Source organism: Ranitomeya variabilis, chromosome 5 (assembly GCF_051348905.1).
Source record: "Ranitomeya variabilis isolate aRanVar5 chromosome 5, aRanVar5.hap1, whole genome shotgun sequence".
In the NCBI taxonomy this organism is placed as follows: domain Eukaryota; kingdom Metazoa; phylum Chordata; class Amphibia; order Anura; family Dendrobatidae; genus Ranitomeya; species Ranitomeya variabilis.
In genome coordinates this window covers 87,984,771-88,056,859 of record NC_135236.1, presented here as the reverse complement: position 1 = coordinate 88,056,859, position 72,089 = coordinate 87,984,771, and the positions used below count along the sequence as shown (strand labels likewise).

General features: G+C 45.8%; 3 protein-coding genes across 6 annotated transcripts in view; 2 read left to right on the top strand and 1 right to left on the bottom strand.

The window, feature by feature from the left end:
- The first annotated feature begins 14,878 nt into the window (after window positions 1-14,878).
- LOC143775042 (histone H2A.V) lies at window positions 14,879-45,261 on the top strand. The gene is made up of 5 exons (XM_077262868.1): window positions 14,879-15,035; window positions 41,398-41,475; window positions 43,033-43,146; window positions 43,457-43,586; window positions 44,901-45,261. The coding sequence occupies exons 1-5, from the start codon at window positions 15,033-15,035 to the stop codon at window positions 44,960-44,962; spliced, it is 387 nt and encodes a 128-aa protein (XP_077118983.1). The 5' UTR covers window positions 14,879-15,032; the 3' UTR covers window positions 44,963-45,261.
- On the top strand, window positions 33,836-35,454 carry LOC143773363 (uncharacterized). Its single transcript, XM_077260839.1, has 2 exons — window positions 33,836-34,111; window positions 34,205-35,454. The coding sequence occupies exons 1-2, from the start codon at window positions 33,930-33,932 to the stop codon at window positions 35,205-35,207; spliced, it is 1,185 nt and encodes a 394-aa protein (XP_077116954.1). The 5' UTR covers window positions 33,836-33,929; the 3' UTR covers window positions 35,208-35,454.
- Window positions 45,262-56,865: 11,604 nt separating the features above from the next.
- The window catches only part of LOC143775039 (DNA-directed DNA/RNA polymerase mu-like), a 47,410-nt gene continuing 32,186 nt past the window's right edge, over window positions 56,866-72,089 (bottom strand). For all 4 annotated transcript variants that reach the window (XM_077262862.1, XM_077262861.1, XM_077262864.1 and 1 more), the window contains exon 14: window positions 56,866-59,879. In XM_077262862.1, the coding sequence (XP_077118977.1) occupies window positions 59,793-59,879 (87 nt within the window). In that variant the 3' untranslated portion in view covers window positions 56,866-59,792. The remainder of the gene's footprint in view (window positions 59,880-72,089) is intronic.

Below are 72,089 nucleotides of genomic sequence, written 5' to 3'. Positions count from 1 at the left end.
TAACACATATTTATGGTGTAAATTATAAAAAAAAATCTGTTGAGCGCAATTACCCCTGGCCCCTTACCATAACACCTTTGATTAATCCTTCAAAAGTGTATTAAGAATTAGATCACATCCTCTTCTGTGCATCCAAATTGTCCCTTTAAGTCATTTGCAGTTTTGTGACTGATCATGATGATGCACCTACAACACCATAAATCTCATATTGCTCACAAATGTCACATATGATTGTCATATGAACTTCTTTAAGAGAAGCCTCATATTAAGCTTGATGACTAATGTAAAACTGTTCCAACATAATGATTTAGATACTTCAAAGTTCACACATTTTTTTCTTCTAAATAAAACGTGCATAAAATGTACATTCCCCAACATTAAAATTACAACACCAAGAAGGAAAAGTCATGGAATGATAGAAATCACAGGAAATAACAAGATGAATAGACATGTTAATGTTAGGTAAATCCTGAAAAATGCAAACAAAAGTTTCAAAACATCTTAATTTATTCAGTAAAAATATGAGTGCCACACACAGAAATTCCCGCACTTACAGCCTTTGTCCCTATCAATGATGTTACTAATGGTTGTCTGAGAAAGGTTCTGCAATGCTGAATGGACTTTGGCATGACAATCATCAAGATCCGCTGTTTCCCCCACCATGATTCACAGTTGGGACTTTATTATTGGGGTTGTACTCATCTTTCTCCTTCTTCCAAATAGGGCGGGTGGAATTGATACCATAAAGTTCTATTTTACTCTTCCCCACAACAGCACCCCACTGGAGAGAGGGATCCGCCCCGCAGGAACAGGAAACCTATTGAGAAATAAAAGGGGGCGGTCCGCCTCTCCTCCTCAGTTTAGGTTTCCTGTTCCTGCGGGAACGACAGGACTTCTACAAGGGAACATACCTGGGCTAGCATGCCGCCTGCGCGGTATCCGTGAGAACGGCAGGGGCTGCGGCTCAGAAGCAGCGTCGGGGGAGTTCCGTTAGACGGCTCCCTCCTCGTCTGAAGGAGCACGCAGACGGCCGGGTCCGGGAAGGGCCGCCTGGCATCATCTGCGGTGGCGGTACGGCTGGAGGTAGGAGAACGGCTGCATTCCTATTGCGGTCCGACGCGAATCCCGGGCCGCACATGCGCCGACCGCCGCAATACAGGCTACCCCGGAAATGAATGGTGGACTTCCGGGGCGCCTAGGCCGGATCTAGGGCGGGGGAGCCGGCGCCGATCTGCGCATGCGCACGAAAAAAAAAAATGGGCGCACTATTTAAACCGCACATGAACGGTAAAACGGCGATGCAGAGATGTCATCCCCAGGTGCCATGGACCCCTCAGCTGGAGATCCAGTACCCCCCGCCAAAGATCACGCCAGAGGATCCTCGGAGACCGCTCGTAAAAGTGACGGTTCCAGAACAGGATCTCGGCCTTCTGATTCGGTATTATTTGCTTCACTGGGTGAGTTTGTGAACTCTGCCTATTAAGCTGACGCTGTCTCCCTACTTCTCTCTTTTCTCTTTCTCTCTCTACTTATTACGCTTAGGGAAAAAAGCGACAAAAAACGAAACATAAGGAATGTGCCTTGTGTAGCCAGCCCCTTCCAGACTCATACCCCAAAAAACTTTGCAAAGACTGTTTTAAGGAAACAACACAGGGAGCAGCAGTGTCCATTACGGATCTACGGGCCATTATTAGGGAGGAATTAAAAAATATGGCCCAGGACAAACCATGTAGTACTAAATCCAAAACACCGACGCCTGTGTCAGACTCCGACAGTGACCAACCTGTACTATCAGACGCCTCCCTATCATCATGTCGATCATCATCATCCTCATCAGAGATCGAGGGACGCTCATGTTTTCCCTTAGACAGTGTGGACAACTTGGTGAAGTCAATTCGAAACACCATGGGGTGTGAGGAAACTAAGGGTGCGCAAACCGCGCAGGACATAATGTTCGCGGGTTTGGCAGACAGAAAGAGGAGATGTTTTCCAGTTATACCGGCAGTGAAAACATTAATCAAAAGAGAGTGGGAGAAGCAGGATCAGAGAAGCTTTCTACCCTCAGCGTCAAAACGAAAATATCCGTTTAGTGACGAGGAGCTTCTTACATGGACCAAAGTCCCTAAGGTCGACGCAGCTGTAGCCTCTACCTCTAAGCAATCCACTCTACCTGTGGAGGATGCGGGACTACTGGTCGATCCGTTGGATCGTAAGGCTGAATCATCCCTCAAACGTTCTTGGGAAGCGGCTACAGGAATATTCAAGCCTGCAGTAGCCAGCACTTGTGCTGCCCGGTCAATGATCATCTGGATTGATCAATTAGACCAGCAAATCGAAAATAAAAGCTCAAGAGAAAAACTACGAGCAGCCATCCCCTTAATACGAGGAGCAGCGGCCTTTATGGCAGACGCTTCCGCCGACTCACTCCGTTTAGCAGCAAGATCGGCAGGCCTTGTGAATAACCCAAGAAGAGCTCTATGGATGAAAAGTTGGAAAGGGGACGCGCAATCTAAATCTAAAATATGCACAATCCCATGTGAGGGTGAGTACCTCTTTGGTAAAACCTTAGACGAGATACTCAAAAAGGCAAAGGACAGGAAGAAAGCTTTTCCTGATTCCTCTATTCCCTTTTACAGGAGAACCTTTAAAAGGAGACCGTTTGGCAAAAGGAGGCAAACGGATAGGTCTACAACATGGACCGCTAAAGACGACAAGCAGAGAGGTACCATGTTTAGAAGACCCAACCCCCCAAAAGACAACAAAAACTGAGGATATACCAGTTGGGGGTAGACTGAAGTTTTTCACCACTCAATGGGAAAAAATAACATCTAGCTCGTGGGTTTTAAATATCATCCGAGATGGAATTAAACTAAAATGCTCTCGTGTTCCCCACGAGTCTTATATTATAACATCCCTCAGCTCGCCTATACAGCAACAGGCGCTAGAGCTTGAAATTCAAACCCTATTATCAAAACGGGTCTTAGTCCAAGTGCCGGTGGGACAGGAGGGTAGGGGATTCTACTCTCCCCTATTCCTAATTTCTAAGCCCGATGGTTCTTTCAGGACAATCATAAACCTTAAAAAACTCAATTCATTTATTGAAAACTATACATTTAAAATGGAATCCATTAGGTCCACCATAAAGCTCCTCTTCCCAAACTGTATGATGAGGGGCATTGATCTAAAAGATGCTTACTATCATCTCCCTATTCATAACAGGTACCAAAAATTCCTCAGGGTGGCGGTAATAATCAATAACGAGATTCGTCATTTCCAATATGCGGCCTTACCCTTCGGCCTCTCAACAGCGCCGAGGATCTTCACCAAGATAATGCTAGAGGTGATGGCCTACCTTCGCCAGAAGGAAACTTTGATAGTGCCCTATCTGGATGACTTTTTGGTAATAGGAAATTCAGTTACTCAATGCACGGATCGTTTAGCTCACGCAATTTCCTCTCTACAGGACCTGGGCTGGATAATCAATACCGACAAATCCAGACTCACTCCGCTTTCCCGTCAGCCGTTCTTGGGGTTCCATTTAGACTCCATATCTCAAAAGTGTCTTCTGCCACAGGTAAAGATTCTACTGATCAGACACAAAGTCCTAGCCGCAATAAATAATCCACGTATATCCCTAAGACAAGCTATGTCGTTATTAGGGTCTCTTATCTCTTGTATACCTGCAGTAAGATGGGCTCAATACCATACTCGAATGCTACAACATCAAATTTTACAAGAGGATAGACGGTTATTTGGTCACCTAAATGCAAATATAACCTTATCTCAGGAGGTTTTAACTTCCTTAGAGTGGTGGCTAGACTCAAACCATTTGATGAGTGGGGTTCCATGGGTAATAACGCCAACTCATACCATAACCACTGACGCCAGTCCTCATGGATGGGGCGCTCATATGGGGAATAATTATTGCCAAGGGTCATGGAACATGGAGGAAAGCTGCAACTCCTCTAACGTCAAAGAACTAAATGCTGTTAAATACGCCTTATACCATTTCCTCCCACAGCTTCGGGGGAAAGACGTCAGAGTCCTGTCCGACAACACCACCACGGTGGCGTATCTAAACAGGCAAGGAGGTACGCGATCAGAGACTCTGATGTCTTCTGCTACAGAAATCTTAAATCTAGCAGAAAGTCACCTAACATCCCTTACTGCGCTGCACATAAGAGGAGCAAACAATCAGCAGGCGGACTTTTTAAGTCGACACACCTTGAGACAAGGAGAGTGGTGCCTAAACCAGCAAATTTTTGTGGACATAACATCTCTTTGGGGCCGTCCTCAGATAGATCTCTTCGCCACAAAAAGAAACAGAAAAGTCCGGAGATTCGCCTCCTTATCTCCAGCGGATCATCCGGACATTCTGGACGCTCTCCAAGCCCCTTGGCAGTTCCGTCTAGCGTACGCGTTTCCTCTGATCATATTGCTACCTCAAGTCATACGCAAAATCAGAGAAGAAGGAGCGAGAATTGTACTGATAGCTCCATTCTGGCCCAAGAGACCATGGTTCTCATGGCTACAGACCATGTTGGTCTCAGATCTTTGGGTCCTCCCCTCAACACCCAACCTTCTCTCCCAGGGTCCGTTTTTCCACCCTCAGGTGGACAATCTCCACCTGACGGCCTGGAATTTGAGAGGCAGATGCTAAGATCGAGAGGATTCTCGGGGGGTTTGATTGATACACTTCTCCAGAGTAGAAAACCCTCCACCACGAGAATTTATACGAGAATATGGAAGAAATTTTTACAATCCCATACATCTACCAACACATCAGAAATTCCGATACAATCTATCCTGGAATTTCTTCAAAAAGGGAGAGAACTAGGTTTAACTGTAAACACCTTAAAGGTTCATGTTTCAGCATTAGGAGCCCTCTATGGCCATAACATTGCGGGGGATAGATGGGTATCCAGATTTATTACAGCCTGCGAAAGAATAAATCCAGTTAACATACCTAGGATTCCACCCTGGGATTTAAATTTAGTTTTACAAGCTCTAACAGACTCTCCATTCGAGCCAATAGACTCAATACCCATTAAATGTCTATCACCAAAAACTGCCCTCTTGGTAGCACTGACTTCAGCTAGGAGAATAAGTGACATCCAAGCACTCTCTATAGATCCACCTTTTTTTGTTAACTTTTCAGGATAAGTTAATTCTTAAACCAGACCCTTCCTACCTTCCCAAAGTAGGAAAAAAATTCCATAGGTCACAAGAAATAATCTTGCCCACTTTCTTCAGTAATCCCTCCACTCCTGAAGAACAGAAATATCACACTCTAGACGTTAAAAGAGTAGTGTTAAAATACATTGAAAGGACCAGCAGCTGGCGACAGTGTAGGGCTCTGTTTATTTCCTTTCAGGGTCACAAGAAGGGTCATGGAGTAACAAAAAGCACCTTATCCCGGTGGATCAGAGAGTCTATCATATTGTCTTATTCCGCGAGGAAAGAAAACCCTCCGGAAGGCATAACAGCACACTCTACCAGAGCGATGGCATCCTCCTGGGCAGAGAGGGGAGACGTCCCAATTGAAACTATATGTAAGGCGGAAACTTGGTCAAATCCTTCTACATTCTATAACCACTATAGGTTAGACCTATCGTCAACTTCTGACCTAGACTTTGGCAGGACTTTCCTCAGCACGGTGGTCCCCTCCCTAGGTGATGGTCTCTGAAAGATCTCCAGTGTGGTGCTGTCGTGGCGAAGAGTAAAAAGCCGGATTACTCACCGGTAATGCTCTTTTAGTGAGTCCACGACAGCACCCTCTTACATCCCTCCCTAGATTAATATAGTACATACTATTGAGTAAAATCCTTTTAATCATAAGCAAATAAGTTTGAAAAATGAAATAAATGATATTTGCCTAATACTGGCGGTCCTCCGGGTACTCTGAAATCAAAACTGAGGAGGAAAGGCGGACTGCCCCCTTTTATTTCTCAATAGGTTTCCTGTTCCTGCGGGGCGGATCCCTCTCTCCAGTGGGGTGCTGTCGTGGACTCACTAAAAGAGCATTACCGGTGAGTAATCCGGCTTATTGGTCTCATCTGACCACATGACCTTCTCCCATGTCTCCACTGGATCATCCAGATGGCCATTGGTGAACTTCAAACGGGCCTGGACATGTGCTGGCGTGAGCGGGGGGGACCTTGCGTGCCCTGCAGAATTTTAATCTATAACGGTGTAGTGTGTTACTAATCGTAATGCTTGAGACTGTGGTCCCAGCTCTCTTCAGATCATTGACCAGGTCCCTCTGTGCAGATCTGAGTTGATTCCTGACCTTTCTCAGAATCATTCTTACGACACAAGGCAAAATCTTCCATGAAACCCCAGACTGAGGAAGATTGACAGTCATCTTGTGTTCCATTTTCTAATAATTGTCCCAACAGTTGTTCCCTTCTCACCAAGCTGCTTGCCTATTGTCCTATAGCCCATCCCAGCCTTGTACAGGTCTATAATTTTGTCCTTGGTGTCCTTAGACAGCTTTTGGGTCTTGGCCATGGTGGAGAGTTTGGAGTGTGATTGATTGATTGAGTGTGTGGGCCGGTGTCTTTTACACAGGTAAGGAGTTTAAACTGGTGCAATTAATACAGGTAATGAGTGCAGAGTAGGAGGACTTCTTATAGAAAAACTAACAGGTCTGTGAGAGCCAGAATTCTTGCTGGTTCGTAGGTGATCAAATACTTATTTCATGCAAGAAAATGCACTTTAATTATTTAAAAATCATATAATGTAATTTTCTAGTTTTTATTTTCAGATTCTGTCTCTCACAGTTGAAGTGTATTTAGGATAAAAATTACAGATCTCTCCATTTTTGTAGGTGGGAAAACTTGCAAAATCGGCAGTGTATCAGATACTTATTTTCTCCACTGTATGTTATATATTATGTGGCAACCCTGATTAGTGGGTATTTTAGGTTTTCCCTTCTACCGATCCCTCTTCTCTTATAAAGGGTTTGCTTACTATCAGATACTAATATGAAAACAATACTTATTAACTACTGCACAAGCTCTACATTGTTATAGGGAAATTTGCTAGTATGAAGTTCACATCACCTGCTGGTTTTTATCTATCTCTACAGCCTGCATAAATTGAACATCATTACTATACTCAAAGACTGCCTATCTATTGTCTCTACGCGTTTCACCCACCCTGCGACAGGTGGGCACATCAGGAGACTGTGTTAGATATTGGTATGGCGGTCACCAGAGTCCTTGGTAATGACCCTGGCGGCCACGATATAAACCACGTGCTGCGACATTGACAGCGTTCTTTCATAAACAACTGTCCACCCCACCAATCCAAGAACTCCTAACAGGCAGCCAGATTCCTCTCGGGGACTCCACATGTACACGCATCATTGGAGCAGCAATGGTTGCAGGATAATGAATACTGAAAAATAGTTAGTTATGTCAATTACCTGATCCTTACATTCCATTCCATCTTATCGTAAGTATTTACCAATGACAAATAAGATGGTTAAGTAAAACTATTCAATAACCATCAGTCATATGATGCTGCAATTGCCAAGCCGTAGACCAGGGGTCCCCAACTTGTAGCTTGAGAACCACATGGGGCTCGCGGGCCCATGATGTGTGGCTCGAGGCTGTCTGCCAGCTTGGTGCATTAGCACTAGGTGTAGCAAACAGCTATTAAGAGTAGATCTCTATTGTGTGTAGCCCTGCACAGAAGAGCAGATCTGAATGGGGCTAATATAGGAAACTGGAGCTTGGCATACTGCATTGGTGTGATTTCAGTGGAAAAGCTTTGGCTGTCACTATACTGGTAATAGGGGGCTCTGGGTGTCACTACTGTGGGTGGGGCAGAAGTTGGATGTGGCTTGCAACCATCTCTCAGAGCTGAATGTGGCTCGCGACCTTCTTTCATAGCTGAATGTGGCTCTCAAGGTCAGAAAGGTTGTGGACCTCTGTCTTAGACCATCCAGACGGTCCACAATATCAGCATTATCACAGCATATGAGTGGCCCACGTTGCCAATTAAAATTCCATTATAAAGAAGGCTGATAGAAATAAGGTAGGCTCTTCCATGGTCCATAAAATAAATAGGTAACACAAAACAACCCACTTAGTCAATATCCTATACATCCTTCATCTAATTAAGGCCCAGCGGGGTGACAAGACTTTAGTCTGAAAATCCACTGGGCTTCCTTTCTCAATAACCTATTATCCCAGTACTCCACCTTCGGGGAGATGATCTAACTTTCTCAATCCCCTGAAACTTGAGACATCTTGGATCTCCCCCATGTACCAGGCAAACATGTCTGGCTGGAGTGGTATCTTCTTTTCTCCGAATGTCTCCCACAAGCTCCTGAATTCCCCTTCCAAATTGGCGAATTGGTCTAAAAATCTCCAATCTTTGGCTATTTTGTTTGTAGCTTTGTGGACGGAGCATATTGTTTTCAATGTCTATTATCCTTTTTCATGTAACATAATTCGGTACAGTCGCTACGATGATGATATACTATACGTTTGGTCTGGCAGCCTGATGACCATGCTGGGTTTTATCTCTTAACCCCTTCATGACCAGAGCTTTTTTCGGTTTTGCGTTTTTTTGTTTTTTTGCTCCCCTCCTTTCCAGAGCCATAACTTTTTTAGTTTTCCGTCAATATGGCCATGTGAGGGCTTATTTTCTGGGGGACGAGTCGTACTTTTGAATGAAACCATTGGTTTTACCATGTTGTATACTAGAAAATGGGAAAAAAATTCCAAGTGCGATGAAATTGCAAAAGAAGTGCAATCCCACACTAGTTTTTTGTTTGGCTTTTTTGCTAGGTTCACTAAATGCTAAAACTGACCTGCCATTATGCTTCTTCAGGTCATTATGAGTTCATAGACACCAAACATGTCTAGGTTCTTTTTTATCTAAGTGGTAAAAAAAAATCCAAACTTTGCTAAAAAAAAAAAATTGCGCCATTTTTCGATACCCGTAGCGTCTCCATTTTTCGTGATCTCGGGTTGAGTGAGGGCTTATTTCTTCTGTGCCAAGCTGATACAATCTTTTGATCTCCCGTTATTGCATTTTAATGCAATGTCGCGGTGGCCAAAAAAACGTAATTCTGGCGTTTTTACTTTTTTTCTCACTACCCCATTTAGCGATCAGGTTAATCCTTTTTTTATTGATAGATCGTGCGATTCTGAACATGGCAATACAGAATGTGTAGGTTTGATTTTACTTTTTTTTTATTTTGAATGGGTCGAAAGGAGGGTGATTTAAACTTTTATATATTTTTTATTTTTTATATTTTTAAACTCATATTTTTTTTACTTTTGCCATGCTTCTATAGTCTCCATAGGAGACTAGAAGCTGGCACAACTCGATCGGCTCTGCTACATATACAGGCAATGGTCAGATCGCTTCTATGTAGTAGAATTGATGAGTTGCTATGAGTGCCGACCACTGGGTGGCGCTCACAGCAATCTGGCAGTGACAACCATAGAGGTCTCCAGGAGAACTCGGGTTGTCATGCTGACACACCGGTGACCCACGATCACATGACGCGGGTCACCGGTGTGCGTATTTCCAACGCGACTGCTGGAAGCGCCATTTAAATGCCGCTGTCAGCGTTTGACAGCGTCATTTAACTAGTTAATAGCCATGGGTGGATCGCGATTCCACCCATGGCTATTGCGGGCACATGTCAGCTGTTCAAAACAGCTGACGTGTCCCGGGAAAGATGTGGGCTCACCACCGGAGCCCACATCAAACAGAGTGTATCCTGACATCGGCATACTATTACGCCCGATGTCGGAAAGGGGTTAAATGACAATTCATGTAATTTACAACTATCCATGCAAACTAACATGTTCAATTTTTCGGTACTAATTTGCATGATGACGGGTTTTCCAAAACTGTTCACAATTTTTTTACTTAGGAAAAGTACATGGTGGGCATTTATATGTATACACCTGGGTGGGCCATTTATAAAGTTGCATCCAAAATGGCCACCATGGTCTCCACCCATCTTGAAAAGTTTTCCCCCTCCCATATACTAATGTGCCACAAACAGGTAGTTGATATCACCAACCATTCCATTTTATTTAGGTGTATCCATATACATGGCATACCCTGTATATATGGTAATACAATGTTATAGGCTTCCAGTTGCCATCCTCTCCATACTACAAGAGTCATACAATACGATACACTTTATTGATCGAGAGGGAATTGTAATATCACAGCAGCACAACATAAACAAGAACATGAATTACTTAATAAAAAACAGAACAGTAGAATTGACAGAAGAATGTCATCTATTACTATTATTCCTGACTGGAATGACTGTAGGGAGTCAGCAAAATACCTAACCCTCGGACTCAAGTAAGCAAGCACTAATCTTTCCAAGGACTTCCTAACATGCAATGTTAAGGCCACAGGATAATAGTCATTTGGGGATGCAGGAAAAGTATTCTTGTGAACCAAAACCAGGCAGGAAGTCTTCCATAGCATTGGTATCCTCTGTGATCGTAGACTCCAGTTAACTAGGTACTGAAAGACAGCACACAGCTTGTTTGCACACACTTTAAGGATACCTGGACTGAGTCCATCTGCCTCTGCTGTTTTACCTGTTTAGTTTCCTAAGCTGTCTCCTCACATCGTTTTGTGAGACTCTGAAATCAGTCCGCTCAACCCAATATCAAAGTGGTAGATCATTCCCCAGCTCCATCACCTCTCCCTGTTGGCACTGCACATGTATTGCTGAATCTGTTGTACCATATGATGAATTATTACGGGATAGACTTATCTGATTTGATAACCATGCTTTCAATGTTGAGAGCGAGGACATAGGAAAAAGGCTCAAGAGTAGGAGAAATATGGAACGCTCTCTTGATGTAGCCTATACCAGGGTTAAAGGGAATCTTTCAGCAGTTTTTCGCTATGTAATCTGAGGACAGCTTGAGGAAGGGGTTAACAGAACTCAGCGATGTGTCACTTATAAAAGATGTGTGCTATTGTTAGTTACAGTGAAGGTTTTATTACCAGGATCTTATCACTGCTGTGACTAGCTGGTACAGGAGCGGTCATCCAAACAACCATGCCCCCTCCTGTGATAAGCAGCTCACTGTCAATAGACTATGTACATACAAAGCCTAGTGTGAGTGGGGGCAGCTTTCTCAGCTCTTATTCATGCTGTCACGGATGTGTCAGATGTAACAGACTGTCGCTCTGCATCTGGCTGCAGAAGGTCTCTGCGATTAGCATTACAGATGCCTCCTTAATCCTTCTGACTCTTGGACCCAGCGGCAACCTCCCTCCAGCTCTAGTTGACACACCTGGACCTAGGTGTTTATAAATCCCCAGTCTGCTGTAGAGAGTTGCCGGTGATATTCACATTTTTCCCTTGTGTAGGCTTGGAGCAATAGCAGTTGGCTAACTTCCTCTCTGCAGCTGTGGAGGGATTTTTTTTGGCTCTAGCCCTTATCTATGATGACCCTGACCGAGTCGCCTTGGCTGAGTCCAGGTTGCGTTGCCTTCAACAAGGGAATCAGTAAGTGGAGACGTATAGCTCCGTATTCTGCAGATGGGCAACTGATACTAAATGGAATGATCCGGCTCTCAGAAGCCAATTTCTTCAGGGCCTTACTGAAAGGTTGAAGGATGCTTTGGCAGTGTATGAAACCCCTGAGTCCTTGGAGGCTGCTATGTCGTTGACTATTCGTGTTGATAGACACCTTCAAGATTGGTGAGTAAGACCACATTCTCTGGAGCCTCTTTTTTGGGGTATTACCTCTTTGCCAGGGGAGTGGTCTAGTGGAGGACCCCATGCAGTCAGGGAGTGCCTCTGCATCGTACATTTCCCCAGAAATTCGCAAAAAGAAGGGAGTGTGTTTTTTGTGGAAAAAAGGGATATTTTATTGAGATCTGTCCTTTGATGTCTAAGCAAAAGAAGACTTGTTTAACCCTTGGTAGTCTGGGGTTGAATAAGCAAGGGGTGCATTTATCGTCAGCCTGCAGTTCCTGGTTTGTCCTGACAGCAGAGGTGGTGCAAGAGAATAAAACCGAGGAGATATCTGTGCTTGTTGACAGTGGAGCTAGAGTCAGCATGACTGACGCAGAGTTTGCTAGAACTCATGGACTGGCTTGCGGTACTTTAGTTAAGCCTATATCTATCTTCGCCATTGATTCAGCGCCACTTGCACAGAAAGCTCTGACTCAGATTGTACAAAATGTAAGACCGAGGGCGGGGTTGAATCATTGTGAGATAATTCCTTGCTATGTCCTGGACGGTCTTCCCACTCCAATTGTATTGGGTTTTCTAATCTGTGCTGAAAAATGATTTGTTTAATGATATTATATAAAAATAATAATAAAAATAGAGGGCAAGCAAGATTCCAAAAATAAGGGGGGGCATGGCATTTAAAGCTGCATGCCTTCCTGTTCCTTCTATGGCCTGGTGCATTACATAGCGTAGTTTTCTATGTTATCTGATTTCATTTGCTGTGTCTCACACCCCCATAAGTCTGATTAATATTGAAGTGCCTCACAATACACCGTTTTTTTGGGGGGGACATATTGAAGTAATTATATCCTCACGTGTTGCCTGTACTCATTATTGTGGTCTGTCCTGATGAACAAGTGTGTCACTTCAAAAAGCATCGACCAATAACCCATAGCTCCCAACCGTCTTCTATGTGGAGCCTAAAAAACACATGTAAAAAGCTGCAGTTACTTTTTTAAGTGCAGAATGAAAGCTTTTCTGTACTATAAAAAGAACATTAAAAACGCGGCTTCACATCTGCACCAAAAACACATCAAATAAGTGCGGAGAAGATTGTTATTGTGTAGTTTGGTGCGGATCCTGCAGAAAAGAAAAAACAGTGTTTCTGCAACGTGTAAGCACGGCCTTACAGACACCAGATATCATATAGTGACGCTACATAAAGGTTAGAACGTTCTGGCGGGTCCAACTGTAAATGACGGAACAAAAAATAATCCTCAGGTCCCAACTAGAGATGAGCCGGAAGCACAGATGATGTCCCGACAGCTCGGGGTGATTAAAAGCCTCGTAGGGGACGCCAGAAGGTAAGAGATTTGAGGCCTCCCTTCCAGTCACCAGGTACCACTGATCTGGACGCTGGACCAGGGAATCCATCTGTTCATCTCTAGTCCCAAGTGTCCCAGATGCAGCGGACAATCCCAGATTTGGGTCTACGCCCAGCAGTCTCCGGCATCTGCTGAATATCCCTCACTGGCAGCGTCCCTCTGACAACTCCTCCTGCCAGGGGAGAATGAAATGTGGCCCCAATATGCTGCGGCGTGCGTCCCTCAGAAGTTGTGAGGTCTGACTAAACCGCATGGCTACATTTCTTGTGTCAGGTCCATCACTGGACTACTGTCAGCACAGATTTTAACCCTCTCGTCTCCAGCCTCGCCAGTCTGTCTGGGAATTGGATGGCACTCGCCCATTCATGTCTATTCTGACAATTTTCATGGACAGGCTGAATAGGGAAGATAGAGAATTTTTTTTTTTTTCATTTCTGCACGGATGATACTCGGGTCCTGAGAGCCCTTCATTAGGGGGCCGGGGTGCACAGCGGTAGTCTTTAGGCTATGTGCACACGTTGCAGATTTGCCTGTAGAATTTTCTGTGCAGATTCTGCATCTCTTGATAGAAAACGCAGGTCAAAATCTGCGCGTTTTTAATGCGGATTTTGTGCGTTTTTCCTGTGGATTTACTGCGGATTTCATGCGTTTTTACCCCTGCGTTTTCCTATAATGGAATGGGTGCAGAAACACACAAAGAAGTGACATGGGCCTTTTTTTTAATCCGCTGCGGATTCCGTGTGGAGTTTTCCGCACCATTAGCACAGCATTTTTATTTTCCCATTGATTTACATTGTACTGTAAATAACATGCGGTTCTGCACGGAAAAACGCTACGGTTCCGCTATAAATCTGTAACGTGTGCACATAGCTTATGGTTTCAGCCCCCAGATACTTTTCTAACATGGACCCTATGGGCGATGTACGACCCCATGTGACTGAAGGTCGGAGGAAATCCTCCTGACGAGTCGCTGCAGCGTCCTCTGTACCCATATGCCAACATTTACTAACTTCTCTCATTATTTCTGTCTTTTCATGTCTGAATAAACCTGAAGTGTCATTTTATAAAATAACATGTTTACATTTTTTGTCACATATATAGAACTTTTATTTTGAGGTATTTTTTAAATTAACTTTCCAGTTATTTCTTATTTTGTGCTTTCATGTTTCTGCAGCGGTCTTCACATACGGAGAATATAACGGCACTTGTCACAGCTGTGCTTTATTTACCACACACATGTGAAAAGTGCTATTATAGTCTCTTGGAAACGCGAATAGTTCTGCTGTTTTTTACACGTGTACACGTAAGACTTTGTAGAGCGGCTTATTTATTTATTTGGACGACTTTGGTGACATTTTCCACACACGTCTGCAGGACGCTGTGCTCCCCACTACACAGCGATAGCGATCAGGCGCCATTTTAGCTTTTTCCTAAAGCAAACAAGGCAACGAGGGCGGGAAAGTGATAATCCCGCCTCCCTACCAAAGCCATTCATCCTATTGGTTAATCATCCACAAAACCTCACGAGCTACTCGCCCACAGAACGTTCTTTCACACGATTGGCGAACGTACCTATCAATCAGTCTTCAACGTCTGTTATGATTGGCTATCGTCCTCTCACTGACGCGGAGTGCTCACGCCCACTCATTAGTGAGCCGTGTGCAAAAACAAGCCGAGGGGCCATGGGAGGGAAACAGCCGTTAAGTGAAAGAGGCGGGATCTCACTAAGCACCCGGGGAAGAAGCCAGCGCCTGATTGGTGAAGACGCGGTTTCAAACCAGAAAGGCACGCTGTGATTGGCTGCTGTGTGTCCTCTCGATCGGGCCTGACGGACAGGGGTGGGGGGGTTATTGTGTGTATGTGTGAGGCTAAGAGTACGCGGTACCGGCACCAGTGAGGAGCGTAGACGCGGAGGCAACGGAATCCGGATTTTCTAACGGCGACGCTTGAAGTTCCGCAACATGGTAATTATTTTAGTTGTCCTCCGCAGGGGATGGTGGGAGTCTGCGGCGCCGCTGACACCAGAGGATGCAGGAAGCTCGTAAAATGTCCCGGTAGAGGGAAAAAGGCGGGAAGAGCGTAGTTGTGCTGTGGAAGGAACACCCAGCGACCTCCGTGTATGTGCCGCGCTCCGCTCCGGGACAGCCGCTCATTGTCCTGCCCGGAGCCGCTACACACCGAGGCGTCCTGCGCTCCGGGACCCGAGTGTCGCGACATGACGCTCAAGGCGCGGGGGTGTGAGCAGCGACTCGCGACAAAGCTGCCCTAAATGTCGCACATAACTGTCCCTGTAATGGTGCAGCGGTGCTGCCTGTCTCCCCCCGTCTGTCACCAGAGGAGACCCTGCTGACAGCCCCGCACACCACAGCGCAGGAGTCCCCGGCCGAGCTTGGAAGACTACAAATAAAGCGCTGTTCACACCCGGTGCACTGCCTGGCCTTCATTATTACACGGCAACCGCCGCGACTGCTGCTGCTGGAGGATTAGCGGAAGCCTGTAACCCCTCCCTGCCCCCCAGCTGATCGCAGGGAGCTGTGCTGCGGCCGATCAGCTGATGGTGACAGTGATGGGACCGGGCCCCTGCCGAGCACAAGGACCACAGCTCTGGGCATGGGCAGGCAGCAAAGAGCATACATACACCGGGGCAGGCAGCAAAGAGCATACATACACCATCACTGTACACAACCGTCATACATACTCTACATAGTCACTGTACACAACCATCACCTATATCCTGTACGTACACCATCTCTGTACACAACCGTCACACATGTCCTGTACATACACCATCACTGTACACAACCGTCACCTGTATCCTGTATGTACGCCATCACTGTACACAACCGTCACCTATGTTCTGTATGTACACCATCACTGTACACAAGTCCCCTATGTCCTGTACAAACACCACTGTACACAACAGTCACCTGTGTCCTGTACATACACCATCACTGTACACAACAGTCACCTGTGTCCTGTACATACACCATCACTGTACACAACAGTCACCTGTGTCCTGTACATACACCATCACTGTACACAACAGTCACCTGTGTCCTGTACATACACCATCACTGTACACAACAGTCACCTGTGTCCTGTACATACACCATCACTGTACACAACAGTCACCTATGTCCTGTACATACACCATCACTGTACACAACAGTCACCTATGTCCTGTACATACACCATCACTGTACACAACAGTCACCTATGTCCTGTACATACACCATCACTGTACACAACAGTCACCTGTGTCCTGTACATACACCATCACTGTACACAACCATAGTGCACAAGAGCGGATTTATAAAAAAAAAAAACAACAAATTTCCATCCATAGAGAATGTTTTTATACATCAGCCATTAATAAAACTTCCAATACACTGCAATTAATGCGTTTGGTATTGTACCTGTAGGAATAAGATGTGATACGGAAGATCCAGGAGGAATCCGACATTTTTGCACACATGTAGACCGGAATAGGCAAAATATGAGAGAAACTTGTGCATGCTGCATTTTTCAACTACTGCATATATTCGTATTTAAAGGGAACCTGTCACCAGGTTTGGCTGATAAGAGATATGGCCATCACCTTTCAGGGCTGATATACAGCATTATAGAATACTGTATATCTGCCCCAACCTGACCTGTAAGAGAAGAAAAATAACTTGTACGCCTCGGTCCAAGGGGTGTTGCTCTTCTTGATCCTGCACCTCCCTTCTTGTGATGCCTCCCTCCTGCTTGCTTTGCATGGATGACGTGTCTCCCCGGCACTACGCTCCTGATCAGGTGTACTCTGCCCTGCAGTGTGCAGGTGCTGGGAAAGGTCAAAGAGCCCTGGCGCATGTGCACTGCAATACTTTGCGCTGCCCTCAAGGGCAGAGAAGTACGCCTGCGCAATGCCAGGGGGACTGTGGATGACGAAGGGACAGGTCATCCACATGAAGCAAGCAGGAGGACGGGGATCGTAAGAAGATGGGAGGCGCCGGACCAAGACCAGCGACACCCATCAGACCGGACCGCCCCGCAGGTCAGTATAATAAAATAAATTTTTCTTCTTTTACAGGTCGGGTTGGGGGCAGATATACAGCATTATATAATGCTGTTTACAGCCCTGAAAGGTGATGGCCGTATCTCTTAGCAGCCAAAACTGGTGACAGGTTCCCTTTAAACACACGTGAAAAAATAATAGTACCAGTGTACAGACCATGTGCCCGTTTTTACCACGAGTGTTTTCACGGATGAATATATAAATTACAAAGCTTCTATACTTAGCAATGTTAAATGCAGACTGTATACTGATGTGTGTGTGTTGTATGTGTTTTTCACAGGCACATAGTTATTAGCCCTTGACATCCGTGCTGCTGGAAGGAAAAAAAAATAAAAATCACTCCATGTGTTTTGCACAGTATGTCAAAAACACAGCACCATAGATTATAATGGGTACGTGTTGTATCCGTCAAGCAAGCGGAAACTGCCGGACATTTGGTCCAAGTGTAGTAAACACTCATCTGAACAGTCCAATAAAGTAACATTGGTCCATGTACAGAGTCTGCTCAATTTTTTCTTTCACAGACCGCACTCAGCCCAAAAATAATTGTGTGTACATAGACTGTGACCCATCATCTACATCCTGTTAATAACCTGTAAACCTGTAAGCAGATTTATCAGAAATTGCTTTAGAGCCTCTAATCTTAATGGAAATAATAATAAAATAAGTCAAATAGTGATCTGTTAAACTGTGTGATTTAGCCTCATTCAGACATTTTCACCCATTTATGTAAAAAAAAAAAAGTTTCCAAGCCTCTGCCACCCATTATACAGTAAGTGTACAACACTTTGCCTCCTTGTGCGGTAATTTTTATTTATTTTCATGAACCCACTGAATTGCATTGGCAAGTGTGATTCGGGTTAAAAATGCAACACTAAGGGTACCGTTACACTAAACGATTTACCAACGATCACGACCAGCGATACGACCTGGCCGTGATCGTTGGTAAGTCGTTGTGTGGTCGCTGGGGAGCTGTCACACAGACAGCTCTCCAGCGACCAACGATGCCGAAGTCCCCAGGTAACCAGGGTAAACATCAGGTTACTAAGCGCAGGGCCGCGCTTAGTAACCCGATGTTTACCCTGGTTACCATCGTAAATGTAAAAAAAAACAAACAGTACATACTCACATTCCGGTGTCCGTCAGGTCCCTCGCCGTCTGCTTCCCGCACTGACTGTGAGTGCCGGCCGTAAAGTAAAAGCAGAGCACAGCGGTGACGTCACCGCTGTGCCCTGCTTTCCGGCCGGCACTCACAGTCAGTGCGGGAAGCAGATGGCGAGGGACCTGACGGACACCGGAATGTGAGTATGTACTGGTTGTTTTTTTTTTACATTTACGATGGTAACCAGGGTAAACATCGGGTTACTAAGCGTGGCCCTGCGCTTAGTAACCTGATGTTTACCCTGGTTACAAGCGAACGCATCGCTGGATCGGTGTCACACACACCGATCCAGCGATGACAGCGGGAGATCCAGCGACAAAATAAAGTTCAGAACGATCTGCTATGACGTACGATTCTCAGCGGGGTCCCTGATCGCTGCTGCGTGTCAGACACAGCGATATCGTATGGATATCGCTGGAACGTCACGGATCGTACCGTTGTAGCGATCAAAGTGCCACTGTGAGACGGTACCCTAAGAAAAAGTCACTTGTGATCAGTGCACACATTAGTGAACATAGAAAATTGCAAATATCAAACTGCTTTGCACAGGATTAAAAGCATTTCACGAATAGAGTTGCTTTAAATCAAAAATGATGTATGCAAAAAATATATATACAGTATATCAAAACACAGAAATGTAAACAGACGCACACCTATTAGTCCATCTGTGACAAATAGAGATGAGCGAATTTGCTTGGGTTCCATCTTATTCGGCAAGCTATAGCGCTTGCCGAATAAGCTGCAGAGGAAACCCGGTTCCTGGATCGCCTCAGCTGATCAGCTGCGGCACCGATCAGCTAATCGGCCAACACAATCCAGGAAGCTGGGTTCCCTCTGCAGATTATTCAGCAAGCGCTATAGCTTGCCGAATAAGAGGGAACCCAAGCAAATTCGCTCATCTCTAGTGACAAACACCCCACAAGTAATTAAAGGAAACCTGTCGGTAGGATTGTGCACAGTAACCTACAGGCAGTGTCAGGTTGGCGCTGTTTTACTACTGATTATCAGAAAAAACAATGACCACCAATCAAAAATGTTATCAAAAGCAAGGCGTGATTAATCAAAAAATATAAAAAAAAACTTTATTGAAAAAATATTCTAAAACGCCTGTGTGGCAATAGGACACAAAATCCACATGAAAAAACACACAGCTGCTATCCAATATAGCAGTTTTTGGACTCAAAAAGAGGCCATAGCAGCAATACCCACAGCGGTTATCAGTTAAGTAGCATATCACAGTGGTGTTGGTGTCAAGAGAAGGAATCAAAATTTAAAGTTAAAGGTGAAATTAAATCCAAATAAGCCCTCACCTTTTCTTCTCTATTAACCCAATGTCAGGTACATATAAATAGGAAAGACCTCACCTCGCTTTCCTTGACCAAACTCTAGGGAACCACGAAGTCATTCAGGGGGAGGCGATTATTTTCATCCATACAGTACCCCATGTTAATGCTCCAGAAAGGACCCTCATTGCCATGACCCCAATATTATTCTTCAAAGCTGAAAATAAAGATTAATGGTATGCTCGTGCTCCGGGGCGGCCTGTGGGGGTCTTCATGTGGTGCTCTGATTAGGTATTCATAATGCAGACCGCTGACAGGTCACTGATCCCTCACTGACCGGACCCCTAGTTTACATAATGAATATATGTACATATGAATGTATGTACTGATGAAAAAACCCAACCTTCTCCAGGCAGGTGCTGGCCGTGGCCCGTACGCTACAGCATAATCGCATGGGTAATGTCCCAATAATAAGGCTACTTTCACACACAGCATATTTGCTGCGTATTTTTACGCGCGCGTATTTTGCTGCTGCTTTACCTGCGTTTTTTTACGCAGGCAAAAAACGCAGCTGCTTTCACACACAGCGTTTTTTGCTGCGTTTTTTGCAGCTGCGTTTTTTTCAGCATTGTGTACTGAAAATAAAGTTTGTTTGAAAAAAAAAAAAAGGGGAAAAAAAAAAGAGTCATTGAGGTCATTTCCTGTCTTTATGACTCAGAATACAATACACACTGGAGTTAACATCATGTCGATTCTGCCAGCTGCAATGGCCTTGAGCCAAAGACGCCTCAGCAAGCGGAACAGACATCAGCTGGGGTTTACTAACCCCACTGTCACTAACCCCAGGTTACTAGGGCAGGCGTCAGTCAGACGCCCCCCCTCGTAACCCTGTACGGTAAGGGTATGTTCACACGATCCTGATTTCAATCCTTTTTTTTCAGGACAAAAACCGCAGCTCTTGGCAGAAAACGCAGGTGCGTTTTTGGTGCGTTTTTGGTGCGTTTTTGATGCGGTTTTTAGTGCGGTTTTTAGTGCGGTTTTTTTATGCAGTTTTCTCTGCAGATTGTCTGTGTTTGACACAAATAAAGCTTTAACTGCAGTGGGGGAAAAAAAAAGAAATGATGTCATTTCCTTGTCCAACCCTTTTCTTCTTCCATCCTCCATTTTGGGACTAAACACCAAAATGAGTGGACGTGTTTTGAATGACAGCGCTCCGCAGAGTGCTGAGCGTAGGCCAGATCACAGCCCGCGGATCCAGCTCTATCTAGCTATTTAAGTCTACGTTCACATTTGCGGTCTGCGTCATGCGCCCCTATATTTAACATGGGGGCGCATGGACATGCGTCGCACTTGCGTTTTGCGCTGGCCGCATGCGTCACTGCAGCGCACGCATCCGGCCGCAGAGGACGCAGCAAGTTGCATTTTTGCTGCGTCCAAAATCAATCAAAAAAAGGACGCATGCGGCGCACAACGCAAATGTGAACATAGCCTAAGTGCCACGTATTTAAGTGCCACGTATTTCAGTGCCACGTGCCACGTATTTCAGTGCCACGTGCCACGTATTTCAGTGCCACGTATTTCAGTGCCACGTATTTAAGTGCCACGTGCCACGTATTTAAGTGCCACGTATCACGTATTTCAGTGCCACGTATCAAAGTGCCACGTGCCACGTATCAAAGTGCCACGTGCCACATATTTCAGTGCCACGTATCAAAGTGCCACGTGCCACGTATCAAAGTGCCACGTATCAAAGTGCCACGTGCCACATATTTCAGTGCCACGTATCAAAGTGCCACGTGCCACGTATCAAAGTGCCACGTATCAAAGTGCCACGTGCCACGTATCAAAGTGCCACGTATCAAAGTGCCACGTATCAAAGTGCCACGTGCCACGTATCAAAGTGCCACGTGCCACATATTTCAGTGCCACGTATCAAAGTGCCACGTGCCACGTATCAAAGTGCCACGTATCAAAGTGCCACGTGCCACGTATCAAAGTGCCACGTATCAAAGTGCCACGTATCAAAGTGCCACGTGCCACGTATCAAAGTGCCACGTGCCACATATTTCAGTGCCACGTATCAAAGTGCCACGTGCCACGTATCAAAGTGCCACGTATCAAAGTGCCACGTGCCACGTATCAAAGTGCCACGTATCAAAGTGCCACGTATCAAAGTGCCACGTATTTAAGTGACACGTGCCACGTATCAAAGTGCCACGTGCCACATATTTCAGTGCCACATATTTCAGTGCCACGTGCCACGTATCAAAGTGCCACGTATCAAAGTGACTGAGCGCCGGCCCTAAAGTGAAAGTGAAAGTACAGCGGTGACGTCACCGCTGTGCTGTTAAGGCCGGAGCTCAGTCAGTGTCAGGAAGCAGACGCTGGGGGACGCGCAGGTGAGCATGTACTGTTTGTTTTTTTTACTTTTACGCTGGTAACCAGGGTAAACATCGGGTTACTAAGCGCGGCCCTGCGCTTAGTAACCCGATGTTTACCCTGGTTACCCGGGGACCTCGGCATCCTTGGTCGCTGGAGAGCGGTCTGTGTGACAGCTGTCCAGCGATCAAACAGCGACGCTGCAGCGATCGGCATCGTTGTCGCTATCGCTGCAGCGTCGCTACACACACACACACACACACACACACACTCACACTCCATGCTGCTTCACTGGGGGGCGGGGCTTCCCTCTTCCTGTCCGACGTCACGTCCGGTCCTGGGTGTCAACCCCTCCGTACAAAGACGCCGACACCCAGGACAAAGGCGCTGTGTGTGCACGTTAATATGGGGCCCTAGGGGGATACGCAGACACGCCGCTGCGTAAAGAATTGACATGTCAATTCTTTTTACGCCGGCGTGTTTGCAGACAAAAGCGCCGCGTTTTTTTGCGGTGTGTCTGAACGGCAAAGTGAATTTCTCATTCACTTTGCCGGCAGACGAAAATGACATTGCGCATTTTTGAAAAGCGCCCGCAAAATAGCGCTCAAAAATGCGCTATGTCTGAAAGTAGCCTAAATGTGGTTGATGTTACTTAGATAGAAAAAAAATCAATTTTAAAATGGCGCCGCCACACCTGCGCAGTAACAGCTATCGGTGTATATAGGTAGGTGATCCAATAGCTGCTACTGCGCAGGTGGCGCCATCTTGGAGGAAGAATTTTTTTTTCTTCTCCAGCAAGATGGCGCCACTCAAAACTGAAAATAAAGAGTGTTCTTTAATCACAAAATGGATTTTATCAACCAAGGTATCATTTTAATCAGTATTACAGCGCTGACCTGACACTGTGTAGGTTACTGTGCACAATCCTGCTGACAGGTTCCCTTTAAGTACGATAAATAAGTGCCCTCAATGAGGTCTTACCTGGACATATTTCCCATTTCTGCACCAAGATAACCCAAATATTAAGAGCAGATGTCCCGACATGTTTTGATCCCAGAACACAACTCCTCTAGAAGACCCACTTTCCAATGATTTTGGGTGGCTCAGACTGTTAAACAAAGGTTTCGCTGAAAAGGGAGGTTTCACATAATGTCGGTCAGTGGCTGCAGTATGTTAAACTGTAGCAAACCCCGCTGTACTAATTTTCATCACATCCACCAGCATGTCTTCACTGCTGCGCCCGATGTTTGATTGGTGCTGTCATTTTGGTAGCCATTGAGCTCAGCGGCTCTGCCAGTGTAGACAGGATGTGCCAAGCTCACAGATTGATGTGTGTCGACAGCCAATGCCAGACACTGGGTGTGAGCGCTGGTGGACACTCGCCGATGCTTGCAGTGTTGATTGTTGTAACAGACTGCAGCCATACATAGATTGCCTGAAAGAGAACAACCCCTTTAAAGATTCTCGCAGTCTAGAAAGATAACATTACTCGCCTCAGTCAGATGTCTGGGATTTTTCAGTGTTTGGAACCACACTTTGATCCGTGCGCCAGCTTTTACCATCGGTGTTTAATCAGTGATTTTTTCACACATGGAAAAAAATAAGAAAACCTGCAAAGCTCCTATCCATTGCATTGTTAATCATGGACAGCACACAGATGACATCCATGTGCGGCCCCTGATTTACACACTTGTATGGTGAATTTTGTTTGACAACATACACAGTGATTTTTTTTTTTTTTTGCAAACTAGTCAGTGGGCAAAAAAAACCAAAACACTTGACATGTGAACAGCACCATAAACTTATAACGAGTACATGTTCTATTGGTGGTGAACATGTACATGATTCACAGACGTCTGAATAGGCCCATATATAGTGCCAGGATTACTAGTGGTTTTGTTGAGTAGTCTTGTAATTTCACTTCTATACTAACAAAGCATATTAGTATTCACTATAATAATAATGTCTAGCACAGTTTACTCGCCACAATACTGGTGTGTGGTAGGGGATGGTTTACGCATGGTGTATACAGGGCTATCAATGTAACACACATTAGTTCGCTCACCCCCTGATACTAATCGCTTGTGTTGCTCTGTGACTACATTTTATCAATAACTGTAAAAAGCAAATTACATTTAAAAGAAAATGCAGAAGACATCTAATAAGGTCTTTTTATTTTCAATAGATAAGAGCTCCAAGAAGGAAGCGAAAAGGAAATTACACCCCCCAAGATGTTGCTCTGGGGCTCTAATCAGTACTCCTAGCTCCGGATGACAACCTACCTTCAGTCCCTAACTCAGGGCTCCTCTGTTAGTCAGAGTTCTTATTCGGGTGTTAAAAATATTTAAGCTCCCCTGCTTTTAATAAAGGAGATTGCACAGAAGGCATGTTCACATGAATGAAATGTGCAGATGCCATTCAAGTTTATCTGGCTTCCCATTAATTAAAAAAATAAAAACATGTACAGAGTCAGGTGCCCACACGCAAATCTGCCTTGTACCTGTAACAGATTTTTCCGTACATTTAAGCTATGTTCATACATTGACTTTTTTCTGCAGGCAAAACTTGCGCTCTTGGCAGTAAAGAAGTTGATAAAGTTTAGCGCATAAAAAACATGACAACTTCTTGAGGTTTGTGCACCAAACACACAGCAGAACCCGATACCTGTGTTTTTTCACTTACTATTTCTTTTTTATGGATGAAAAAACGCTGAAAGAACTGACATGCTGCAGTTTTCCAATTCAGTCAGGAAAAAACTGTGCATGAGATTCCTGAAATCTTATATCTTTTGCTGGTACCGTAAAATGCAGCTTAAAATTTGCATAAAAAAATGCAGCAAAATCGCAACGTGTGAACATAGCCTGAGGCCATGTTCCCACGATGAGCTCTGGATTTCACAGATTTTCTGCAACCCTTAAGTAAATTAGGATACTTTTTTTTTTTCTAAAAAAGAAAAAAAAAAATGCAATGTAAAAAAACAACTTGCAAGAAACTCATTAAGAAACGTAGCCTTAGGGGTCACACACATTGATCGCACTGACAATTTAAATGCCACTGACCGAGATTGATAGCTACTAGGGGCGAGCGAATAACTTCGAATAACTTCTCCTTATCCAAATAGCTATAGCGCTTACCGAATAGCTGCATCGGGAAGCCGGATACCTGGAGCGCTCCCGATAATCAGCTGTTCGGCGCCAGAGCTGCATGACAGTCACAATACACAGGCTCTCCATGCATACAGTGCTGTGACTGTCACACAGATGCGGCACATGCAGCTGATTATTGGGAGCACTCCAGGTATCCGGGTTCCTGATGCAGCTATTCGGGAAGCACCATAGGTATCCGGATAAAGAGTTATCCGGATAAAGAGTTATCCGGATAAAGAGTTATCCGGATAAAGAGTTATCCGGATAAAGAGTTATCCGGATAAAGAGTTATCCGGATAAAGAGTTATCCGGATAAAGAGTTATCCGAAGCTATTCGTTCATGCCTCATAGCTACTCTTAAGTGGTTACGCTGCAGGGATCAGAGAAAGCTCCAGTCGCAGTAGTTACAGGCTGGTATGAAGCAGAATCACCTCCTGAGTCAACTCCATACATTTTTTTTTTTTTTATAATACACAAGGATCAGAATAGGGTAAAAAAAGTAAATAAAAGCAGCATCCCCCTGCTTCTTCCAGTGTAATATGACCTCATCCCGATTTACTACTGCAGTGATAATTCTGACATGTGTACATGTGACCACTGCAGCCAGTCGCTAATTTAGCCAGGTCAGGTTTAGCTCTTGCCAGTGATCAACTGAAGCATGAATAGAAACAGTGGACCAGGCAGGGTCAAAACGAACAGGCAAGGCTGGAGTGATAAAATTGGTACTTACCAGAAAACCACTTTAAAAATCTAGGCTTACTGTGTCCACTTTAGGCTATAGCATGCAGAGTTTATGTAGGATAGGTAATAAGTAGCTAACCTCTAAGTACCACCATTGGGCCCCACAGGAGAACAGAGGTCGTGAGCCTCGGGTTGGACTGCTGCAGTGGGCTGGCATGTGTCTTACTGCTCCATTCTTCTACAGATGGATGAAGCAGCGGCGTGCCAGTGCCGTCACCACTCCAGGACTCCTGGAAAAACATTTGTACCACTAAAAACTCCACAATTGTAATTAAATCGCTCTTCAAACTGCCAGAGTTTTTACTACTAAATAAAAACTGTCCAAATCTGGGAACAGGATGCATCAGACAAAGCGGATCCTCTGTGTTGTGTCTGGTGCGGGGCCTGAGGGGCAGTGCATACCTCATGAAATACCAGAGTGAATCCCCGTCATCACGCCCTGCAATCAGCCACAGCCTGGTGGGTCTGCTCCTGAGCTAGTGAAAGTTTTCCCTGAGCCTGATTTATAACCCTACATACAAAGAAATCTTAGGAATGTAAAATGTGAAACAAAGCATACAAAAAAGGTTATATTCTATATTACACACATACAGTACACCATATTATCTGAGACCCGGGCAGTGGACACCAGCATCATGACTGCAAATATAATGCACAGAAATTCATAAAAAGCCACATATAGATTAGCTGCAGATATAATCATTCTGGTTTTCAAGCATAGCTCGTGGGTACACGGTCTGTCCTCTGGGTCACTTTCCAAAAAGCGTAAGACAAAGAGACGACGGAGTGTTTGACTTTACCTATGTATATTAGGACTTCATTTTTCAAGCTCAGTTCTCTCAGGATTTTTTAAAAACATTTTCTACCACTTTAGATCGTTTTGTTTTTTTAAAGCACTTTTTTTTAACCCCTTAATGTCCCGAGCTTTTTTCGGTTTCGTTTTTCGCTCCCCTCCTTTCCAGAGCCATAACTTTTATTTTTCCGTCAATATGGCCATGTGAGGGCTTATTTTTTGCGGGACGAGTTGTACTTTTGAACGACACCATTGGTTTTACCATGTCGTGTACTAGAAAACAGGAAAAAAATTTCAAGTGTCGTGAAATTGCAAAAAAAGTGCAATCCCACACTTGTTTTTTGTTTGGCTTTTTTGCTAGGTTCACTTTCACTAAATGCTAAAACTGACCTGCCATTATGATTCTCCAGGTCATTACGAGTTCATAGGCACCAAACATGAATTCCACTTCCACCAACGGACATTACCAGCTGAGACCACATGGGACACTCTGGATAGAGCCCCAAGGCCATTTACATTGTTCCAGTGGGCACCACATTGTACATTTCCTAACAATACTATACCATTAACCATTGGCCTGTATATTTAATGCTCCTCGTATTCATGCAGTCAGTCATGCCGAAATGTTTGTGTACTGCTTATGGATGCACATTAAAGTCATTTCCTTTTCTGCCTTTATCCAAAGTTGAGTGCCAAGTTTATGTTTATCACTGTACTGGTTGGGTACCTTCTTGTGCACCACTTTCAACGGTTGTGCCAGTTATTTCTAATAATTACGAGTTCATTGACACCAAACATGTCTAGGTTATTTTTTATCTAAGTGGTAAAAAAAAAAATTCCAAAACTTTGGTAAAAACCATTTTTTTTTACTAAGACCTGTAGCGTCTCCATTTTTCGTGATCTGGGGTTGGGTGAGGGCTTATTTTTTGCGCACCGAACTGACGTTTTTAATGATACCACTTTTGTGCAGATACGGTTATTGCATTTTAATGTAATGTTGCGGTGACTAAAAAAACCATAATTCTGGGGGTTTTCATTTTTTTCTCGCTACACCATATAGCGATCAGGTTAATCATTTTTTATTGATAGATCGAGCAATTCTGAACGTGGCGATACCAAATATGTGTAGGTTTGATTTTTTTATTTTATTTTGAATGGAGCGAAAGGGGGGCGATTTGAAGTTTTATAGTTTTTTCATATTTTTTAAAAAAAAATATTTTTTTTTACTTTTGCCGTGCTTCAATAGCCTCCATGGGAGGCTAGAAGCTGCTATAGCTCAATCGGCTCTGGTACATAGAGGTGATGCTCAGATCGCTCCTATGTAGCTGAATTACAGCACTGCCACAGGGTGGCGCTCACAGCAATCCGGTATCAACAACCATAGATGGCTTCAGGAGACCTGGTTGTCATGCCGACGCATTGCTAACCCCCGATCACATGACGGGGTCAGCGATGCGCGCATTTCTGGCCTGATGGCCGGAAGCGCTTGTTAAGTGCTGCTGTCAGAGTTTGACAGCGGCATTTAACTAGTTAATAGGTGTGGGTGGATCGCGATTCCGCCCGCGCCTATTGCGTGCACATGTCAGCTGTTCAAAACATCTGACATGTCTTGGCTCACCGCCCACATCAAAGCAGGGGTACTGCCATCGGACGTACTATTCCGTCAGAAGCTTGTGTGATCGGTGTACGGTTTATCAGAATACTACAGCAGCTTGTGTGATCGGTGTACGGTTTATCAGAATAATACATCAGAAGCTTGTGTGATTGGTGTACGGTTTATCAGAACATCAGCTTGTGTGATCGGTGTACGGTTTATCAGAATACTACATCACCTTGTATGCTCGGTGTACGGTTTATCAGATTAACACATCAGCTTCTGTGCTCGGTGTACGGTTTATCGGAATAACACATCAGCTTGTGTGATCGGTGTACGGTTTATCGGAATAACACATCAGCTTCTGTGATCGATGTACGGTTTATCAGAATAACAGCAGCTTGTGTGATCGGTGTACGGTTTATCAGAATAACAGCAGCTTGTGTGCTCGGTGTACGGTTTATCAGAATAATACATCAGCTTGTGTGCTCGGTGTACGGTTTATCAGAATAACACATCAGCTTCTGTGATCGGTGTACGGTTTATCAGAATAACATCAGCTTCTGTGATCGGTGTACGGTTTATCAGAATAACATCAGCTTGTGTGATCGGAGTACGGTTTATCAGAATTACATCAGCTTCGTTGATCGGTGTACGGTTTATCGGAATAACACATCAGCTTCTGTGCTCGGTGTACGGTTTATCGGAATAACACATCAGCTTGTGTGATCGGTGTACGGTTTATCGGAATAACACATCAGCTTCTGTGATTGGTGTACGGTTTATCGGAATAACACATCAGCTTGTGTGATCGGTGTACGGTTTATCAGAATAACAGCAGCTTGTGTGATCGGTGTACGGTTTATCAGAATAACAGCAGCTTGTGTGATCGGTGTACGGTTTATCAGAATAACACATCAGCTTGTGTGATCGGTGTACGGTTTATCAGAATAACAGCAGCTTGTGTGCTCGGTGTACGGTTTATCAGAATAATACATCAGCTTGTGTGCTCGGTGTACGGTTTATCAGGATAACATCAGCTTCTGTGATCGGTGTACGGTTTATCAGAATAACATCAGCTTGTGTGATCGGTGTACGGTTTATCAGAATAACACATCAGCTTCGTTGATCGGTGTACGGTTTATCAGAATAACACATCAGCTTCTGTGATCGGTGTACGGTTTATCAGAATAACATATCAGCTTGTGTGATCGGTGTACGGTTTATCAGAATAACATCAGCTTGTGTGATCGGTGTACGGTTTATCGGAATAACACATCAGCTTGTATGCTCGGTGTACGGTTTATCAGAATAACACATCAGCTTCTGTGATCGGTGTACGGTTTATCAGAATAACATATCAGCTTGTGTGATCGGTGTACGGTTTATCAGAATAACACATCAGCTTGTGTGATCGGTGTACGGTTTATCAGAATAACATCAGCTTGTGTGATCGGTGTACGGTTTATCAGAATAACACATCAGCTTCTGTGATCGGTGTACGGTTTATCGGAATAAAGGCCCCGTCTCACATAGCGAGATCGCTAGCGAGATCGCTGCTAAGTCACAAGTTTTGTGACGCAACAGCGACCTCAGTAGCGATCTCGCTATGTGTGACACGTACCAGCGATCAGGCCCCTGCTGCGAGATCGCTGGTCGTGTCGGAATGGCCTGGACCGTTTTTTGGTCGTTGAGGTCCCGCTGACATCGCTGAATCGGTGTGTGTGACACCGATCCAGTGATGTCTTCACTGGTAACCAGGGTAAACATCGGGTTACTAAGCGCAGGGCCGCGCTTAGTAACCCGATGTTTACCCTGGTTACCAAAAAAAAACAAACAGTACATACTCACCATCTGATGTCCGTCAGGTCCCTTGCCGTCTGCTTCCTGCTCTGACTGAGATCCGGCCGTACAGTGAGAGCACAGCACAGCAGTGACGTCACCGCTGCGCTCTGCTCTCACTGTACGGCGGCACTCAGTCAGAGCAGGAAGTAGACTGCAAGGGACCTGACGGAATTCAGATGGTGAGTATGTACTGTTTGGTTTTTTTGGTAACCAGAGTAAACATCGGGTTACTAAGCGCGGCCCTGCACTTAGTAACCCGATGTTTACCCTGGTTACCCGGGTGCTGCAGGGGGACTTCGGCATCGTTGAAGACAGTTTCAACGATGCCGAAGTCGTTCCCCTGATCGTTGGTCGCTGGAGAGAGCGGTCTGTGTGATAGCTCCCCAGCGACCACACAACGACTTACCAACGATCACGGCCAGGTCGTATCGCTGGTCGTGATCGTTGGTAAATCGCTATGTGAGACGGGGCCTTAATACATCAGCTTGTGTGATAGGTGTACGATTTATCAGAATAAGGCTGGGGTCACACATGCGAGTTTTACGTACGTAAGAGCGCAGAAACTACGTCCGTAAAACTCGCATTACATACGGCACAATTATTCTCAATGGGGCTGCTCCTATTAGCCGTATATTACGGTTCAGTATTATACGGCTTTCTACGGCCGTACAAAATCGCAGCATGCTGCGTTTGTCAGCGTACTGCGCAAATAATACGCCAATGAAAGTCTATGGGGGCGCGAAAAATACGGATTCCACACGGACCTGCAGTGTGACTTGCGAGAAATACGCAGCGCTGTTAGTGAAAAGTCGGTAATTCAATTGCCGGCTTTTCATTTCTCCTGCACAAACCCGACAGGATATGAGACATGGTTTTCATACAGTAAACCATCTCATATCCCCTTTTTTGTTGCATATTCCACACTACTAATGTTAGTAGTGTGTATGTGCAAAATTTCAGCGCTGTAGCTGCTGAAATAAAGGGTTAAATGGCGGAAAAAATTGGCGTGGGCTCCCGCGCAATTTTCTCCGCCAGAGTGGTAAAGCCAGTGACTGAGGGCCGATATTAATAGCCAGGAGAGGGTCCATGGTTATTGGCCCCCCCGTGGCTAAAAACATCTGCCCCCAGCCACCCCAGAAAAGGCACATCTGGAAGATGCGCCAATTCTGGCACTTGGCCACTCTCTTCCCACTCCCTGTAGCGGTGGGATATGGGGTAATGAAGGGTTAATGCCACCTTGCTATTGTAAGGTGACATTAAGCCAGATTAATAATGGAGAGGCGTCAATTATGACACCTATCCATTATTAATCCAATTGTAGGAAAGGGTTAAAAAACACACACACACATGATTACAAAGTAGTTTAATGAAATAAACACAGCGGTTGTTGTAATAATTTATTGTTCTCCCATTCCATTTCCAGGACCTCGCTTGGCAACATAATAAACGCACAAGATACATACCTTCTGATGTACTGTCAGGTCCAACGATGTAATCCATCTGAAGGGGTTAACTAATATTACAGGCAGGAGCCCTGCAAATGCAGCTGTGCTCCGTGCTTGTAATCCCCGGGGAATGAATGAAATGTAGGTCATTGACCTACATTTCCTTCAGTCGCGGTGATGCGCCCCTGCTGGATGTTCTCATGAACTGCAGCCTGGGAACTTTTTCCCACGCTCCAGGTCATATGAGGACATCCACCAGGGGGCGCATCACCGCGACTGAAGGAAATGTAGGTCAATGACCTACATTTCATTAATTCCCCGGGGATTACAAGCACGGAGCACAGCTGCATTTGCAGGGCTCCTGCCTGTAATATTAGTTAACCCCTTCAGATGGATTACTTCGTGGGACGAGATCTGACAGCAGAAGGTATGTATCTTGTGCGTTTATTATGTTGCCAAGCGAGGTCCTGGAAATGGAATGGGAGAACAATAAATTATTACAACAACCGCTGTGTTTATTTCATTAAACTACTTTGTAATCATGTGTGTGTGTGTTTTTTAACCCTTTCAAACAATTGGATTAATAATGGATAGGTGTCATAATTGACGCCTCTCCATTATTAATCTGGCTTAATGTCACCTTACAATAGCAAGGTGACATTAACCCTTCATTACCCCATATCCCACTGCTACAGGGAGTGGGAAGAGAGTGGCCAAGTGCCAGAATTGGCGCATCTTACAGATGTGCCTTTTCTGGGGTGGCTGGGGGCAGATGTTTTTAGCTACGGGGGGGCCAATAACCATGGACCCTCTCCTGGCTATTAATATCTGCCCTCAGTCACTGGCTTTACCACTCTGGCGGAGAAAATTGCGCGGGAGCCCACGCCAATTTTTTCCGCCATTTAACCCTTTATTTCAGCAGCTACAGCGCTGAAATTTTGCACATACACACTACTAACATTAGTAGTGTGGAATATGCAACAAAAAAGGGGATATGAGATGGTTTACTGTATGTAATCATGTCTCATATCCTGTCGGGTTTGTGCAGGAGAAATGAAAAGCCGGCAATTGAATTAGCGGCTGTTCACAGATATCGCGCTGAATGAAATCTAAATACAGAATATATATATATGTGTCTCAATGACATATATATATATATATATACTGTATATATGTTTTCCCTAACATTTGAGCACATAAATCCATTAGATGTCGGTTTTGCAAGCCTGCGCGAAAATCTCGCAGTACGGATGCCATATGGATTACATACGGAGGATGCCATGCGCAAAATACGCTGAAACACCCTGACTACGGATCAATATTTTGGGGACATTTCTCCGTATTACGGCCGTAGTACGGACGTATAATACGTGGCGTATTTTCTTACGCCATGTGTGACCCCAGCCTTACACATCATGCAGGAGGAAGTGCTCGTCCTGAAGTCACTTTACTGAAACAATAAGGCTGGGGTCACACATGCGTGTTTTACGGACGTAAGAGCGCAGAAACTACGTCCGTAAAACTCGCATTACATACGGCACAATGATTCTCAATGGGTCTAGTCCTATCAGGCGTATATTACGGATCCGTAATATACGGCATTGTACGGGCGTAGAAAATCGCAGCATGCTGCGTTTGTCAGCGTATCGCGCAAAAAATACGCCAATGAAAGTCTATGGGAGAGCGTATAATACGGAATGCTTACGGACCATGCGTGTGCCTTGCGAGAAATACGCAACTTACTGGCAGATGTCCTGAAACGTCCAAAGGCCTCAATCAGGCAGGTGAGACATGCTAATTAGCTGAAAAAGCCAGACAGTGAACCCGGAAGTCTGCTGCACGCCTCCACGGAGTGATATTCAGCATGGCCAACATTGTGAACGCGGACATGCTTATCATTTTGGTACAAGAGAGGCCTGTCATCTGGGACCAAAGAGACCCAAATTATGCCAACAGGGCACTAAAAGAGGCAGCATGGAGGAGCGTTTGTGTGGCCCTCTTCCCACATTATGACCAGCAGCCACGTGCGGCACAGCGACAGATAAGTAAGTACACCCATGTTTGAAATGTAATTTTATTGGGAATCATCAGGCGCTTACTACTTTGATTTTCTCATCAAGAATGGCAGAAATCTTCATGAAGGAAATAGAAAGCCCACTAGTAGATACATGGTGTTGTACATGATAACCGGTTTTCATTAATAATTACAATCGGTGGCCCTTTTACTACACAGCGTTTCCCATTATTTGTCCTTTCTGTGATGGAGGTTATTGGACTCTGGCCTTGTGGCCTTGCTTGCTTTTTTTTTTAATTTTATATTAAATGTGCTCCCCAAATGCCTATTTGGATGCTCCACTTAAATGTGTCTAGTCAGTTACACCTTTTGTGAGCTCTCTGCTTAATGGGCTAATGAATGTGTGTATTTTTTGTGGTTTCAGTGGGTGATGTTACAACAAGGTGGCGGAGTATCCGCGATCAGTACAGGAGGGAGAGGCAGCAGCGGGAGAGAAGTGGAGCCGGGGCACCTCCCAAAAAAAAGAAATACATCTATTTTGACCGGCTCAACTTTCTGAATCCCAGCATGGACCTCAGGCCGTAAGTAACCACCTCAATTAATTTTTTTAATATCTTTTTTAGTGTAATTTTTTTGGGGCAAAATTTTGTACCTAAAACATTGTTCTTTTTCAGAACTCAGTCTAACCTCACTGACAGGGAGACAGGGTCTGACTCGGAACTGGTCATTGACCCAGTTGGTGAAGGTGAAGAGGTGGCTGGTCCATCTGCTGCTCCCTCTGGCTCCATCCCTCCTGGATCCCTCTCATCTGGTCAGGCAGCTCCATCTGCATCCATACCACACCAAGAGGACCCACAGTTTGCCTCTTCCGCCGCAGCATCATCAGCAGCACCACCACCTAGCCAGGATGACCCTGGAAATAGCAGCAGCCCGACTGTTGCCCTGGATCCATCCCCACAGGCTGCAGTAAGACCACAGCGTGCACGCCGCAGAAGACAGCTGATCCAAAGCCGCCAAAACGTGGATGCTGGGGTCATGAGCTATTTGGCACGTGTCCGAGACGATGATGGGGAGGAGGGTTTTACCAGGAGCCTTGCCCAGTACTTAAGGTCCATAGAGCGGGAGTTAAGGCTTCGTGTGAGAGGCTGTTTTCAGATCCTTGTGGACGCATGCACCCCCCCAAATAACCCATACAATCTCATGCTGATGATTGAACAGTGGCAGATGTCACCTGAAAATGTTCTGCGGCCTCAGAGATTACAAGGCCTGGCAGCTCCACAAGGATCTGAAGCACCCCCTCCACGTCAGCCAACACCTCAGCCCCAACCCACAACAAACACACAATGGCCACCTCAGCAACATATGGCGGGATATCATCAAACATCCCAATATGGCCACTTGTCCACACCCAGTGCTGGAGGCTGGTCCCAACCTGGGTATGGACAATATGGTCATTTTGGTTTGGGTTATGATTCCCGGCCATATGGTCATCCCCAGCAGGGGTATCTCCAAAATCCACGCCCCACTCTTCCAAGTTCCCAGCATCATAGCTGGGCTAATGTCCCTCAGGCCACTACAACATCTGCACAGGGTGCTGGACAATTGGGCCTACAAGTGCCACCTGATGCAGACACTGAGCAAGCTACTTCTCCTGCACCAACCTACCAGGACTTGTAATTTTTTTGTTTTTTGTTTTTTTGTTTTTTTATGTTTCTTTAAACTTTTTTTTAAATTTTTTGTTAATATGATTTTTAGACACAACTTTCATTTGTATTGTCCCTACAGAGCATTGTTTATTGTGGATGTAGTACCAAGTTTTGGATGACAACAAAAATAGGCCTTTCTTAGGCTAAAAAAAAGGTTAGGACAAAATAATAACCTAGACATTTCAAAAAGTTATACAGTAAAACGTTTGATTATTACCAATCACCGTCTGGATGCGCTGTATTCATTCTTCAATCACACACACATGATATGCTGATAACCATATGTGAAAAAATAAATTACAACACACAGAGTTTTAAACTTGGTTAACACATACTTTATAGAGCTAATTAATTACACATGCAAAAAGGAATAGTCTTGCCAGGGAGTAGCACCTTCAGGAGTCAAAAAATAATTTGTAAAGATATCACGAACTTTAAGACCAGAAAGTGGACGACGCGGAGGAGGGACATATGGGGTAGGCCTACTAACATTGTTCATGAGGTTATCTTCAAAATTTGGCGAGGAACAATCATGTATTCTTGTGAAATTATGTAGAATTACACAGGCTTTTATCACTTCGTTGATTGAAGACTCACTCAGCTGGATGGCAGACTGAAGAACACGCCATTTGGCAACAAGAATCCCAAAGGCGCACTCAACCAGTCTCCGTGCCCTGGCAAGTCTCAAATTAAACACCCTCCGCCGGTGGTCAAGGTTGCGCCTGGGGTAAGGCCTCATGACGTGCCTCGACAGTTGGAAGGCCTCATCTCCAACCAAAACAAAAGGCACTGCTTCCGCATTTGAGCCTGGGAGTTGTTGTGGTGGTGGGAGGTTCAACTGGTTGTCACGTAGCCGCCGACCCATTATGGACGAATTGAAGACCCTAGAGTCTCCAGTTCGCCCATAGGCCCCAATGTCTACAATTATAAACCTGTAGTTACTGTCAGCAACTGCTAACAGAACTACAGAGAAAAACTGCTTGTAATTGTAGAATTGGGAACCAGAGTTCGGCGGCTTACGCACCCTGATATGTTTCCCATCCACAGCTCCAATGCAATTAGGGAAGTCACAATTATTTCTGAAACCTGTGGCGATTTGAATCCAATCGTCCTGTTTTGGCTCAGGCAACACAGCTTCATGTAGTTTCTGCCAGATTTGGGAACAGGTTGTCCTAACAATGCCTGAAATGGTCGACCGCCCAATCAGAAACTCCAGGTGTAGACCCGCATAGGACAAGCCTGTGGCCAGGAAGCTGCAATACAACAAAAAGGGGAAAAAAAAAACATGAGGACGACGAAAAAAGGAATAAGCACAAGTGTATATTTCATTTACTATTCAATTATTTACAGTATAAAAAGTTTCAATAGAAAATCTAAATCGACTTGAAGCTTGACAACATTCTTTTATATGTGCTTGTGGCTTCATGTCCAAGTGAAGTTAATGAAACCTAGTAGGACACCACACATTTTGAACCCCCAAAAATACCAAAAACCGTATTTGCAAATGTGGAATACCTACCGTAAGGTTAGGAGCAGACGCTCCTCAGCAGAGATGGCTTTTCTCATCCAGGTGTCCTGAAAGGTGAGGCCAGGACGTAAGATCTCCAACAACATGTCAAAAGTCCGGATGGACATACGAGTATACTGGTAAAACTTGTCTGGATGTGCCCTCAAAGCTGAATATAGTCTCGGGAAATGGCCTTTACTCTGGCGTTGGGACAATATAGGATGTACCCACAATCTTTGTCTCCTCCTTCGCGGATCCACATTGACCTGATATGGCTGGCCAAAGCGACGAGACAACACCCAGTGAAGCAACACCCGCTGAGTTGTGCTTAAATACACAGGGTCAGACATGTTTGTAATCTCAAAGCAACACAGCCAAAATATGCTAGAGAACATATAGGGCAGATGGGAGGGCTACACCTGTTGTAGAGGGCTTAAATAGTGTGGTTAATGATGGTTTAAATGATTTGCAGGCCTGAAAACCGTTAAATGTCCATTTTGTCATGGTGCGTGATAAATACGCCATACGGATCACATACGGATTACACACGCACAAGCACATGCGCAAAATACGCGACCACACCTAAGCAACGCAGTAACTACGGAAGTCGATTACGGAGACATTTTGGCGTATTGAACGCGTAGTACAGACGTATAATACGTGGCGTATTGTCTTACGCCATGTGTGACCCCAGCCTAAAACTAAACTTTTGTTTTCACTGCCCTCACACATTACACCGGGGGTGGGGAACATTTTTTTTCTGCCAAGGGCCATTTGGATATTTATTTGCTAACTCCACTCACAATCTTTCATTGCACGCTTCAGCACTCAGTAGTGAACACTGCGTGTGCATTCTCACAGAGCAAGAAGAAATTAAAGGGCCATAGGCCATTAAAATACAGCTACCTGCCCTGGGAATCCGCCCTAAGGCCACATAAAAGGTCATCGAGGGCCGTAAGCAGCCCTAGGGCCTGAGGTTCCTCATCCCTGCATTAGAGCAAAGCAGGTCCGATATTTTCCCTGACAGATAAGCGGCTACCTGAGGTGTCAGGCCGTTCGCTCTCCCATTGAAAACATACAAGCTCTGTTTAAGTCTGTATAAACGTCATTATATATGACAGGTGCTGCAAAGTCAAAATAAAGCTTTGATTTCCATAGCTCCAACATAAGCTGTGCTTTCACAGCTGTTGATAGGCTCAATAGTAAGTCTAAGTACCTTCACTCTCTCAGAGCTGTGAACATCGACTTAGGCTACTTTCACACTAGCGTCGGGCCAAGGTCACCGACGCTAGCGTTGTCTCCGCCGCACAACGGGGGCAGCGGATGCATTTTTCCAGCGCATCCGCTGCCCCATTGTGAGGTGCGGGGAGGTGGGGGCGGAGTTCCGGCCGCACATGTTACATGTAACGTTTTTTTGCTCCCGGCGGACCGCCACAACACGGCGCAACCGTCTCACGACGGTTGCGACGTGTGGCAATCCGTCGCTAATGTTAGTCAATGGAGAAAAAACGCATCCTGCAAGCACTTTTGCAGGATGCGTTTTTTCTGCAAAACGACGCATTGTGACGGATTGCAGTTAACGCTAGTGTGAAAGTAGCCTTACTGATGAGCCCATAGACGGCTGATGCAAAAGCCGCAGACTTCAGAGCAGTTTATTGACTGATTGGTGGGGGGAGGGGAGGCGGGTCACTGGACCCAGACGCTCTGCAGCATTGTGCAACTCCTTTCATATATAAATAGTGACAGATAAACTTTAAACCAAGCTTGCATGTTTATCCAGGGCTGCCGGGAGGAAACACTAGTGACCCAACACACATCTATTGAAGATGTATCGGCAGCACCTTAAGTAGCAAGTTGTCCCCGCTGGGCTACAATCTCACCAAGTGCAGGGTTAGGGTACTGTCACACAGTGCAATTTTGATCGCTACGACGGCACGATTCGTGACGTTCTAGCGATATCGTTACGATATCGCTGTGTCTGACACGCTACTGCGATCAGACATCACGCTGAGAATCGTACGTCGTAGCAGATCGTTTGGAACTTTCTTTCGTCGCTTGATCACCCGCTGACATCGCTGGATCGTTGTGTGTGACAGCGATCCAGCGATGTGTTCGCTTGTAACCAGGGTAAACATCGGGTAACTAAGCGCAGGGCCGCGCATAGTAACCCGATGTTTACCCTGGTTACCAGCGTAAACGTTAAAAAAACGTTAGGCTACTTTCACACTTGCGTCTTATGGCGTACGTCGCAATGCGTCGTTTTGCAGAAAAACGCATCCTGCAAAGTTGCCCGCAGGATGCGTTTTTTCTCCATAGACTTGCATTAGCGATGGATTGCCACACGTCGCATCCGTCGTGCAACGGATGCGTGCGTCGCGTCCGCCATTTTCGACCACGGATGCCGATACTCCGCCCCCTCCTCCCCAGACTGCAGAATGGGGCAGTGGATGCATTGTAAAACTGCATTCGCTGCCCACGTCTTGCAGTTATTCCACAGCGTCTGTCGGCCCGACGCATTGCGACGGGCCCGTACCGACAGATCAGTGTGAAAGTAGCCTTACCTGTGGACAACAATGATGACCCTGTCTACATGGTGAGCAGCAAATCATGTGCGAGCTAGATCTCCGGGTCTTCACTTGGGAGCGGTGAGAACATTATGCAATCGATGTGCCTTTATGGTTCAATCTATTTTTATTGAAGTTACAATTAACAATTGATGTTTCAGCATACATCAGAATCAAATTCAGGTTGCACAATGGGCACAATCAACAAAGTTTAAGTATATTAACCAGCATATACTTATTTGGAAAGGGATCGTATAGTGCAACAATTAGTATTGAAACGTTGTATCATGGTATGTGAATAAATTGTTGTATTCAAATGACGAGACACGAAAGGGAAGGAACGGGGTCGATGTGACTTTAAAAAGGGAGCTTGTCGCCAGTGTTATGCTGCTCAAACCACGGGCAGCATGAATCACAGAGCCTGACTGCTCTAGTGCAGCCAGGTATGGTTCTCTGAAATGTGGAGTTTCAAAGAAAACATACTTAAGATCCAGCCAGGAACCATAGCCAGAGACAAGACTAGGCCGGCTGCTCCGATGCCGCTCTAGGCGATTGACATGACTCTGTTAGCAAAAAACTGATGTGTGAATGGGGCCTATCAGTCGCAATCCGTCGACTTTTGAAAAAAACGGATCTGGCAACTGATGCCGCCGGATCTGTTTTTTTCTCAGACTTGTATTAGCGACAGATGGCCTCACGTTCCATCTGACGTTCGCTGGATCCGTTGAAAATTGTTTGTTCGGCGGCCGGAGACAACGGACAAAGTAACATTTTTTTGTGTACGTCGAAAAAACGGACAGCGACTAATTTGCTCGAATGGGCAGCTTATGGGCGCCGGATTCCGTTATTTGACGGATTCAGTTTTTTTAAACTGAGCATGCTCTGATTTTTTTTTAGGATCCAATTAGCCTGATCTGCTAGTCGGATCTGGCGAAAAAACAAATCCATTGCATCAGTTTTTCACAATCTGCGACGGATCCGTCAAGCCAACGGATTGTGAGGGGCTTATAGAGACCGACCTATCAATCAGGTGCAATTGATCTAAGACTAACATCCTCCATAATCCAAACCTCCCAATTCGGTCTCCAAGACTTCTCTAGTGCTGCGCCAGTGTTTTGGAATTCACTACCCCAAACAATCTGACTAATATCTAACCCCCATGTTTTTAAGTATGCTTTAAAATTAAAGCTTTAGACAGACCTATCGCCTCAACTCGCTAATCTAACTCTCCCGTTACCTCTTTCTGTTAATCAGAATCTGCTCCCTTCTATTCATCTGTCTCTACATCATCCATGCCCTCAATAGCTCACGGTAACTGACAGATACTGGCTGATGTCTGGATCATGCAGTTTTATAGGAAATCCCTCATTATAGTGATGGTTGGACCAGACATAACAGCACCTTCTACCTGTTGTGTCCCCCCTATTTCATTATGGATTGCAAGCTTGTGAGCAGGACCCTCACTCCTGTAACCGGTGAACTACAGTATGTGTTACTCCATAATGTCTTTATTGTCTGTACATGTCTATTCTTAATTTTATGTAAGCGCCAACATATTCCGCAGCACTTTACAATTATTATGTGTGAGCCCTAGCAGTGCTGGGAGAAGCCAGCCGGGGGTGGCATCATATAGACTTGTCTCCGGCTATGGTCCCTTGCCAAATTTTTAAAGTATTATGTCTCTGAAACATCAGAGAGTTTCTTAAAATAATATACCTGGCTGCAATCATTCAGTCAAGCTCCAATTGTTTGGGCAGCATGAAGCTGGTGACAGGTTCCTTTTAATTCTCACCTATGATGGGGGAATGGATTGTGGCAAGTGACCCGTGCCCTAAGTCCAGTATGGTTAGATTTAATCTTTTTTTTCCCTAGGAAAACATTAAAAGGTTGCAGTTTTGCTGAGGTGTTGTGCAGTCTCAGCCTAATGCAGCATTTAGCCTTGGTTTAGACGTGTGTGCAAACAATACACATGCAATAATAAAGGATTTTCCAGAATAAATGACACTTGTGCAGAAGCTCATCCTCATTGAAGTTTTACATGCAGGAGGACAGTAATATTTGTTTGTAACTCTCATTGTCTTTTCATACAGGCTGGTGGTAAAGCGGGGAAGGATAGTGGGAAGGCTAAGGCCAAGGCAGTGTCTCGCTCACAGAGAGCAGGACTGCAGGTAAGATCTTTTTTGCCTGACATTGTTACATTTTGGCACCATCAGGTAGCTAATAGATGTCATAGTAAGCACCTTTAATGCCGAGGTCACACTAGCGTGTAACAGAGCCGAATGCCATCTGATGATTTATCAGATAGCACTCTGTCCAATATTATACTATAGGGCAGATCAGAGCAGAGATTGTTCTCTCATGCCAAATCGGGATGAGAAAATAATCACAGCATGCTGCGCTTGGTGACGAGACCCCGCTCACTCGCATTCATACAAGTCTATGGGTGCATGTGATGTCATCCCAGTGCAGTTCCATATACGCCAAGTCAGGCCATGGAGCAGACGGAGAAATGACTCAGTCTCCTCCGCACCTGTGCTGCGATTCTCTGATGCGAGAAGATCGGAGCACAGTTCACGGGCAGAGATGGAGCCGAGGGTCATTCACATATCGCATCCGATGTTATACGCCAGTGTGACTCCAGCCTAATACAAACAAAGGTCCCTCAATTTAAAGAAAACCTGTCGGAAATTTTTTTTTTTTTCACATTTGCTGTATAGAAACTTGTGCCCCAATAAAATTAAAAATATTGTGCATTTTTTGTGTTATTCAAGAGAAATCTAGTTTACACTCCGTAGGCAAATCAGGCTGAAAGTGCACTGGGGGCGTGTCAATGCACTTGGGACTAAATCCAGGTGCATTGACCCCCCCCCCCCCCCCAAAGAACTACCAGACTGATTTGCATATGGCTTCTGCGCTAAACTGCTCTGGAATGCACTAGTGAATCAATTCTTCATAAGAGAGTTTGTATTGCGGGACGAATGCCCACACACATGCTCCTACTTCTATACATCTATCTTTTATATGAATCCTAAACACACACATGTAAGGCTACGTTCACATTTGCGTTGTGCGCCGCAGCGTCGGCGCCGCAGCGCACAACGCAAACAAAAACGCGGCAAAACGCACGCTAAAACGCTGCGTTTTGCGCCGCATGCGTCGTTTTTGCCCGCAAGTTGGACGCAAAAAAAATGCAACTTGAAGCGTTTCTTGCGTCCAACGCTTGCGGCCATGCGGCGCAAAACGCAGCACAACGCATGTCCATGCGCCCCCATGTTAAGTATAGGGGCGCATGACGCATGCGGCGCCGCTGCGGCGCCCGACGCTGCGGCGCTGACCGCAAATGTGAACGTAGCCTAATGGAGCAGGTACACCTCTTATCACTCACGGTGAATCTTGGCTTAAAATATAGGATGAAACGTCCTAATATCAAGTGCAAATGCGGCCTACAGCGGATATACCAGGGGTACCATCATACTGGGCCTGTAATGGGTGCGGCACTGTGTAAGTTCATAGCTTTTGGGAACGTTGATATCATTTGAGTAGGTGGGATACTCGGCTTAGACACATTGGGAGACCCCTTTCTTTGCTGCTGTATCAGAGGGCAACTTAGTTTGAGGAAGAAGAGGAGGAGCTTGGGGATATATTGTTTTTATGTACTGTAAATAGCTGTGTACCTGCTGCCAGTCCTCAAAACCTGTGTTCTATAACGGTTTACTTGTTGTTAGTTTCCAGTGGGCCGTATCCACAGACACTTGAAGACACGCACTACAAGTCACGGAAGAGTTGGTGCTACAGCAGCAGTGTACAGTGCTGCCATCCTGGAATACCTTACTGCGGAGGTATGTGCCCCATATACACAAGATACTAGAGAACAGCAAAGAGATCCACAGGACCATGGCCGCCGAACCAGTGCACTCCAGCTCTAGTCCCCCATGGTGTCGCAGGCAGTAAACAGAAATGACACTGAGGATGTCTCAGGGAGGATGTTGGCATGGGGCAATAGACTACCAACATGTTACTGGAGCAGGGTCCTGGGAATCATTTTTCTCTAGGAATTTCCAATGCTTGATTATAGAAAACCAGTTTAATAGTCTCAAAACACAGGTGATCCTTTAACTACAGAGTAACTCTGTCCTATTTTATGAGCAGGTGTTGGAGTTAGCAGGAAACGCCTCTAAAGATTTGAAGGTGAAGCGTATCACTCCTCGTCACTTGCAGCTAGCCATTCGTGGTGATGAAGAGTTGGACTCCCTCATCAAGGCCACAATTGCAGGAGGAGGTATATTTAGATTTGCTTACTGCTAAAAAGTGTAGCATCCTAAGTTTTACACACTTAGGCTGGAGCCAACACTACCGTACAATACAGCCCAGTGTTCCTCTATGGGGCAGCTCACATCTGCGATTATTTTCTCATGCCGAATAGGCATGTGAGAACAATCACAGCATGCTGCGATTGGCACCGAGACTCGCACCCAAATAAGTCTATGGGTGCGAGTGACATAGCGCACATCACTCGGATATCATCTGACTGCGGTGCGATATACGTCAACACTGACAGCGGAGATGGAGAAATTACTTTCGTCACCTCCTCCACAGCTGTGCTCCGATCGGCTCTGTGTAAGAGGATCAGAGCACAGTAGCATGACACTCAGCAGAGCAGGAGCCGAGGGTCATTAGCATATCGCATCCCATGCTCTCCCATCAGATGCCATACGCTAGTGTGACCCCGGCCTAAGAGTAAGGCCGGAGTCACACTACAGCGAGATACGGCTGAGTCTCGCAGGTTAAAACCAAGCTCTGGCACCGGCACTCCGGAGCCGAGCGTGCGGCTTCATGTATTGCTGTGCGGCCGCACGCTCCGCTCTGGAGTGCCGGTGCCAGAGCTTGGTTTTAACCTGCGAGGCTCGGCCGTATCTCGCTGTAGTGTGATCCCGGCCTAAGGCTGCAGTCACACAGCCTTGTGTGTCAGACTCACTGCGGGTCTCCTGATCCAAGCTCAACAGTCTAATATGCACATATGAGGCTATCAGGTTCAGGTCAGGAGACCCACGGCCAGTGCCTGGACCACCGCGCACAGATGTGCGAATCTGGCATAAAACACAAAGCAAATCAGATTATCATTGTCCTATTTCGTATGTGCATGTAGCATGTAAACACATGTTCATACAGGCCACTTAACAGAAAAAAAACAGACAGAAACATAATAAAATACCCAACAATAAATATCAGTGCACAAAAATAATATACGGTATTTAGTTAACATGCTTTTTGATTAAAAAAATGTGAAAGCCATCCCGCCTCGTCACGGCAACCGACCGTCCCAATTATGGTTGCTGTCCCAAGGCGGGATGGCTTTCACATTTTTTTTAATCAAAAAGCATGTTAACTAAATACCGTATATTATTTTTGTGCACGAATATTTGTTTACTGTAGGGTATTTTATTAGGTTTTTGTTCCGGATATCGTACACTACATACGCTTCTGGACGCACACTGGGTAATGACCTACTTACAGTGCAGCACTAATGTAGGATATCTTATCGGTCACATGTTGGATTGCACAGACCCGTGATTTTTTTTCTTCTTCTTTGCAGGTGTTATTCCTCATATCCACAAATCTCTCATTGGAAAGAAGGGACAGCAGAAAACTGCATAAAGTACATAACCTGTTTCCCTCTGCCATTGTACTGTAACTGGGACAGAAAAAAAATGGGGATATGTGGAATTTGTTTTGTTTATTTTCGTTGAAAATGTTACTTTTTCTAAAAGAAATAGATAAATGGAAGGTAATAGAGAGTAGACTTAAAGGAAAACCTTTGTATGTTCTTTAGGTGAAGAGTTTCACAGAAAAAAAAAATCCTGAAGTCTTGTGAATGGGAATTTGTGTGTTGATTGGCTAGGTTTCTCCCGTGTGTTTTATACAAAAATGGAACAGATAAACCATTTTTTACATAAGCTTTGACTCTGTGTGGTAAATCTTATCTGGGACATGGGCCACAATTTCTTCACAATCTGCTGATTCCAGTAGCAACATTGGGACAGAACTGACGGCCATGCAAGGCTGGTCTCAGACGGCAGAATGAATAATCAGGGCCATCATATCCTCACACTGTGGATGTAATTGGCTCAGTGCGCTCTTCTGCATGGCAGGGGCGGCCTTCTATTGCACATTAATAGTTCAAGCAAAGTGAATGTAATTGCATTAAACAAGAGATCTAATGGTCCAGCATAGAGATAAGTCCTGAGCCTATTAAAACTTCACCTTCATTGGTAGTGCATGTAAAACTCCACACAGTAATATGCCAGGTAGCTCGCCTACACATTTCAGCAGGTAGCCTTAAATCAAAATAATATACCATGTTTGAACTACCTGCCAAAATGCGTAGGTTTACTACCTGGCATTTTACTGTAAGGAGTTTCAATAAGCTCGGGACTTATCTCTATATTGGACCATTACACCTGTTTATTATGATCGGAGTTTCTCTGGCTTGTCACTCAGCAACTGCTAGCATTAAAAGTAAGAAACCCAAATACACATTAAAAGTGTTCTCCAACAATGTAATAAGATAGCCATAACACGTTATTCAAGTGTCAGTCCATCCTAGTCATGAGTTAGGATGGTCTGCAGTCTGAAGAAACGCAGCTCCTGAGATCTACGTCTCAACTGACAGAAGGACTGAATCGTAAGCACACGTTCTTCCATGAGCAGCTGCTCAGTCATAGAGATCTAGGTCTCAGGTGCGGCATTTCTTGAGATGGCAACCTGTTTTTACACTTGACTAGAGGGTGGGCTGTCGTTCAAATTACGTGATGGACCATTTTAGCACATTGTTGGTGAGCTCTTTTTAGATGGTCCGACAGTCCCACTGAAACAAGCAGGTTTGGCCGATGTAGGGTTCCCCGACATGTGGCTCGCAGCGATTCGCGCTGGGCAGGGTCATTGCTAGGCATTTTGATTCAGAGCCCCAAATCTTCAGGGATGCGTTTTTGCCTACCATAAAATCTATTTTACACAAGCTAACACATCTCTGGCCCGCGTAGGTTCTCCCACTCTCTGCTCCTACTTTCAGCGTGTGCACACACAGGGTTGACTCAATGGAAGAGACACGAGGGCCTCCACCAGTTACCTCCCTGCCTCTTCTTCCAGAGCAGGAGGTGAGGAATGGCCTTATAAGCATTTTTTGGCAGAAAAAAATGTTATGTAAAAGAGGCACTTTGATAAGTTTTCTACATTCGTTTTTGGTGCAGATTTTTCGCTATTAATTAGTATGAGTGAAATCTGCTGCAAAAACATTGAAAGAATTGACACCCTGCAGTTTTAAATCTGCAAGTCAAAAGTAATCAATGTGTGCATGAGACTTCAAGATTATCCACTATTGCTGGCATCAGTAAATCCTTCAGGTTTTGTAACAAATCTGTGCAGGAAAAAAAAAAAACTAAAAAAAAAATCTGCAACATGTGCACATGCCCTAAGGCTATGTGCACACGTAGGGAATGGGGTGCAGAATTTTCTGCACAAAATCTGCATCTCCTGGCAGAATCCGCAGCTGCGGATTTGCCGCGGTTTTTATGCGGAATTTTGTGCGGATTTGCAGCAGAATTGATGCAGATTTTGTGCGGTTTTCCCACTGCGGATTTCTATGATGGAAGGGTGCAGAAACGCTTCAGAGCCGCACAAAAGAAGTGACATGCACTTCTTTTAAATCCGCAGCATTTCCGCACAGCTTTTTTTTTTTTAACCATTGATTTTCATTGTACTGTAAATCACAGTGCGGATCTGCAGCGTTTCTGCGTGGAAAAATCCGCTGCGGATCCGCTCTAAATCTGCATCGTGTGCACACAGCCTAAAGCCTCAAATCTCAACTAGGCTGGGACTACACTGTGACTTTGGTCGTGACACAGGTTTCTACAGCGCAGCACAATACAAGTGAATGGCGACGCATTGTGACCCCTGGAGTACAACAATAACGTCGGAAAAATTTTAACCGGGTCTGATTTCTGTGAATTGTCGCAGTACCCTAGGGTTCGTAATTCATCCTCATTCATTCTTTTGGCAGCGTGACTCGTTTTGCGGCTAATGTTGCCGCACATGCCAACACAGAACTTAGAACAGGCTCTGTGTGAGACACAATGACACTGTCTGCTCTCCTCACTGGAGTCATGGCAGGTGCTGCAGCACAGCAGGCCCGAGTGTGATTAACAGCTCTAATTGTCTCTCACAGAGCCTGTTCTAAGCCACTGTGGCGACCTGTTCTTTGTTATTCCCTGCTTATGACTGGTCAGCGTCAGAAAGAAAAAGAAGTACATGCCCCAAGGATTTTCAATAGCTGTTAATGACTAAAATATTTACACGTTTTCATCCTAATTAAATGTATCTTTTATGGTGGCACAAGCCCTTTAAGACCAGCATAAAGTACCCATGTCAAACATTTCCCAATGTGTTTTGATGGCCGAGGCTTAGCGACGTGACTGGATACCTGCTCTTCCATCTGTAGCCACATTATGACCAAGAGCACCGTATGTATAGGGTGAAGATTTCTCAAACAAGGTACGTGGGTTTGCTACCATAGAAAACCAACCTTCAATAAGGGATACAGTAGTTGCTTTATGTATTCTTTGCTTACGTTTAGTACAGTGGTTATACCCTTTAATATTTTATAAGTCATTTTAGTACAAGCTCGTACCTGGACACTGATAAATCAGGCATTTCTGTATGGAGGAGACACGTACTGCAGACCCAGAAGTGCAAATATCTCTTCCTCAGAGGCTGCAGGGATGGAGCAGTTCTGCAAGCAAAAAAATAAACGTGAGCAAAGAATCAGGCCGAGTGTTAAAGCTACTGATTAAAGTCGTGTTCCAGTTTCAGGAAATAAAAGCCAATCTGTGCATAATGAAAGAAATTTTGTAACCTATGTACATTCCTTATGGTGTTCAAGACCTGTGCTGTTTACATTCATTGATTAGTGCTAGTTAGGGGCAGGTTGGGAAAAAGGCACATGGCTCCAGGCCGAGTGCTGTGTGGATGCCTCCTCCAATCCTGGGATGTAACAACATCCTTAATGTGTGTCTATAGCCATCTGGAATTGTACACTGCTCAAAAATAAAGGGAACACTAAAATCCCACATCCGAGGTATCACTGAATTAAATATTTCAGTTGCAAATCTTTATTCATTATATAGTGGAATGTGCTGAGAACAATAAAACATAAAAATTATCAATGTAAATCAAAATTAATATCCCATGAAGGTCTAGATTTGGAATGATACTCAAAATCACAGTGGAAAATCAAATTACAGGCTGATCCAACTTCAGTGGAAATGCCTCAAGACAAGGAAATGATGCTCAGTAGTGTGTGTGGCCTCCACGTGCCTGTGTGATCTCCCTACAACGCCTGGGCATGCTCCTGATGAGGCGGCGGATGGTCTTCTGAGGGATCTCCTCCCAGACCTGGACTAAAGCATCAGTCAACATCCTGGACAGTCTGTGAGGCAACGTGACGTTGGTGGATGGAAAGAGACATCATGTGCTCGATTGGACTCAGGTCTGGGGACTGGGCAGGCCAGTCCGTAGCATCAATGCCTTCATCATGCAGGAACTGCTGACATACTTCAGCCACATGAGACCTAGCATTGTCCTGCATCAGAAGGAACCCAGGGACCCCTGCTCCTGCATATGGTCTCACAATGGGTCTGAGGATCTCATCTCTGTACCTAATGGCAGTCAGGCTACCTCTGGCTAACACATGGAAGTCCGTGCGGCCCTCCAAAGAAATGCCACCCCACACCATTACGGAGTCTCCAGATTCTCTCACATGCGCAGTATGCTCTCATCCATGAAGAACACCAGTGTCAAATCTGCCAATCTTAGGGTATGTTTCCACGGTAAGGAAACGCGGCTTGTTTGACGCTGCGCAGAGCTGCAGCGTCAAACAAGCAGCGTCCAGATGTTCCAGCATAGTGGAGGGGATTTGATGAAATCCCGTCTCCACTATGCGTGGAAACCCGCACGCGGCGGCCCTGCGACTCCGGACATGCTGCGCGTCTTTTCAGATCGCAGCATGTCCGTACACCTTGCGGGGACGCAGCGTCCCCGCAAGGCATATCACAGGGCCCTATGGGACAGAGCGATCATCCCGGATGTGAAGAGTTAACACATCCGGCATGATCGCGTCCCAGAAAGGGGGCGGGGCTTAGCGCCGAGCGGCTTCGCCGCTGTGGCGATACCGCCGCCCATCCGTAACGTGGAGACATACCCTTAGTGTTCTCTGGCCGATGTCTGACAGGATGAGCAGACAAATGGATGTTAGTGGCCTGCTGGAGGTCATTTTGCAGGGCTCTGTCACTGCTCCTTGCACGAAGGAGGAGGTAGCGGTCCTGCTGCTGCTGGGTTGTTTCCCTCCTAAGGCTACTTTCACACTTCCGTTTATTTATATCCGTCACAATGCGTCGTTTTGGGAAAAAAAACACATCCTGCAAATTTGCCTGCAAGATTTTTTTCCCCCAATTTCCCCATCCAGAACTTCTTGCGTAAGTTGCTTATCTACAAAACTTACGCAAGAAGTTCTGGATGGGGAAATTTTACCGGCATCCAGGACACCACCATTTGCATAGCCAGACTTCCGGGGCACACAGGTTACAGAGAAGAGCCGCGCATGCGCAGAGACGAGCTGTATGCTATGTCCACAGTAGGGCAAAGCATAATGCGCAGGCGCGACATTACACTTAACTGCGCAGGCGTGAAACTCTACGCAAACGTCGGGAAGAAATTACTTAGGGAAAAGCAAGAGGTGGGGGAGAAACACCGGATTACGTACCGGTAATGCTCTTTTATAGAGCCACGACAGCACCCACTTGAGAGAGGGGATCCGCCCCTAGGAACAGGAAACCCTATGGAGAGATAAAAGGGGCGGTCCCCCTCGCTCCCACAGTTGGGTTACAGAGATTGCGAGGAACCGCCCACCAGTATTAGTAGGCAATTATTATCATTTTATCTTAAACTACTAATATTTACAAGAACCAATCACCCTTATCCGTGCTCATATGCAAACTAATATATAAGGGAGGGAAGTGAAGGGGTGCTGTCGTGGCTCTATAAAAGAGCATTACCGGTACGTAATCCGGTGTTTTCTCTTCGCCACGACAGCACCCACTTGAGAGACTTTCAGAGATAGTCATTTGGGAGGGATCACAGTGTTAAGAACTGATCTACCAAAAGACAGGTCAGATGAAGAAGATAAATCCAATCTATAGTGATTATAGAATGTAGTGGGAGAAGCCCAAGTTGCGGCCTTACATATCAGTTCTATTGGAACTTCTGCTCGCTCGGCCCAGGATGATGCTATCGCCCGAGTGGAGTGTGCTTTTACAGTCTCAGGCGGGTTCTCCCCTTTGGATGAATAGGCCAGACATATTGCATCCCGAATCCACCGAGATAAAGTGCCGTTCGTGATTCCATCTCCTTTTCTATGGCCCTGGAAGGAAATAAAGAGAGCCCTGCTCTTCCTCCAGGCGCTAGTTCTATCTAAATAGGCTAATATGGCCCTCCTCACATCTAATGTGTGGTATTTTTGTTCTTCCTGATTCGTAGGGTTATCATAGAAGGAGGGAAGAAAAATTTCTTGTGATCTATGAAATTTAGTGCATACTTTGGGTAAGTAGGAAGGGTCTGTTTTTAGGACAATTCTGTCTGGAAATATAGACATAAACGGTGGATCTATCGATAATGCCTGTATGTCGCTTACTCTTCTAGCTAATACCAAAGCAACAAGAAGAGCTGTCTTGATGGAAACATGTTTTATGTGAGCTGAATGTAGTGGCTCAAAGGGGTGGTCTGTTAGAGCTTCAAGGACTAAATTAACATCCCAAGGTGGTACATGGGGAATTTGGACTGTCTCTGACCTTTGGCAAGCTGCGATAAACCTGGCTACCCACCTGTCACCTGCAATATCGTGACCATATAAAGCACCAAGCGCAGAAATGTGTACTTTTAAAGGTACTGACTGCCAGACCTAAATCGCGCCCTTTTTGAAGAAATTCTAGGACCATAGGGATCTGAATCTCGTTTGATAGTGCTGTTGGGTAGAGGTTTAAGAATTTTTTCCACACTCTCACATAAATGGATGTGGTAGATTTTTTCCTACTTAGTAGCAGAGTGTCAATTACTTTGTTAGAAAATCCTCTCATTTTTAGCAGCCGCCTCTCAAATGCCAGGCAGTCAACCGCAGACCCTTCACCTGAGGGTGGTTGAAGGGGCCTTGGGAGAGCAGATCCTGATCCTCCGGAAGGATCCACGGGTCTGAAATTGACATAATTCTCAGCCAGGAGAACCATGGCCTCTTGGGCCAAAATGGAGCTATTAAGATCACATGAGCTCTGTCCTCCCTTATCTTCCTGATCACCGTTGGAAGAAGTATTAGTGGGGGAAAGGCATATGCTTTCTGGAATGTCCATGGGACTTGCAGAGCATCGAAGATATCTGGATTGTCGGATCGGAACAATGAGCGAACCTTTTGACTTGTCTGTTGTGTCTCGTCGCAAAAAGGTCTCTCGGGAGTACCCCATTTTTTGATTATCATTAAAAAGATACGACGGCTGAGAACCCACTCTCCTTGGCGGAGAGTGTGGCGGCTGAGGAAATCCGCTTTTGGATTGTCGACTCCTCTTACATGCAGTGCTGATAAGGATAGGAGGTGCTCCTCTGCTATGGGTAGAATGTCGCCGGCTATACACATGAGAGCTTCTGATCTTGTTCCCCCTTGGTGGTTTATGTATGCCACCGCTGTCATGTTGTCTGAAAAGATTCTTGTATGCGTTCCGTGTAACTGCGGAAGAAATTTACATATGGCATGATAGATAGCCTTCAGTTCTTTTTGATTAGAGGAATCATTCGATTCTCTAGGAGACCACAGACCTTGAACTATTTGATCTCCTAAGTGTGCTCCCCAACCACTAGGACTGGCATCGGTAAAGAGTGTTTTTGAAGGTTTAACCACCCAGGGAACCCCACTGGTAAAATGACTCTGGTCTAACCACCAGGTAAGAGAATCTACCACGTCAGATGGTAAAGATAACCGACTAGCCAATTGGCCTTGTAACCTCTCTTCTTCCTGTAGAATTTTATATTGTAATTTTCTACTATGGAATTGGGCCCATGGGACAGCTGGGATACATGATGTAAAGGAACCAAGAAGGGACATCCCTTCTCTTAGGGAAATTAGGGGTTTATTAATCACCGATTGTACCTTGTTTATAATTGCTAATTGTTTAGAGTCGGGAAGAAAGCACCTTTGATTTGTAGAATCTAGAATAAGCCCTAGGAATGTTTGTCGAGTTGTGGGGGACAACCTGGATTTCTCCCAGTTTACTAACCACCCCAATTCCTGTAGGGACGAAATTGTATCAAGTACTCGTTGATGGCATTGGGAAAGAGAGTTGCCCACTATAAGAAGGTCATCTAAATATGGTATTACAAGAGTGTCTTTTAATCTCAAATATGACATTACTTCTGACATTAATTTTGTGAAGACTCTCGGAGCTATCGACAGTCCAAAGGGCATTGCTGTATATTGATAATGCCTTATCTGACCTTCCATTATAACTGCCACCCGTAGATATTGCTGATGTTCAATGAAGATTGGTAGATGGTAATACGCATCTTTAAGGTCAAGTACTGCCATAAAGCAATGGGGAAACAGGAGCTTTATAGTTGATCGTATAGACTCCATTTTAAAGGTTTGGTTTTCTAAGAAGACGTTTAGTCTTTTCAGGTTAATTATTGTTCTAAATGATCCGTCTGGTTTTGGAATCAAAAATAGAGGGGAATAAAAACCCCTTCCTTTTTGATGAGAAGGGACTTCCACTAGTACCCCTTTGGACAGGAGATTTATTATTTCCTGTTCCAAGGCCTCTTGTTGTGAATGAGACTTTAAGGAAGTCAATAAGAATGAGTCCGGAGGGACTCGGGCAAATCTTAATTTAAGACCCGTAGATATAAGGCTAGTTGCCCATGGATTGGAAGTCATTGTCAGCCATTGTGAAGTGAAAAAAGACAACCTACCGCCAACGGGTAGATCTGTCCTAACGGGTTTTATCCTCAGGTTTGAATGGACGTTTTCCGAAAAACGCTCCTTTCTGCTTAAAGTCTTTATTAACCCAGCGGTCTTGGTTTTTATAGTCCTTTCTTCTATTAAACGTGGGTTTACGGAACGCTCTCCTGTAGGATGGAAGATAAGTATTATTGGGGAACCCCTTCTTCCTCTCACCCGCTTTAGTTAGTATTTCGTCTAACTTAGTACCAAATAGGTACTCACCCTGGCATGGAAGACCACACAATTTAGACTTCGTTTGGGGATCTCCTTTCCACCCCTTTAGCCATAAGGCTCGACGAGCCGCGTTAGTCAGACCTGCCGATTTGGCAGCTAGCCGTATGGAATCAGCTGAGGAATCCGCCAAAAAGGCTGTAGCTCCTCTAATTAACGGTATGGAAGAGATCAGTCTATCTCGGGAAAGGCCGCTCTTTAATCCTTCTTCTAAATCATTTAACCAGACCAACATGGACCTGGCAGTGCATGTGGCTGATATAGCCGGCCTGAAGGCTCCAGTACAGGATTCCCATGCTCTTTTTAAGAGGGTATCCGCTTTCCGGTCCAGCGGGTCTTGCAAGGAGCTGGAATCTTCTACGGGTAGCAAAGATTTTTTAGAAGTGGAAGCCACTGCTGCATCTACCTTCGGGGCTTTTAACCATATAGAGAAATCTTCGTCATTAAAGGGATAGCGTCTTTTTGACGAAGACGGCAATCCTTTTTGTCCCTGGCTTTCCCACTCCTTTTTTACTACATTTTTAATTGCTGGAATTACAGGGAAAGAAGGTTTTTTCCTCTCTGACAGGCCTGCAAACATCACGTCCTGTGGTGTTTTAGGGATTTTTGTGTCTTCAATACCCATGGTGTTACAAACTGATCTTACTAAATTATCGATACTGTCTGTGGGAAAGCATGTATCCCGCTCATCATCTGAGGAAATGATCCTTTGGGAACCATCCGAATCTTTATCTTCAGTCCCAGAGGACTGCTCAGACCTGGGGGAATTATATTTTTTTCTACCCTCGGGAATTTTTTCCGAGTTTCGGAAGGCCTGTAATTCTTCCCTAATCATACTCCTTATATCTTCCGACCTTACTGAAGACTCCTCACGTAAGGTGGATTCGATGCAAGACTGGCACAACTTCTTTAAATAATTGTCGGGGAGCGGCTGAGAGCATAAAGCACATTGTATGTGTTTGGTTTTCCCCGTTCTTTTTGCCTAAGGAATATAGACAAAGAGGGGGAGTGTAATCAGCCTAAGAGGGTACACACACACACTCACCCAGTGAGGTTGTTGTTACAATACCGGCTGATGAGGAGGAGACGGAGGCACAGATGGAACCGACCGGCCTGATTTCTTGTCTCTGGCGCTTTTGGAAGAAGATGATCTGCGACTGCTGCTTGTTCGGCTACTAGGCGCAATAGCGGTGACTTCGGATGAAGCCATCGCCGGGTCCTGTGGAGATGCCATGATGGACGCCGGAGGATCAGTGCCGGCGTCCTTTTCTAATGGGGGCCGCCATCTTCTTCCTGCCGCACCCGGAAGTGACCGCTACATCCGGGTCGCGGCTATTCAGTATGCGCCTGCGCTCCCACCAGCATCAGCGCAGGCGCCGTCCTCCTCCTGTTTCACCCCGGAAGTTGCGATCTGCTTCCGGGGGATAGTATACCGGACCCACGCTGCCTGCGCACCATGAGGGATGGCGCCGCAGGATCTCCTTACCCCAGCGATTTGGTCCTTGCAGGTCTGCTGGGTGGATCTCCATGAGCCAGGTGACTCCCCGGACCTGGCCTCACAGTACCTGCCAGCAGAGGGGGGAAGCTGCCATAGGACCCCCGACGCTGCTTCCAGCTTCTGGAGCCCTTGCCGTCCCATAAAGGTAAACTGCGCAAGCGGCATCCAGGCTGGGCATCCTCTTCTCCAAGGGTCTCCCGTAGGAACAGGAAACCAACTGTGGGAGCGAGGGGGACCGCCCCTTTTATCTCTCCATAGGGTTTCCTGTTCCTAGGGGCGGATCCCCTCTCTCAAGTGGGTGCTGTCGTGGCGAAGAGAAAACAGCGAATTCACAATGCCCATTTGACCAGACCGCCGTGATTGACAGGCGAAAACGGCGACTTTACTAAGGTATTTTGGCAGCAAAGGTGGGGAATCGGGAAAATAAGGCTATGTGCACACGTTGCGGTTTTTACCGCGGAACCGCAGCGATTTTGATGCTGCGGGTCCGCAGCAGTTTCCATTGCATTTACAGTTACATGTAAACCTATGGAAACCGCAATCCGCTGTGCACATGCTGCGGGAAAAACCACGCAGAAACGCAGCGGTTTACATTCCGCAGCATGTCACTTCTTTTGTGCAGAATCGCGGCGATTCTGCACACATAGGAATGCATTGATCCGCTTACTTCCCGCATGGGGCTATGCCCACGATGCGGGAAGTAAGCGGATCATGTGCAGATGGTACCCGGGGTGGAGGAGAGGAGACTCTCCTCCAGGCCCTGGGAACCATATTTGTGTAAAAAAAAAAAAAAGAATTAAAATAAAAAATAATGATATACGCACCTCTCAGCGCTGCACACGGCCGTCCGGTCTCAGGGTTGCTGTACGAGCAGGGCCTGCGATGACGTCGCGGTCACATGACCGTGACGTCACGAAAGTCCTTCTCGCACAGCATCTTTGGAACCGGACCGCCGCGTGCAGCGCCGAGGAGATCGGGACGTCAGAGGGTGAGTATATAACCATTTTTTAATTATTTTTAACATTACTATTGATGCTGCATATTGCTGCATATGCAGCATCAATAGTATAGGAGTAATCCCGCAGCGGAAACCGCAAAACAAACCGCGATAAATCTGCAGGGATAACCGCAGCGGTTTTGCTCTGCAGATTTATCAAATCCACAGCGGGAGAACCCGCAGAGGACCCGACCTACGTGTGCACATAGCCTCAAGACACAGTTATAAAGCACAGCTCAGGCCCTATTTAAAGCTATTTTTAGCTCATATTGAAAAAACGGGGTGACAGGTTCCCTTTAAATAGCATGATGGCCGGTGCATGGGCTCAAACTCCCATTAGTTTACACCCGCGACGGGCTCGACATGCCCACATTGCTGCCATGTTGGTCCTTCCTTAAGCTGGGGCTTCTAGAAAAGACATCTATTTCACCATGTACTTCAGTATACTACTACAGTTGGCCATAAGATCATAGTTTTTAAATAAAATAAAAATTAGAAAGAAAGAATGGAATTCCCTAAGGCAAATGTGAAAATGGCCTGGAAGTGCATTTGCACTGCACCATGATCTTAGGCACGCTGTCTTCCCAATAATCGGCCACCATAAAACAGGCTTCCAAGAAAACTGCATAAAGTACATAACCTGTTTCCCTCTGCCATTGTACTGTAACTGGGACAGAAAAAAAATGGGGATATGTGGAATTTGTTTTGTTTATTTTCGTTGAAAATGTTACTTTTTCTAAAAGAAATAGATAAATGGAAGGTAATAGAGAGTAGACTTAAAGGAAAACCTTTGTATGTTCTTTAGGTGAAGAGTTTCACAGAAAAAAAAAATCCTGAAGTCTTGTGAATGGGAATTTGTGTGTTGATTGGCTAGGTTTCTCCCGTGTGTTTTATACAAAAATGGAACAGATAAACCATTTTTTACATAAGCTTTGACTCTGTGTGGTAAATCTTATCTGGGACATGGGCCACAATTTCTTCACAATCTGCTGATTCCAGTAGCAACATTGGGACAGAACTGACGGCCATGCAAGGCTGGTCTCAGACGGCAGAATGAATAATCAGGGCCATCATATCCTCACACTGTGGATGTAATTGGCTCAGTGCGCTCTTCTGCATGGCAGGGGCGGCCTTCTATTGCACATTAATAGTTCAAGCAAAGTGAATGTAATTGCATTAAACAAGAGATCTAATGGTCCAGCATAGAGATAAGTCCTGAGCCTATTAAAACTTCACCTTCATTGGTAGTGCATGTAAAACTCCACACAGTAATATGCCAGGTAGCTCGCCTACACATTTCAGCAGGTAGCCTTAAATCAAAATAATATACCATGTTTGAACTACCTGCCAAAATGCGTAGGTTTACTACCTGGCATTTTACTGTAAGGAGTTTCAATAAGCTCGGGACTTATCTCTATATTGGACCATTACACCTGTTTATTATGATCGGAGTTTCTCTGGCTTGTCACTCAGCAACTGCTAGCATTAAAAGTAAGAAACCCAAATACACATTAAAAGTGTTCTCCAACAATGTAATAAGATAGCCATAACACGTTATTCAAGTGTCAGTCCATCCTAGTCATGAGTTAGGATGGTCTGCAGTCTGAAGAAACGCAGCTCCTGAGATCTACGTCTCAACTGACAGAAGGACTGAATCGTAAGCACACGTTCTTCCATGAGCAGCTGCTCAGTCATAGAGATCTAGGTCTCAGGTGCGGCATTTCTTGAGATGGCAACCTGTTTTTACACTTGACTAGAGGGTGGGCTGTCGTTCAAATTACGTGATGGACCATTTTAGCACATTGTTGGTGAGCTCTTTTTAGATGGTCCGACAGTCCCACTGAAACAAGCAGGTTTGGCCGATGTAGGGTTCCCCGACATGTGGCTCGCAGCGATTCGCGCTGGGCAGGGTCATTGCTAGGCATTTTGATTCAGAGCCCCAAATCTTCAGGGATGCGTTTTTGCCTACCATAAAATCTATTTTACACAAGCTAACACATCTCTGGCCCGCGTAGGTTCTCCCACTCTCTGCTCCTACTTTCAGCGTGTGCACACACAGGGTTGACTCAATGGAAGAGACACGAGGGCCTCCACCAGTTACCTCCCTGCCTCTTCTTCCAGAGCAGGAGGTGAGGAATGGCCTTATAAGCATTTTTTGGCAGAAAAAAATGTTATGTAAAAGAGGCACTTTGATAAGTTTTCTACATTCGTTTTTGGTGCAGATTTTTCGCTATTAATTAGTATGAGTGAAATCTGCTGCAAAAACATTGAAAGAATTGACACCCTGCAGTTTTAAATCTGCAAGTCAAAAGTAATCAATGTGTGCATGAGACTTCAAGATTATCCACTATTGCTGGCATCAGTAAATCCTTCAGGTTTTGTAACAAATCTGTGCAGGAAAAAAAAAAAACTAAAAAAAAAATCTGCAACATGTGCACATGCCCTAAGGCTATGTGCACACGTAGGGAATGGGGTGCAGAATTTTCTGCACAAAATCTGCATCTCCTGGCAGAATCCGCAGCTGCGGATTTGCCGCGGTTTTTATGCGGAATTTTGTGCGGATTTGCAGCAGAATTGATGCAGATTTTGTGCGGTTTTCCCACTGCGGATTTCTATGATGGAAGGGTGCAGAAACGCTTCAGAGCCGCACAAAAGAAGTGACATGCACTTCTTTTAAATCCGCAGCATTTCCGCACAGCTTTTTTTTTTTTAACCATTGATTTTCATTGTACTGTAAATCACAGTGCGGATCTGCAGCGTTTCTGCGTGGAAAAATCCGCTGCGGATCCGCTCTAAATCTGCATCGTGTGCACACAGCCTAAAGCCTCAAATCTCAACTAGGCTGGGACTACACTGTGACTTTGGTCGTGACACAGGTTTCTACAGCGCAGCACAATACAAGTGAATGGCGACGCATTGTGACCCCTGGAGTACAACAATAACGTCGGAAAAATTTTAACCGGGTCTGATTTCTGTGAATTGTCGCAGTACCCTAGGGTTCGTAATTCATCCTCATTCATTCTTTTGGCAGCGTGACTCGTTTTGCGGCTAATGTTGCCGCACATGCCATCACAGAACTTAGAACAGGCTCTGTGTGAGACACAATGACACTGTCTGCTCTCCTCACTGGAGTCATGGCAGGTGCTGCAGCACAGCAGGCCCGAGTGTGATTAACAGCTCTAATTGTCTCTCACAGAGCCTGTTCTAAGCCACTGTGGCGACCTGTTCTTTGTTATTCCCTGCTTATGACTGGTCAGCGTCAGAAAGAAAAAGAAGTACATGCCCCAAGGATTTTCAATAGCTGTTAATGACTAAAATATTTACACGTTTTCATCCTAATTAAATGTATCTTTTATGGTGGCACAAGCCCTTTAAGACCAGCATAAAGTACCCATGTCAAACATTTCCCAATGTGTTTTGATGGCCGAGGCTTAGCGACGTGACTGGATACCTGCTCTTCCATCTGTAGCCACATTATGACCAAGAGCACCGTATGTATAGGGTGAAGATTTCTCAAACAAGGTACGTGGGTTTGCTACCATAGAAAACCAACCTTCAATAAGGGATACAGTAGTTGCTTTATGTATTCTTTGCTTACGTTTAGTACAGTGGTTATACCCTTTAATATTTTATAAGTCATTTTAGTACAAGCTCGTACCTGGACACTGATAAATCAGGCATTTCTGTATGGAGGAGACACGTACTGCAGACCCAGAAGTGCAAATATCTCTTCCTCAGAGGCTGCAGGGATGGAGCAGTTCTGCAAGCAAAAAAATAAACGTGAGCAAAGAATCAGGCCGAGTGTTAAAGCTACTGATTAAAGTCGTGTTCCAGTTTCAGGAAATAAAAGCCAATCTGTGCATAATGAAAGAAATTTTGTAACCTATGTACATTCCTTATGGTGTTCAAGACCTGTGCTGTTTACATTCATTGATTAGTGCTAGTTAGGGGCAGGTTGGGAAAAAGGCACATGGCTCCAGGCCGAGTGCTGTGTGGATGCCTCCTCCAATCCTGGGATGTAACAACATCCTTAATGTGTGTCTATAGCCATCTGGAATTGTACACTGCTCAAAAATAAAGGGAACACTAAAATCCCACATCCGAGGTATCACTGAATTAAATATTTCAGTTGCAAATCTTTATTCATTATATAGTGGAATGTGCTGAGAACAATAAAACATAAAAATTATCAATGTAAATCAAAATTAATATCCCATGAAGGTCTAGATTTGGAATGATACTCAAAATCACAGTGGAAAATCAAATTACAGGCTGATCCAACTTCAGTGGAAATGCCTCAAGACAAGGAAATGATGCTCAGTAGTGTGTGTGGCCTCCACGTGCCTGTGTGATCTCCCTACAACGCCTGGGCATGCTCCTGATGAGGCGGCGGATGGTCTTCTGAGGGATCTCCTCCCAGACCTGGACTAAAGCATCAGTCAACATCCTGGACAGTCTGTGAGGCAACGTGACGTTGGTGGATGGAAAGAGACATCATGTGCTCGATTGGACTCAGGTCTGGGGACTGGGCAGGCCAGTCCGTAGCATCAATGCCTTCATCATGCAGGAACTGCTGACATACTTCAGCCACATGAGACCTAGCATTGTCCTGCATCAGAAGGAACCCAGGGACCCCTGCTCCTGCATATGGTCTCACAATGGGTCTGAGGATCTCATCTCTGTACCTAATGGCAGTCAGGCTACCTCTGGCTAACACATGGAAGTCCGTGCGGCCCTCCAAAGAAATGCCACCCCACACCATTACGGAGTCTCCAGATTCTCTCACATGCGCAGTATGCTCTCATCCATGAAGAACACCAGTGTCAAATCTGCCAATCTTAGGGTATGTTTCCACGGTAAGGAAACGCGGCTTGTTTGACGCTGCGCAGAGCTGCAGCGTCAAACAAGCAGCGTCCAGATGTTCCAGCATAGTGGAGGGGATTTGATGAAATCCCGTCTCCACTATGCGTGGAAACCCGCACGCGGCGGCCCTGCGACTCCGGACATGCTGCGCGTCTTTTCAGATCGCAGCATGTCCGTACACCTTGCGGGGACGCAGCGTCCCCGCAAGGCATATCACAGGGCCCTATGGGACAGAGCGATCATCCCGGATGTGAAGAGTTAACACATCCGGCATGATCGCGTCCCAGAAAGGGGGCGGGGCTTAGCGCCGAGCGGCTTCGCCGCTGTGGCGATACCGCCGCCCATCCGTAACGTGGAGACATACCCTTAGTGTTCTCTGGCCGATGTCTGACAGGATGAGCAGACAAATGGATGTTAGTGGCCTGCTGGAGGTCATTTTGCAGGGCTCTGTCACTGCTCCTTGCACGAAGGAGGAGGTAGCGGTCCTGCTGCTGCTGGGTTGTTTCCCTCCTAAGGCTACTTTCACACTTCCGTTTATTTATATCCGTCACAATGCGTCGTTTTGGGAAAAAAAACACATCCTGCAAATTTGCCTGCAAGATTTTTTTCCCCCAATTTCCCCATCCAGAACTTCTTGCGTAAGTTGCTTATCTACAAAACTTACGCAAGAAGTTCTGGATGGGGAAATTTTACCGGCATCCAGGACACCACCATTTGCATAGCCAGACTTCCGGGGCACACAGGTTACAGAGAAGAGCCGCGCATGCGCAGAGACGAGCTGTATGCTATGTCCACAGTAGGGCAAAGCATAATGCGCAGGCGCGACATTACACTTAACTGCGCAGGCGTGAAACTCTACGCAAACGTCGGGAAGAAATTACTTAGGGAAAAGCAAGAGGTGGGGGAGAAACACCGGATTACGTACCGGTAATGCTCTTTTATAGAGCCACGACAGCACCCACTTGAGAGAGGGGATCCGCCCCTAGGAACAGGAAACCCTATGGAGAGATAAAAGGGGCGGTCCCCCTCGCTCCCACAGTTGGGTTACAGAGATTGCGAGGAACCGCCCACCAGTATTAGTAGGCAATTATTATCATTTTATCTTAAACTACTAATATTTACAAGAACCAATCACCCTTATCCGTGCTCATATGCAAACTAATATATAAGGGAGGGAAGTGAAGGGGTGCTGTCGTGGCTCTATAAAAGAGCATTACCGGTACGTAATCCGGTGTTTTCTCTTCGCCACGACAGCACCCACTTGAGAGACTTTCAGAGATAGTCATTTGGGAGGGATCACAGTGTTAAGAACTGATCTACCAAAAGACAGGTCAGATGAAGAAGATAAATCCAATCTATAGTGATTATAGAATGTAGTGGGAGAAGCCCAAGTTGCGGCCTTACATATCAGTTCTATTGGAACTTCTGCTCGCTCGGCCCAGGATGATGCTATCGCCCGAGTGGAGTGTGCTTTTACAGTCTCAGGCGGGTTCTCCCCTTTGGATGAATAGGCCAGACATATTGCATCCCGAATCCACCGAGATAAAGTGCCGTTCGTGATTCCATCTCCTTTTCTATGGCCCTGGAAGGAAATAAAGAGAGCCCTGCTCTTCCTCCAGGCGCTAGTTCTATCTAAATAGGCTAATATGGCCCTCCTCACATCTAATGTGTGGTATTTTTGTTCTTCCTGATTCGTAGGGTTATCATAGAAGGAGGGAAGAAAAATTTCTTGTGATCTATGAAATTTAGTGCATACTTTGGGTAAGTAGGAAGGGTCTGTTTTTAGGACAATTCTGTCTGGAAATATAGACATAAACGGTGGATCTATCGATAATGCCTGTATGTCGCTTACTCTTCTAGCTAATACCAAAGCAACAAGAAGAGCTGTCTTGATGGAAACATGTTTTATGTGAGCTGAATGTAGTGGCTCAAAGGGGTGGTCTGTTAGAGCTTCAAGGACTAAATTAACATCCCAAGGTGGTACATGGGGAATTTGGACTGTCTCTGACCTTTGGCAAGCTGCGATAAACCTGGCTACCCACCTGTCACCTGCAATATCGTGACCATATAAAGCACCAAGCGCAGAAATGTGTACTTTTAAAGGTACTGACTGCCAGACCTAAATCGCGCCCTTTTTGAAGAAATTCTAGGACCATAGGGATCTGAATCTCGTTTGATAGTGCTGTTGGGTAGAGGTTTAAGAATTTTTTCCACACTCTCACATAAATGGATGTGGTAGATTTTTTCCTACTTAGTAGCAGAGTGTCAATTACTTTGTTAGAAAATCCTCTCATTTTTAGCAGCCGCCTCTCAAATGCCAGGCAGTCAACCGCAGACCCTTCACCTGAGGGTGGTTGAAGGGGCCTTGGGAGAGCAGATCCTGATCCTCCGGAAGGATCCACGGGTCTGAAATTGACATAATTCTCAGCCAGGAGAACCATGGCCTCTTGGGCCAAAATGGAGCTATTAAGATCACATGAGCTCTGTCCTCCCTTATCTTCCTGATCACCGTTGGAAGAAGTATTAGTGGGGGAAAGGCATATGCTTTCTGGAATGTCCATGGGACTTGCAGAGCATCGAAGATATCTGGATTGTCGGATCGGAACAATGAGCGAACCTTTTGACTTGTCTGTTGTGTCTCGTCGCAAAAAGGTCTCTCGGGAGTACCCCATTTTTTGATTATCATTAAAAAGATACGACGGCTGAGAACCCACTCTCCTTGGCGGAGAGTGTGGCGGCTGAGGAAATCCGCTTTTGGATTGTCGACTCCTCTTACATGCAGTGCTGATAAGGATAGGAGGTGCTCCTCTGCTATGGGTAGAATGTCGCCGGCTATACACATGAGAGCTTCTGATCTTGTTCCCCCTTGGTGGTTTATGTATGCCACCGCTGTCATGTTGTCTGAAAAGATTCTTGTATGCGTTCCGTGTAACTGCGGAAGAAATTTACATATGGCATGATAGATAGCCTTCAGTTCTTTTTGATTAGAGGAATCATTCGATTCTCTAGGAGACCACAGACCTTGAACTATTTGATCTCCTAAGTGTGCTCCCCAACCACTAGGACTGGCATCGGTAAAGAGTGTTTTTGAAGGTTTAACCACCCAGGGAACCCCACTGGTAAAATGACTCTGGTCTAACCACCAGGTAAGAGAATCTACCACGTCAGATGGTAAAGATAACCGACTATCCAATTGGCCTTGTAACCTCTCTTCTTCCTGTAGAATTTTATATTGTAATTTTCTACTATGGAATTGGGCCCATGGGACAGCTGGGATACATGATGTAAAGGAACCAAGAAGGGACATCCCTTCTCTTAGGGAAATTAGGGGTTTATTAATCACCGATTGTACCTTGTTTATAATTGCTAATTGTTTAGAGTCGGGAAGAAAGCACCTTTGATTTGTAGAATCTAGAATAAGCCCTAGGAATGTTTGTCGAGTTGTGGGGGACAACCTGGATTTCTCCCAGTTTACTAACCACCCCAATTCCTGTAGGGACGAAATTGTATCAAGTACTCGTTGATGGCATTGGGAAAGAGAGTTGCCCACTATAAGAAGGTCATCTAAATATGGTATTACAAGAGTGTCTTTTAATCTCAAATATGACATTACTTCTGACATTAATTTTGTGAAGACTCTCGGAGCTATCGACAGTCCAAAGGGCATTGCTGTATATTGATAATGCCTTATCTGACCTTCCATTATAACTGCCACCCGTAGATATTGCTGATGTTCAATGAAGATTGGTAGATGGTAATACGCATCTTTAAGGTCAAGTACTGCCATAAAGCAATGGGGAAACAGGAGCTTTATAGTTGATCGTATAGACTCCATTTTAAAGGTTTGGTTTTCTAAGAAGACGTTTAGTCTTTTCAGGTTAATTATTGTTCTAAATGATCCGTCTGGTTTTGGAATCAAAAATAGAGGGGAATAAAAACCCCTTCCTTTTTGATGAGAAGGGACTTCCACTAGTACCCCTTTGGACAGGAGATTTATTATTTCCTGTTCCAAGGCCTCTTGTTGTGAATGAGACTTTAAGGAAGTCAATAAGAATGAGTCCGGAGGGACTCGGGCAAATCTTAATTTAAGACCCGTAGATATAAGGCTAGTTGCCCATGGATTGGAAGTCATTGTCAGCCATTGTGAAGTGAAAAAAGACAACCTACCGCCAACGGGTAGATCTGTCCTAACGGGTTTTATCCTCAGGTTTGAATGGACGTTTTCCGAAAAACGCTCCTTTCTGCTTAAAGTCTTTATTAACCCAGCGGTCTTGGTTTTTATAGTCCTTTCTTCTATTAAACGTGGGTTTACGGAACGCTCTCCTGTAGGATGGAAGATAAGTATTATTGGGGAACCCCTTCTTCCTCTCACCCGCTTTAGTTAGTATTTCGTCTAACTTAGTACCAAATAGGTACTCACCCTGGCATGGAAGACCACACAATTTAGACTTCGTTTGGGGATCTCCTTTCCACCCCTTTAGCCATAAGGCTCGACGAGCCGCGTTAGTCAGACCTGCCGATTTGGCAGCTAGCCGTATGGAATCAGCTGAGGAATCCGCCAAAAAGGCTGTAGCTCCTCTAATTAACGGTATGGAAGAGATCAGTCTATCTCGGGAAAGGCCGCTCTTTAATCCTTCTTCTAAATCATTTAACCAGACCAACATGGACCTGGCAGTGCATGTGGCTGATATAGCCGGCCTGAAGGCTCCAGTACAGGATTCCCATGCTCTTTTTAAGAGGGTATCCGCTTTCCGGTCCAGCGGGTCTTGCAAGGAGCTGGAATCTTCTACGGGTAGCAAAGATTTTTTAGAAGTGGAAGCCACTGCTGCATCTACCTTCGGGGCTTTTAACCATATAGAGAAATCTTCGTCATTAAAGGGATAGCGTCTTTTTGACGAAGACGGCAATCCTTTTTGTCCCTGGCTTTCCCACTCCTTTTTTACTACATTTTTAATTGCTGGAATTACAGGGAAAGAAGGTTTTTTCCTCTCTGACAGGCCTGCAAACATCACGTCCTGTGGTGTTTTAGGGATTTTTGTGTCTTCAATACCCATGGTGTTACAAACTGATCTTACTAAATTATCGATACTGTCTGTGGGAAAGCATGTATCCCGCTCATCATCTGAGGAAATGATCCTTTGGGAACCATCCGAATCTTTATCTTCAGTCCCAGAGGACTGCTCAGACCTGGGGGAATTATATTTTTTTCTACCCTCGGGAATTTTTTCCGAGTTTCGGAAGGCCTGTAATTCTTCCCTAATCATACTCCTTATATCTTCCGACCTTACTGAAGACTCCTCACGTAAGGTGGATTCGATGCAAGACTGGCACAACTTCTTTAAATAATTGTCGGGGAGCGGCTGAGAGCATAAAGCACATTGTATGTGTTTGGTTTTCCCCGTTCTTTTTGCCTAAGGAATATAGACAAAGAGGGGGAGTGTAATCAGCCTAAGAGGGTACACACACACACTCACCCAGTGAGGTTGTTGTTACAATACCGGCTGATGAGGAGGAGACGGAGGCACAGATGGAACCGACCGGCCTGATTTCTTGTCTCTGGCGCTTTTGGAAGAAGATGATCTGCGACTGCTGCTTGTTCGGCTACTAGGCGCAATAGCGGTGACTTCGGATGAAGCCATCGCCGGGTCCTGTGGAGATGCCATGATGGACGCCGGAGGATCAGTGCCGGCGTCCTTTTCTAATGGGGGCCGCCATCTTCTTCCTGCCGCACCCGGAAGTGACCGCTACATCCGGGTCGCGGCTATTCAGTATGCGCCTGCGCTCCCACCAGCATCAGCGCAGGCGCCGTCCTCCTCCTGTTTCACCCCGGAAGTTGCGATCTGCTTCCGGGGGATAGTATACCGGACCCACGCTGCCTGCGCACCATGAGGGATGGCGCCGCAGGATCTCCTTACCCCAGCGATTTGGTCCTTGCAGGTCTGCTGGGTGGATCTCCATGAGCCAGGTGACTCCCCGGACCTGGCCTCACAGTACCTGCCAGCAGAGGGGGGAAGCTGCCATAGGACCCCCGACGCTGCTTCCAGCTTCTGGAGCCCTTGCCGTCCCATAAAGGTAAACTGCGCAAGCGGCATCCAGGCTGGGCATCCTCTTCTCCAAGGGTCTCCCGTAGGAACAGGAAACCAACTGTGGGAGCGAGGGGGACCGCCCCTTTTATCTCTCCATAGGGTTTCCTGTTCCTAGGGGCGGATCCCCTCTCTCAAGTGGGTGCTGTCGTGGCGAAGAGAAAACAGCGAATTCACAATGCCCATTTGACCAGACCGCCGTGATTGACAGGCGAAAACGGCGACTTTACTAAGGTATTTTGGCAGCAAAGGTGGGGAATCGGGAAAATAAGGCTATGTGCACACGTTGCGGTTTTTACCGCGGAACCGCAGCGATTTTGATGCTGCGGGTCCGCAGCAGTTTCCATTGCATTTACAGTTACATGTAAACCTATGGAAACCGCAATCCGCTGTGCACATGCTGCGGGAAAAACCACGCAGAAACGCAGCGGTTTACATTCCGCAGCATGTCACTTCTTTTGTGCAGAATCGCGGCGATTCTGCACACATAGGAATGCATTGATCCGCTTACTTCCCGCATGGGGCTATGCCCACGATGCGGGAAGTAAGCGGATCATGTGCAGATGGTACCCGGGGTGGAGGAGAGGAGACTCTCCTCCAGGCCCTGGGAACCATATTTGTGTAAAAAAAAAAAAAAGAATTAAAATAAAAAATAATGATATACGCACCTCTCAGCGCTGCACACGGCCGTCCGGTCTCAGGGTTGCTGTACGAGCAGGGCCTGCGATGACGTCGCGGTCACATGACCGTGACGTCACGAAAGTCCTTCTCGCACAGCATCTTTGGAACCGGACCGCCGCGTGCAGCGCCGAGGAGATCGGGACGTCAGAGGGTGAGTATATAACCATTTTTTAATTATTTTTAACATTACTATTGATGCTGCATATTGCTGCATATGCAGCATCAATAGTATAGGAGTAATCCCGCAGCGGAAACCGCAAAACAAACCGCGATAAATCTGCAGGGATAACCGCAGCGGTTTTGCTCTGCAGATTTATCAAATCCACAGCGGGAGAACCCGCAGAGGACCCGACCTACGTGTGCACATAGCCTCAAGACACAGTTATAAAGCACAGCTCAGGCCCTATTTAAAGCTATTTTTAGCTCATATTGAAAAAACGGGGTGACAGGTTCCCTTTAAATAGCATGATGGCCGGTGCATGGGCTCAAACTCCCATTAGTTTACACCCGCGACGGGCTCGACATGCCCACATTGCTGCCATGTTGGTCCTTCCTTAAGCTGGGGCTTCTAGAAAAGACATCTATTTCACCATGTACTTCAGTATACTACTACAGTTGGCCATAAGATCATAGTTTTTAAATAAAATAAAAATTAGAAAGAAAGAATGGAATTCCCTAAGGCAAATGTGAAAATGGCCTGGAAGTGCATTTGCACTGCACCATGATCTTAGGCACGCTGTCTTCCCAATAATCGGCCACCATAAAACAGGCTTCCAATCACCCAACGGACAAGCAAAATGTTCATTCGTCGGGTTGAAATATTTTGAAGTTTGCTTAAAAATCATCATTGTTTACAGCACATCGTTCAGTGCAAGCAGTGCTGTCGAGAACAATGGCAATGTGCACAGAACGATCTGTTACTGGTCCTTACAGAACACTCTGTACTCGTGAGAAATGCGATCGGCCTGTCTAAACAAAGTATTAAATGGCCGCTGAGTAGCTTGTATATACAGTTATATGAAAAAGTTTGGGCACCCCTATTAATCTTAAGCTTAATGTCATAAAAATTGTTTTTTTTGCAACAGCTATTTCAGTTTCATATATCTAATAACTGTTGGACACAGTAATGTTTCTGCCTTGAAATGAGGTTTATTGTACTAACAGAAAATGTGCAATCTGCATTCAAACAAAATTTGACAGGTGCATAAGTATGGGCACCCTTATCATTTTCTTGTTTTAAATACTCCTACCTACTTTTTACTGACTTACTAAAGCACTTTTTTTGGGTTTTGTAACCTCATTGAGCTTTGAACTTCATAGCCAGGTGTATGCAATCATGAGAAAAGCTACTTAAAGTGGCCACTTGCAAGTTGTTCTCCTGTTTGAATCTCCTCTGAAGAGTGGCATCATGGGCTCCTCAAAACAACTGTCAAATGATCTGAAAAAGGAGATTTTTGTGTACTCACCGTAAAATCTTTCTCTTAGCCTCTAATTGGGGGACACAGGACCGTGGGTGTTATGCTGCTGTCCACTAGGAGGCGACACTATGCATAATCTGAAAAAGATTAACTGTGGCTCCTCCTGTGCAGTATACACCCCTGGACGGCATCAGCCTTCTCCAGTTTTGTGCCAAAGCAGTAGGAGGAACGTAACATGAATAACATAATTATGCCTGTAAGAAGGCAACTATGTACAAGCTCAAGAAACAATATGAGAACTCAACAGTTACAACAGCCCGGAAAGGGCAACAGGGTGGGAGCTGTGTCCCCCAATTAGAGGCTAAGAGAAAGAGATTTTACGGTGAGTACACAAAAATCTCCTTTACTCTGTCGCCTCATTGGGGGACACAGGACCGTGGGACGTCCTAAAGCAGTCCCTGGGTGGGAAGTAATGGACGAATATTGTGCAGACAGGCCCGTACACTTAGGGCACCGCCGCCTGCCGGACACGTCTACCCAGGCTCGCGTCCGCTGAGGACTGGGTATGAACCCTGTAGTGTTTAGTAAATGTGTGTAAGCTAGTCCAAGTGGCCGCCTTACACACTTGTTGTGCCGAAACCTGGTGCCGAATGGCCCAGGAGGCCCCTACCGCCCGTGTAGAGTGTGCCGTAACACCGGCTGGAAGAGGAGGATTCTTAAGGCGGTACGCCTCTTGTATGGTGGATTTGATCCACCTGGCAAGAGTAGCTTTGGAAGCTGGCCTACCCTTGTGGCCGCCTTCCGGAAGGAGGAAAGGAGAATCAGACCTCCGGAAGGACGCAGTCCTAGACACGTATATATGCAAAGGCCTGACAAGGTCAAGCGTATGCAGAGTCTTCTCCACTCTATGAACCGGAACCGGACAAAGGGATGGTAGAGAAATTTCCTCATTGAGGTGGAAGTCGGACCAACCCTCGGAAGGAAGGATGGGACCGTACGAAGAACTACCTTGAAAGGCCATCTGCAGGAGAGTGCTGTCAGTTCAGACACCCTGCGTAGTGAGGTGATTGCCACCAGGAAAAACCACCTTCTGGGAGAGAAAGGCGGAGCGGGACCTCCTTAAGGGGTTCGAAGGGTGGTTCCTGCAATGCTGTCAGGACCAGGTTAAGGTCCCACGTTTCTAGTGGTCGTCTGTAGGGGGGAACCAATCGGGAAACCCCCTGAAGGAAAGTCCTTACTTGCGGCTTGGTAGCAATGCGCTTTTGGAAAAGCACTGAGAGGGCTGACACCTGGCTCTTAAGCGAGCCCAATGACAGCCTGGCCTCCAGACCCGCTTGGAGAAAACCAAGAACTTTGGGTAGGGAATAAGGGAGTGGGATCTGGCCACGAGATTCGCACCAGGTAAAGAAAACTTTCCAGGTACGGTAATAAATCTTGGCAGAGGCTGGTTTCCGTGCTCTGATCATGGTTCCAATGACATCTGCCGAGAGCCCTGCCTGGGTTAGAACCCAGGTCTCAAGGGCCACGCCGTCAAATTGAGAGCCCCTGAGTTCTGGTGGTAGAACGGCCCTTGTGATAGAAGATCGTGGCGGTCGGGGAGACGCCAGGAAGCGTCTGCTGTGAGTTGTACGATGTCGGCGTACCATGTACGTCTGGGCCAGTCCGGTGCAATGAGGATGGTTGGAACTCCCTCTTGTTTGATCTTCCTCACCACTCTGGATATCAGGGGGACAGGTGGAAAAATATACAGAAGCTGGAACTGGGTCCAGTCCTGAACCAGAGCGTCTGCTCCGAGCGACCGCAGATCGTGTGTTCTGGCAATGAAGTTGGAGACCTTGGCATTGAAATGAGATGCCATTAGGTCCACATCCGGGGTCCCCCAGCGGAGACAGATCTGTTGAAAAATTTCGGGATGGAGAGACCACTCTCCCGAGTCTATTCCTTGTCGGCTGAGGAAGTCTGCTTCCCAGTTGTCCACACCTGGAGCGTGGACCGCCGAAAGAACCGACCCTGTGTCCTCCGCCCAGCGGAGGATATGTGGCACTTCCCGCATCGCTTGGGTACTGCGGGTCCCCCCTTGATGAGTCACATATGCCACAGCCGCATTGTCCGACTGTATCCTGATGTGAGAGACTGCCAGTAAGTGATGGAAAGCCCTCAATGCCAGAAGGATGGCACGAATTTCCAGGATGTTGATGGGCATGGACGCTTCCGCTGAAGACCACTTGCCCAACAGGAGCCCGCAGCTGGGCTGGGGTCCCTGGATGCAGGCGCAGTGTGCTAGCCCATTGCTGGGAGCTGTAGGATGCTGCCTGTAGAGGCCCTACCTGAGGTGTCTCAACCTAATACCCCCAGAGGGGGATAGGGAGGGTGCTGTTGTCACCTTCAGGGGCCTTTATCCTCGCCTCGACCTCAACCCAGAAACCAAAGGGAAATGGGGAACGGGGGGGGTTATCTCGACTTCGAACCAGCACCCGAGGGACTGGGGAAGGAGCAGCATGGGGAATAGCCATCTCAACTTCAACTGGGCACCCCATAATAGGGGGTCGAAGAAGGAGCCATGCCGAGAGTCTCACAAGAGACCCTCTTTCTTCATCTGCTAGTCGGAGGGCCAGTGCCTTATCCTTGGGAAGGAGCACTAGACCCCTGGAAGTGTTGGATAACATTCCCAGGAAAGTCAGGGACTGACTCGGGGTTGGTGATGACTTTGTAGGTTGATTAACCAGCCCATGCGACTGAGAGTATCGGTTGTGATTGAGACGCTGAGCTCGCATTCCTTGAAGGTGGGAGCCTAGATGAGTAGGTCGTCCAGGTATGGAACGACTACTATGCCTCTAGAATGCAGGACGTCCATGGTTGCTGCCATGACCTTGGTGAAGACTCTGGGAGCCGTGGTGAGTCCAAAGGGGAGCCACGAATTGGTAG

Bases quoted from the DNA above. Each gene is read 5' to 3' on its own strand.
- LOC143775042 (XM_077262868.1), top strand. The intron at 41,476-43,032 runs GTAAGATCTTTT...ACTTGTTGTTAG, and splicing joins CACAGAGAGCAGGACTGCAG to TTTCCAGTGGGCCGTATCCA. The intron at 43,587-44,900 runs GTATATTTAGAT...TCTTCTTTGCAG, and splicing joins GGCCACAATTGCAGGAGGAG to GTGTTATTCCTCATATCCAC.
- LOC143773363 (XM_077260839.1), top strand. From the start codon at position 33,930: ATGTGTGTATTTTTTGTGGTTTCAGTGGGTGATGTTACAACAAGGTGG. The intron at 34,112-34,204 runs GTAAGTAACCAC...GTTCTTTTTCAG, and splicing joins CCCAGCATGGACCTCAGGCC to AACTCAGTCTAACCTCACTG.